The following is a 69,881-nucleotide window of genomic DNA, read 5'->3' as shown; positions in this document are numbered from 1 at the left end:
CTTTACTGTATATACAATAGCATAGTCACTTATTACTGTATATACACTAGCATAGTCACCTATATTACTGTATATACAATAGCATAGTCACCTATATTACTGTATATACACTAGCATAGTCACTTATTACTGTATATACAATAGCATAGTCACCTATATTACTGTATATACACTAGCATAGTCACCTATATTACTGTACATACACTAGCATAGTCACCTATATTACTGTATATACAATAGCAGTCACCTATATTACTGTATATACACTAGCATAGTCACCTATATTACTGTATATACACTAGCATAGTCACCTACGCTTTTCTATTCAAACTGTGAAACATGAACACAAAAAGCAGTGTGAACCTGAGCTTATACATACCTTCCAGTAATATACATAGACAAAAAACTACATACTGTATACAGACATGTTTATGTATATACACACAGACACACATTTATGTATACACACTTATGTATGCGCATACATTTATGCATATACATACACTTACACATGCACACATTTATGTATATACACACACACACACACACACACAGAGATACACACATTTATGTACTAATTATATATATTAGGGCTGGGCGATATGGCCTAAAATTTATATCACGATATAATTTGATGCATGCACGATATAACGATATATCACGATATATAATTATAAATATATAGGGGAGGGCTGATGACTGGCAAGGGGGGGTGATAACTGGCACAAGGGGGGGGAGGGCTGATGACTGGCAAGGGGGGCTGATAACTGGCACAAAGGCTTCAGCCCCCTTTGTGCCAGTTATCAGCCCCCCTTGCCAGTCATCAGCCCTCCCCTATGCTGGCCCCTTTGTTCCAGTTATCACCCCCCTTGCCAGTCATCAGCCTTCCCCTGTGCCATCAGCCCATCCTGTGCCAGTCATCAGCCCTCCCCTGTGCCAGTCATCAGCCCCCCCTCCCTTGTGCCAGTTATCACCCCCCCTTGCCAGTCATCAGCCCTCCCCTATGCCTTCAGCCCCCTTTGTGCCAGTTATCACCCCCCCCCCCTTGCCAGTCATCAGCCCTCCCCTGTGCCAGTCATCAGCCCCCCCTCCCTTGTGCCAGTTATCACCCCCCCTTGCCAGTCATCAGCCCTCCCCTATGCCTTCAGCCCCCTTTGTGCCAGTTATCAACCCCCCTTGCCAGTCATCAGCCCACCCTGTGCCATCAGCCCCCCCTTGTGCCAGTCATCAGCCCCCCTTGTGCCAGTCATCAGCCCCCCTTGTGCCAGTCATCAGCCCCCCTTGTGCCAGTCATCAGCCCCCCTTGTGCCAGTCATCAGCCCCCCTTGTGCCAGTCATCAGCCCCCCTTGTGCCAGTCATCAGCCCCCTGTCGCCAGTCATCAGCCCCCCGTTGCCAGTCATCAGCACCCCCAACCCCCGCCCCCCCGGTGCAAGCCATCTCACCCCTCACTGTTTTCCAGGCATTTCATGTGCCAGCCATCATGTCCCCCCAGCCAGGGCCATCATCAGCCCCATGCCAAGCCATCTGCCGCCCGCCCCCGACCCCTCTGCTACTTACCTTTCCTGCAGGGCTGGCTGATGGAGTCCGTGAGGCGAGACGGGCCGCGTCTTCTTCCCAGCATGCACTGGGAGACCTGACGTCACACGCATCAGCGCGCTAGCGCGCTGACAATGCGTGGACGGAAGGCCCTGCAGCGCGGTACCACGGAGCGGTAAGTGAGAAGCTTATTCACTACCGCTCCGTGGTATATCGCGATATGACGATATGCCAAAAATCCATATCGTCAACCGAATTGATGACGATATTTTGGCATATCGTTTATATCGCCCAGCCCTAATATATATATATATATATATATATATATATATACACACGCACACACACACACAACACAGCTACCTCTCATCTAGGTGTGTGGCGCTTGCACCTTCTTTGCATTCTGGGACTGTCATGGAGGGGTCTGCTGGTGATGAAGACAACAATGCAGATGAGAGGCCCAGGACAGACAGAGCTGCAGACACTTCCTGGTCCCCATGTGCTGTGTGGTGTCTGCAGGCTGCCATTCTTCACCTCCTCCTCTCTGGCCCGACAGCTTAGCAGCTCCCACAGGCAGGCGGATGTGCAGCAGGGGATGAGTAATGCTGCACATTCCCCCATGCTGCCGTCCTGCACCAGGTCAGACGCCTCCTGGGAGTGGGAGCTCAGCCACAGCAGTGTCCTCGGCAGGAGGCCGCCCCTTCCCCTTCCTATGTACAGCAGCAGCAGCTGAAGACTCACAGACTGTGAATCTCCCGACATGGGGCTGATGTAATCAACTCCCGTATGCGGCTTTCGGGTTCGGCCTGGTGGCGCCCCCTGCTGTTTGGCGCCCTAGGCCATCGCCTACCCCTGCCTACTCTTTGTCCCGGCCCTGAGAAGGGAATTTTAGCCTGTTTGCCTCAGAAATAGGGGCAGGCAACCTGTGCTGTCCTTGCATCTAAATCTAGGTAAAACATGGAGACTTCACAGTAGCAATCAGGTTTATTTAACAAATACAGTGGTGCCTTGGATTATGAGCATAATTTGTTCCGGGACCGTACTTGTAATCCAAATCCACTCTTAATCCAAAGCAAATTTTCCAATAAGAAATCATACAAATGCAAACAATTGGTTCCACACCCAAAAAAATATTGATTTATTATTCTGAATAACATGTAAAACAAATGAAACAAACATTCAGAAACAGCAGAATATGTGATATTATAAGTTACTGTACAGTAATGGAGAGGATGGGAAATACAAGGGCGGACAGAGACTGCAGGAAGGAATGAGCAGGGTATATGTGAGCACAGTATAACAGCACTCTGTCTGGGGAGAGAGGGGTTACAGCTATGGAGAGATTACCTCCACAGTCCTGTCCCCTGATGTAAGCCCCAGCCTGAAGTGGATCTGCTATGATTTGGAAGGTGAGGGAGACTTCCTGGGTCAGAGTTCAGTGCTGTAGGTCCCACTATGCAGACCATGCCCCTCCTCCACTCGTGCTCCTACTCAGTACAGGCAGCTCTTAAACCAAAGCAGTTGAAAAACTGTGAGCTCTTAAACCAAAACGCTCTTAAACCAAGTTACTCTTAAACCAAGGTAGCACTGTATTGTTCTTTAAACATTTGGATCGCTAGTGATTTTACACCCACACAACAGAGTACTCAGAGTTGATAAATGTACCATAAAGTATACCTAATAGCCAGTTCATCTTCCAGAACACAAAAGTTCAGTTAAAAATAACACAAATGCTTCTACTTATATACTTAATGCAGTCCGAAATTGATTTAGGCAATAGTAAGAATCATCCCTGCTTTAACCATCAATTCTTGTAGATATTAAAGTTATTAGCTGCGATAATTGTGTATTGAACATAGTGGTTCTTCACCCTGATGTAAAGATGAGTAGCAGCAATACCCGTGTATTAAATCCATTGGCTGTATCATTAATCATACATACTATTGGCATGGATGAACATCCAGGAGCTAAAGCTATTCATCATGTAATTCTTCCTTAATCTTAATGGATTATTAACTTGTCTATAACTGTAAAAATTACTTAAATTTACATACGAAAAACCTGCTTCAAAAAATACATAAATAAACAAGCAATAGTAATGCATTAACTACATGAATCAGCAGATAAAAATGCTGCATAAATTATATATTTTTTTGTTTTTCTCCAAAAAAGAATTGCTGAAGCACCGTGCCCAGTATCCATAAAGATACAGAAAAGACAGTGCCTTGCGGCCTGTTCAAGGGTGCTGTGGATTCAGGATAGAGATGTGTATAGGCAGTCAACTACCAATCAGCAGCTGGAGGGCAGGGGGAGGGGTGTGGCAAGAATCCCATTCTCCTGCATATTAGGAGAACAGCTGAACAAAAAGTAATAAACTGATCTGTTAAGAATTTATGTCACTAGTTTATGCTGCCCTCATTTAAGGCAGCATAAACCTAGTGATAGATTCCCTTTAAGGGGGAAATTCATCAAATGGTGTTAAATATACAATGCTGTAAACTGTCCATAGCAACCAATTACAGCTCAGCTTTCAGATCTGGTAAAATCAAAGCTGAGCTGTGATTGGTTGCTGTGGGCAGTTTACACCAGTGTATATTTAAAACCCTTTGATGAGCCTAAGTGTTTCATGTTCCCATGTCTTGCAGCTGGTAGGTAAGTTTTAAAGGCAGAAAGAAGTCATTCCAATTTAAATAACTATAAAGATGAATCTGCAGCACTCACTAAATCTTGTGAAATATATTTATTGCTGTTAACAGATGCACAGGTCTTTCATAATCCACAGCATTGTCAAGGCCATGGCTGTGAATTGTGAAATGGACATTGGCCTATGCATCTGTTAACCTACAATAAATATAGTAACATAGTAACATAGTAAATAAGGTTGAAAGAAGACAAGAGTCCATCAGGTTCAACCTAGGGAAATCCTACTGTGTTGATCCAGGAAGGCAAAAACCCCCATGAGGCAGACGACAATTGCCCCATCACAGGGAGAAAACTCCCTCCCGACTCCAATGGCAACCAGAACAATCCCTGGATCAACGTATCACCGGAAATCTAATGCCCATAACTTGTAATATTATATTGTTCAAGAAAAGCATCCAGGCCTCCCTTGAACTTATTTAATGAATCGGCCATGACAACATTATGTGGCAGAGAGTTCCACAGTCTTACCGCTCGTACAGTAAAGAACCTGCGTCGATGCTGATGATAAAATCTTCTTTCCTCTAGACGTAGAGGATGCCTCCTTGTCATGGTTACAGACGTAGGAGTAAAAAGACCACTACAAAGATCTCTGTACTGTCCATTCATATATTTGTACTTTGTGATCAGATCGCCCCTAAGACGTCTTTTTTCTAGCGTAAATAACCCCAAGCTTGATAACCTGTCCTGGTACTGTAACCCACCCATTCCCTTAATGACCTTTGTTGACCTCCTCTGCACCCGCTCTAGTTCAGCTGTGTCCTTCTTATATACCGGTGCCAAAAACTGTACACAGTATTCCATGTGTGGTCTGACCAGTGATTTATAAAGAGGCAAAACTATGTTCTCATCTTTAGCATCTATACCTCTTTTGATGCATCCCATTATTTTATTAGCCTTGGCAGCTGCTGCCTGGCACTGATCACTAAAGTTGAGTTTACTGTCCACCAATACCCCCAGGTCCTTTTCGGAAGTAGTTTTACCCAGTGTTTTATTATTTAGCACATAACTGTACTTATTATTTCTACGGCCCAAAAGCATAACCATACATTTATCCACATTAAACTTCATTTGCCATTTCACCGCCCAAGCCTCTAGCTTCTCCAAATCCCTCTGTAATATGATATTATCCTCCTCTGTACTGATTACTTTACCCAGTTTAGTATCATCTTTCATACAGTATATATCATATCATATCATATCATATATCTCACAAGATTTGGTGAGTGCTGCAAAACCTTCCTTATGGTAATTTGTAGTAGATACCCATGCGTCTCGGGTGAGTTGAATCCAATCCAGATGGACTATGTATGTATTTGAGTCTAGTAGTACTGGCTCTCTTTCAACTTTGCTTTACGTCAATGCAAATCAGCCTACTACCCAGAGGATGGTAAAAAATCTCATGGGGTACAGGCCTGTTTTTCTCATTTTAGGGAGGGGATTTTCTTCCTGACTCCAAATCTGGTAATCCGAATCTGAATAAAAAAGTCTTTCTCCAGAATCTAGTGACTATAAGTGCTAATGATCAATTTACCATTTTGACCTTGCTGTACTCCATCCCTGCCCAATATATTGTACATAAAACATAAGGAAATAAAAAAAAACTGGTATAGAAGAGAAGTGGTCTTCTTTTTGGTCTTCTTTTGTACTCTTATGAGGCATTACAGAAGTCAGCTAAATGGAGTTTGAGATGCATGAACTGTTACCAGTTAACAAATCGCTCTCAAATGGATGAGCAAATTTCAAAAATATTTTTTGATCTTCCAATGTAATACGGGTTTGGAAATGCCCTAATGTAACGCCTGGAGTCGTGGATCCACTGAACCGTCACTAGCGATGGCACTAACCTCACCAGGATGCGGAGTCTAAGGGGCCGCTGGTTTTCACCAGAGCCCGCAGCAAGGCGGGATGGACTTGCTGCGGCAGGCGACCCCCAGGTCGCTACTCCTGGCTCGGTTGCTAGTGACAGCAGGCGTAGCGTGGCAGGAGCAGTAGGCAGAAGATAGTGCAGGCAGAGGGCTGTAGGCGTAACCGCAGGTGGCAGACAGCACTCAGGAAACAACGGGTTAAGCAGCGGGCAGGAGCTAGGGACCGGGACAGTGGACAGGAACTGGGAACAAGGACTGAGGTCAGGAACAACAGGGAGCTGGGCCAAACAATATGGGAAGCATGTAGAGGCTCCAACACCTGAGGTGGGGCAGGGCTGGAATTTATAGGAGAGTGTGTGGGCTGTGTCTAATTAGGGGCGGTCTGCCCCTTTAACTCCGAGACAGCCGGCGCGCGCACGCCCTAGGAGGCGGGGACGCGCGCGCCGGCCGACACAGCAACGGACAGGAGTGGGGCGAGGTGAGGCGCCCCCAGGGGCCAAAATGGCAGCAGCGCCGGATCCCTGCACGTGGACACCGGCGGCTGCAGGACAGGGTGAGGGGGTACGGCGGCGGTCCGGAGTGCGGGACGCCGCCGCAGCCCTGACACCTAAAGAGTTGTTTGCTACACTGTGAGGTATACTAGGATTGTGTAAAATCCCTTTAAAGCTCATCAATGCCAAGATAGCATTAAAGAGACAAAACAATATGTCACATCATGTCACATATGAGAATGTCAAGTCCTCCATATGCAAAAGATCATTCACCTTGGCTATCCAGAGTTTAAGGGGTGGTGCAGTGTCTTTTTTCCAAAAAAGAGGAATCCAGGCCCTGGCTGCCATGACCAGGAACCTCAGCAGAGAAGTCTTAAATTGTCGCAATGGGATCGAGCAATGATGCAGGAGGAATAGGGCCGGAGTTAGTTCTGTAGAAACGTTTGTTACCTTTTTAATAAACCTACGGACTTCCTCCCAAAAGGAAGATAAGACCAGGCACGACCAGAAAATGTGTAGATGATTATTCCCACACCTCCAACACAGAGGATCCACGTTTGGCCAAATCACATGCAATTTCGTGGGTACCCTGTACCATCTGGTGAGGATTTTATACCCTGATTCCTGGAAGCCGGAACACATGGAGGACTTATGGACTTATGGAGACTTCTGTCACGCTGAGAACCAGATAGTGAGAGATTTAAATCTTCTTCTCACTTGAGGAGGAAGTAAGGTGGGGCCGGGTCAGGAGGTGTAAGCAATAAGGACTACGTTAAGGACAGGGGGTGTCGTAATACTCACGTTTCCAGGCACAGCGTCTCAAAGGCCATCTGTGAGGTGGCATACGCAGAGGCAAAAGGTAAAGTGTGCAAGAAATGGCGTAGTTGGGCAATTCTCTATGCCCCCAGGGAGGCAGGTTCAGAGATCTCGCCCAATGCTGATGCGGAAAGCTATTCAGAGCCAGATTGAAAGGAACTGACTCTGAATTTGTCCGCCTTGACTCAAGACAGGAAAATCCTATCTTCCAGGCCTGAGGGGAAAGCAGGATTACCCAACACTGGGAAGCAGGCAGACCTATGAGGAAGCATATATGAACGACTAGCGGAGGTAGCGCATGCCATGATAGTGGGACCAATCGTTGGATGGGAGCGCAGCCCAGAGGTTGCAGTCAGGTGCAACCAAGGAAGACAGCAAAGCGGGATGCGGGTAAAGGATTGTTCCACAGCAACCCATGGTTTCCTATCCCCGTGTCTGCACCAGTCCACCACCCTAGTGAGGTGCGCGGCCTGATGGTATAATCACAGATCTGGGAGGCCCATCCCCCCCCTCTTAGCTTTAGGTTGGCACAGTAACGTTCTCTTAAGGCGTGCTGGTTTGCCATTCCAGATAAAACGAATTGGCAAAAAGTCCACTGCCCTGAAGAAGGAGACAGGTATGGCCGTGGGGATACATTGGAAAGAGTAGAGAAGTTTGGGGAGTATCGTCATCTTAAATATTGTGCATCTCCCGAACCACAAGAAGTAGCCCCTGGACCACGCCTCACACTGTACTTGTATTTTGGCCAACAAAGGAAGTTAGTTCAAGGAGTAGAGTTTGCGTAGTTCAGCCGGAAGTTGGATCCCTAAGTATGTCAATGCATCGCGGGCCCAGCGAAAGGAGGACCGGAGCGCACTCACCGCCCTCTGGGGAAGGACAACATTCAATGCCTCCGACTTAGAAAAATTTTAAAATTTGAGACCTGTGAGAAGGCCTCCAATTCCCTCATCAAGTTCAGGAGTGAGATGGTGGGGTTGGTAATAAAAAAAGATAAGTTGTCCACATACGCAGCTATTTTGTGTGTGGTGTTGCGCACCGGTATCCCCCCACATCCAGGGCCACACGAATTTTGCAGAGGAGGGGTCCTAGAGTCAAAATAAAGATAAGGGGCGACAAGGGACCCCCAAAAAATAAAGCCCTTGCTGGGTGCGTAGCCGTGTGTGTATGCCACTCTAGGCATTCTTAGCCGCTCCCTGGGGGCGTGCACAAGATGGCGGCATTTCTAATGCACTGTCCTGTCTTGGTTGCCATGGCAACATAGGTCAAAGTTCGTATCCTGCCAGCTCATAGGGCAAAGGTCGTATCCAGCTAGCTGGCGTGATGTAATCAAGGCAGCGATGACATATATAGGTGCAAGCAGGTTATTTGCAGCCAGACTGGCAACCAGGTAGGTAGCATAGGTAGGTAGCTGGCAAGGTAGGTGCAGGCAGGTGCAGATCAAACCATTTCATTTTTATATTTTGGGGGCCAATATAGACCTCTGCATACTGCTAACATTCTGAGAAGTTACCTAATTTTTTTAAGAGTAGTTATTTAATCATTTTAAGCTATCTATCTAAATGGATAGATGGATGGATGGATGCCCAAACGTGTTACCCCAAAAAAATAATGCCCTTTCTGGGTGCGTAGCCGTGTGTGTATGCCTCCCTGGGGTCGTGCACAAGATGGCGGCATTTCTAATGCACTGTCCTGTCTTGGTTGCCATGGCAACATAGGTCAAAGTTCATATCCAACCAGCTCATAGGGAAAAGGTCGTATCCAGCTAGCTGGCGTGATGTCATCAAGGCAGAGATGACATATATAGGTGCATATATAGGTGCAGGCGGCTTAGTTGCAGCCAGGCTTGCAACCAGGTAGGTAGCATAGGTAGGTAGCTGGCAAGGTAGGTGCAGGCAGGTGCAGATCAAACCATTTCATTTTTATATTTTTGGGGCCAATATAGACCTCTGCATACTGCTAACATTCTGAGAAGTTACCAGATTTTTTTAGAGTAGTTATCTACTCATTTCAAGCTATCTATCTATATGGATGGATGGATGCCCAAACGTGTTACCCCCAAAAAATAAAGCCCTTGCTGCGTGCGTAGCCGTGTGTGTATGCCACTCTGGGCATTCTTAGCCGCTCCCTGGGGGCGTGCACAAGATGGCGGCATTTCTAATGCACTATCCTGTCTTGGTTGCCATTGCAACATAGGTCAAAGTTCGTATTCAGCCAGCTCATAGGGTAAAGGTCGTATCCAGCTAGCTGGCGTAATGTCATCAAGGCAGCGATGACATATATAGGTGCAGGCAGCTTAGTTGCAGCAAGGCTGGCAACCAGGTAGGTAGCATAGGTAGGTAGCTGGCAAGGTAGGTGCAGGCAGGTGCAGATCAAACCATTTAATTTTTATATTTTGAGGGCCAATATAGACCTCTCTGCATACTGCTAACATTCTGAGAAGTTACCTAATTTTTTTTAGAGTAGTTATTTACTCATTTTAAGTTATCTATCTAAATGGATAGATGGATGGATGGATGCCCAAACGTGTTACCCCCAAAAAATAAAGCCCTTGCTGAGTGCATAGCCGTGTGTGTATGCCACTCTAGGCATTCTTAGCCGCTCCCTGGGGGCGTGCACAAGATGGTGGCATTTCTAATGCACTGTCCTGTCTTGGTTGCCATGGCAACATAGGTCAAAGTTCGTATCCTGCCAGCTCATAGGGCAAAGGTCGTATCCAGCTAGCTGGCGTGATGTCATCAAGGCAGCGATGACATATATAGGTGCAAGCAGGTTATTTGCAGCCAGGCTGGCAACCAGGTAGGTAGCATAGGTAGGTAGCTGGCAAGGTAGGTGCAGGCAGGTGCAGATCAAACTATTTAATTTTTATATTTTGGGGGCCAATATAGACCTCTGCATACTGCTAACATTCTGAGAAGTTACCTAATTTTTTTAAGAGTAGTTATTTACTCATTTTAAGCTATGTATCTAAATGGATAGATGGATGGATGGATGCCCAAACGTGTTACCCCCCAAAAATAATGCCCTTGCTGGGTGCGTAGCCGTGTGTGTATGTCTCCCTGGGGGCGTGCACAAGATGGCGGCATTTCTAATGCACTGTCCTGTCTTGGTTGCCATGGCAACATAGGTCAAAGTTCGTATCCAGCCAGCTCATAGGGCAAAGGTCGTATCCAGCTAGCTGGCGTGTTGTCATTTAGGCAGCGATGACATATATAGGTGCATATATAGGTGCAGGCAGCTTAATTGCAGCCAGGCTTGCAACCAGGTAGGTAGCATAGGTAGGTAGCTGGCAAGGTAAGTGCAGGCAGGTGCAGATCAAACCATTTAATTTTTATATTTTTGGGGCCAATATAGACCTCTGCATACTACTAACATTCTGAGAAGTTACCTAATTTTTTTAGAGTAGTTATTTACTCATTTTAAGCTATCTATCTAAATGGATAGATGGATGGATGGACAGATGCCCAAACATGTTACTCCCAAAAAATAAGGCCCTTGCTGGGTGTGTAGCCGTGTGTGTATGCCACTTTAGGCATTCTTAGCCGCTCCCTGGGGGCGTACAAAAGATGGCGGCATTTCTAATGCACTGTCCTGTCTTGGTTGCCATGGCAACATAGGTCAAAGTTCGTATCCTGCCAGCTCATAGGGCAAAGGTCGTATCCAGCTAGCTGGCATGATGTCATCAAGGCAGCGATGACATATAAAGGTGCAGGCAGCTTAGTTGCAGCCAGGCTGGCAACCAGGTAGGTAGCATAGGTAGGTAGCTGGCAAGGTAGGTGCAGGCAGGTGCAGATCAAACTATTTAATTTTTATATTTTGGGGGCCAATATAGACCTCTGCATACTGCTAACATTCTGAGAAGTTACCTAATTTTTTTAAGAGTAGTTATTTACTCATTTTAAGCTATCTATCTAAATGGATAGATGGATGGATGGATGCCCAAACGTGTTACCCCCAAAAAATAATGCCCTTGCTGGGTGCGTAGCCGTGTGTGTATGCCTCCCTGGGGGCGTGCACAAGATGGCGGCATTTCTAATGCACTGTCCTGTCTTGGTTGCCATGGCAACATAGGTCAAAGTTCGTATCCAGCCAGCTCATAGGGCAAAGGTCGTATCCAGCTAGCTGGCGTGTTGTCATCTAGGCAGCGATGACATATATAGGTGCAGGCAGCTTAATTGCAGCCAGGCTTGCAACCAGGTAGGTAGCATAGGTAGGTAGCTGGCAAGGTAAGTGCAGGCAGGTGCAGATCAAACCATTTAATTTTTATATTTTTGGGGCCAATATAGACCTCTGCATACTACTAACATTCTGAGAAGTTACCTAATTTTTTTAGAGTAGTTATTTACTCATTTTAAGCTATCTATCTAAATGGATAGATGGATGGATGGACAGATGCCCAAACGTGTTACTCCCAAAAAATAAGGCCCTTGCTGGGTGTGTAGCCGTGTGTGTATGCCACTTTAGGCATTCTTAGCCGCTCCCTGGGGGCGTACAAAAGATGGCGGCATTTCTAATGCACTGTCCTGTCTTGGTTGCCATGGCAACATAGGTCAAAGTTCGTATCCTGCCAGCTCATAGGGCAAAGGTCGTATCCAGCTAGCTGGCATGATGTCATCAAGGCAGCGATGACATATAAAGGTGCAGGCAGCTTAGTTGCAGCCAGGCTGGCAACCAGGTAGGTAGCATAGGTAGGTAGCTGGCAAGGTATGTGCAGGCAGGTGCAGATCAAACTATTTAATTTTTATATTTTGGGGGCCAATATAGACCTCTGCATACTGCTAACATTCTGAGAAGTTACCTAATTTTTTTAAGAGTAGTTATTTACTCATTTTAAGCTATCTATCTAAATGGATAGATGGATGGATGGATGCCCAAACGTGTTACCCCCAAAAAATAATGCCCTTTCTGGGTGCGTAGCCGTGTGTGTATGCCTCCCTGGGGGCGTGCACAAGATGGCGGCATTTCTAATGCACTGTCCTGTCTTGGTTGCCATGGCAACATAGGTCAAAGTTCGTATCCAGCCAGCTCATAGGGCAAAGGTCGTATCCAGCTAGCTGGCGTGTTGTCATCTAGGCAGCGATGACATATATAGGTGCATATATAGGTGCAGGCAGCTTAATTGCAGCCAGGCTTGCAACCAGGTAGGTAGCATAGGTAGGTAGCTGGCAAGGTGTGTGCAGGCAGGTGCAGATCAAACCATTTAATTTTTATATTTTGGGGGCCAATATAGACCTCTGCATACTACTAACATTCTGAGAAGTTACCTAATTTTTTTAGAGTAGTTATTTACTCATTTTAAGCTATCTATCTAAATGGATAGATGGATGGATGGACAGATGCCCAAACGTGTTACCCCCAAAAAATAAGGCCCTTGCTGGGTGTTTAGCCGTGTGTGTATGCCACTTTAGGCATTCTTAGCCGCTCCCTGGGGGCGTGCACAAGATGGCGGCATTTCTAATGCACTGTCCTGTCTTGGTTGCCATGGCAACATAGGTCAAAGTTCGTATCCTGCCAGCTCATAGGGCAAAGGTCGTATCCAGCTAGCTGGCATGATGTCATCAAGGCAGCGATGACATATAAAGGTGCAGGCAGCTTAGTTGCAGCCAGGCTGGCAACCAGGTAGGTAGCATAGGTAGGTAGCTGGCAAGGTAGGTGCAGGCAGGTGCAGATCAAACCATTTCATTTTTATATATTTAGGGGCCAATATAGACCTCTGCATACTGCTAACATTCTGAGAAGTTACCTAATTTTTTTTAGAGTAGTTATTTACTCGTTTCAAGCTATCTATCAAACGGATAAATGGATGGATGCCCAAACGTGTTACCCCCAAAAAATAAAGCCCTTTCTGGGTGCGTAGCCATGTGTGTATGCCACTCTGGGCATTCTTAGCCGCTCCCTGGGGGGGTGCACAAGATGGCGGCATTTCTAATGCACTGTCCTGTCTTGGTTGCCATGGCAACATAGGTCAAAGTTCGTATCCAGCCAGCTCATAGGGCAAAGGTCGTATCCAGCTAGCTGGCATGATGTCATCAAGGCAGCGATGACATATATAGGTGCATATATAGGTGCAGGGAGATTAGTTGCAGCCAGGCTTGCAACCAGGTAGGTAGCATAGGTAGGTAGCTGGCAAGGTAGGTGCAGGCAGGTGCAGATCAAACCATTTCATTTTTATATTTTTGGGGCCAATATAGACCTCTGCATACTGCTAACATTCTGAGAAGTTACCTGATTTTTTTTAGAGTAGTTATTTACTCGTTTCAAGCTATCTATCTATATGGATGGATGGATGCCCAAACGTGTTACCCCCAAAAAATAAAGCCCTTGCTGGGTGCATAGTCGTGTGTGTATGCCACTCTGGGCATTCTTAGCCGCTCCCTGGGGGCGTGCACAAGATGGCGGCATTTCTAATGCACTGTCCTGTCTTGGTTGCCATGGCAACATAGGTCAAAGTTCGTATCCAGCCAGCTCATAGGGCAAAGGTCGTATCCAGCTAGCTGGCATGATGTCATCAAGGTAGTCATGACATATATAGGTGCATATATAGGTGCAGGCAGCTTAGTTGCAGCCAGGCTGGCAACCAAGTAGGTAGCATAGGTAGGTAGCTGGCAAGGTAGATGCAGGCAGGTGCAGATCAAACAATTTCATTTTTATATTTTGGGGGCCAATATAGACCTCTGCATACTGCTAACATTCTGAGAAGTTACCTAATTTTTTTTAGAGTAGTTATTTACTCATCTCAAGCAATTTCTCTATATGGATGGATGCTCAAACATGTTACGCCCCCAAAAATAAAGCCCTTGCTGGGTGCATAGTCGTGTGTGTATGCCACTCTGGGCATTCTTAGCCGCTCCCTGGGGGCGTGCACAAGATGGCGGCATTTCTAATGCACTGTCCTGTCTTGGTTGCCATGGCAACATAGGTCAAAGTTCGTATCCAGCCAGCTCATAGGGCAAAGGTCGTATCCAGCTAGCTGGCGTGATGTCATCAAGGCAGCGATGACATATATAGGTGCATATAAAGGTGCAGGTAGCTTAGTTGCAGCCAGGCTGGCAACCAGTTAGGTAGCATAGGTAGGTAGCTGGCAAGGTAGGTGCTGGCAGGTGCAGATCAAACCATTTCATTTTTATATTTTGGGGGCCAATATAGACCTCTGCATACTGCTAACATTCTGAGAAGTTACCTAATTTTTTTAGAGTAGTTATTTACTCATTTCAAGCTATTTATCTATATGGATGGATGGATGCCCAAACGTGTTACTCCCCCAAAAATAAAGCCCTTGCTGGGTGCGTAGCCGTGTGTGTATGCCACTCTGGGCATTCTTAGCCGCTCCCTAGGGGCGTGCACAAGATGGCGGTATTTCTAATGAACTGTCCTGTCTTGGTTGCCATGGCAACATAGGTCAAAGTTTGTATCCTGCCAGCTCATAGGGCAAAGGTCGTATCCAGCTAGCAGGCGTGATGTCATCAAGGCAGCGATGACATATATAGGTGCAGGCAGCTTAGTTGCAGCCAGGCTGGCAACCAAGTAGGTAGCATAGGTAGGTAGCTGGCAAGGTAGGTGCAGGCAGGTGCAGATCAAATTATTTAATTTTTATATTTTGGGGGCCAATATAGACCTCTGCATACTGCTAAAATTCTGAGAAGTTACCTAATTTTTTTAGAGTAGTTATTTACTCATTTCAAGCTATCTATCTATACGGATGGATGGATGCCCAAACGTGTTACCACCAAAAAATAAAGCCCTTGCTGGGTGCGTAGCCGTGTGTGTATGCCTCTTTGGGCATTCGTAGCCGCTTCCTGGGGGCGTGCACAAGATGGCGGCATTTCTAATGCACTATCCTATCTTGGTTGCCATGGCAACATAGGTCAAAGTTTGTATCCTGCCAGCTCATAGGGCAAAGCTTGTATCCAGCAAGGCTGGCGTGATGTCATCAAGGCAGCGATGACATATAATAAAATAATAAATAAATAAAATAAATAAAATAAAATAAATAAAATAATAAATAAATAATGACATATAATAAAAAAAAAAAAGATAAGATTGACAAGCTTGCTGATTTGGTTAATGGTTTTTGTGCTGCCAAGCGCGTCTCACTTAGGCAACTTCAGTCACTCCTGGGCCTGCTTGTATTTGCGTGCAGAGTCATGCCTATGGGCCGTGTTTTTTGTAGAAGGCTTTCCCTAGCTACAAAAGGAGTTCAGTCACCTCATCATCACATTCGGATCACCAGTTCCTTGCGTTCTGACTTGCGTGTTTGGAAAACTTTCCTTGCCTCGTACAATGGTTTGACTTATTGGCCTTCGTGTAAGGTCACTAATTCGGACATTTCCCTGTTCACTGATGCCTCTGGTTCAGTCGGTTTTGGGGCCATCTTTGGCACTGAATGGTGTGCCCATTCTTGGCCCCCTGATTGGCACGAACTAGGATTGTGCAGGAACCTAACTCTCCTTGAACTGTTTCCCATTATTGTGTCTATTGAATTGTAGTGTGGGGTTCTGGCTAACAAACGAGTTTGTTTTTGGTGTGATAATCTTAGCGTTGTCTATTGTATCAATAAACTTACGTCTTCTTCTCTTCCAGTGTTATCTTTGCTAAGACATCTGGTGCTTCGCTGTTTGGAGCACAACATTGTGTTTAGAGCGCAACACATTCCTGGGGTGAGTAATAATGTCGCTGATGCCTTCTCGCGTTTTTGTTTTCAGGACTTCAGGAGACTATGTCCAGAGGCTTCGGAGCAAGGCCTGGAGTGTCCTCCCCCACTATGGCAGTTGGTGACCCTCGGCTGATGGGTTTGGTACAAGCATCTGTGGCCCCTGGCACTTGGCAAAACCATGGTTAGGCGTGGGCTGAATGGAGTGAGTTGGTTGGCTGTCAGCAGGTTGCGCTCAGCGATCAGGCCAGATTGGAAGTTACAATTTCTTACCTTTTAGTTTTGCGGCAGAAGGGTTGTTCATGCGTAGTTGCGCAGCGTCGGTTGTCTGGCTTGGGTTTTCATTTTAAGTTAAGGGGTTGGGCCGATGTCACATCTCATTTCATGATTAGACAGGCCCTGAAGGGTTGGAGAAAGGAGCACGTAGGTCGCGATTGCAGGCGCCTCATATCATACGTGCTATTAAAAAAGATGATAACTGGTTTATCCGTTGTCTGTTCCTCAGTTTTTGAGGTATCCCTTCTTTCGGCTGCATTTTGTTTAGCCTTTTTTGGCGCTTTGCGCGTCGGTGAGCTTGTTGCTGCGTCGGCTTCCCAGCCTGGCTCGTTGCTTGAGGATGATGTAGTGTTTACTAACCTTTTCAGTCAAGATTAGAATTCGGAAATCTAAAACTGATATTTATGGCAGGGGTAAATGGGTTTCAGTCTTACCTGTTGCTGGGGCTGTTTGCCCTGTTGCTCTTATTTCTTGGTAGCGTGTTTTGCGCCCGGTTGGCCCTCAGTTCTTGTTACATGAAAATGCATTGTGCCTCACCCGTTATCAGTTTCAATCAGTCCTTAAAAAGGTACTTGCGATCTCAGGGGTTTCTCCGGCTGATTATGGAACCCACTCATTTCGCATTGGTGCCGCAACAGAGGCGGCCAGAGCAGGGCATGTCTGAGGCTGATGTTCAGAGGATTGGTAGATGGAAGTCCGCTTGTTATGCCACGTACATCAGACCTGAGCTGCTTGACTAACATGTTTTCTTCCTTAGGTCCGCGGCGTCCCACTGTGTGGCTGGTCGGTCATTCATATATCTTCTGGGCGGCCCAGAGGGCTGAATATAGACCTGGCGGAAGGAGTCTTGGTTTTAACAATGCCGATGTACACTGGAGGGGGGTTAAAGACCTGAGATGGACTGAGGTATTGACCGAAGTGATTGACATTAGTCGTACTGCATCTTCTCCGGTTATTCTAGTCTTACATGCCGGGGGGAACGACCTCTGCTTCCTTAGGCTGGCTGAGCTCCTGACCATGATCAAGACTGATATGGACCGCTTTTCACGTTTCTTTGAGGAACTGGTACTTGTATGGTCAGAGATTGTACCCAGGGTCACCTGGCAAGGTGCACGTGACGCTGGTGCGGTGGAGAAGGCCAGGCGCACTGTTAATGCGCGTACATCTCGCTTTGTGCGCTCCAGGGGTGGTGTGGTAGTTCGTCACCGCCAGTTAGAGGGTGACAATCGTCGTCTCATGGGTCATGACGGAGTTCATCTTAAGGAAATTGGGTTGGACATTTTTCTTTCCGGTTTACAGGATGGTGTGGAGCAAGGTCTTTTCTTGTTGGGTGAAGGTAGGAGCACCGTGTAGGGGTACACAGGCTCCTTGTGGCAATGAAATGATGTCTAAAGAAAATGGAGGAGTAAAAGTTGGCAGTGCCCGTTCAAGTTGACGGCTGGCACACCCCTTTTTGTTGGTACACCTCTGGTAGTTATGTGATTTTCCTTTAATGTTTCAGTAATATTTATTAAGTTTTCATACCTTTACAATGCAAATAAGTAGCATAGCAAACGTAGCGATAACAAATTACACTTCAAATAAGCTTGGATGCAAAACAATAAGCAGGTAAAAGAACATAGAAAACTCTGTTGCAGAATAGGGTCAAAACAAGTAAGCAATTACAAAATTTCAACCTAACATAAGCGGATGTGACGCTAGAGAGTAAATGGCCAAAAGCCCTAACAATGCCATACGCTATCAGTGACGCTGGAGCCTACTGTGTTACTTGTCGCTACAATGAAAGTTAAAGTGTGTGTGATCAAGCTATGAATAAAAACTGAGTTAGCTAAGAAGGCAAAAGATGCGTTAGTGTTATGGTCATATACATGCTAGTTAAAAGTCGCTAATGAAATATATAATATAAATCTGCTATTCTGACTATGCGTGGCTTAGTTTGCAATAAAACAGATCAAAACAAACACACAGTTGTAACTGTAGGCAATTGACAAATATAACGAGCTCAGAGCTGCGGAGAGATCGGTGCAATGTTCATCGCAGCCATACTTGAGAGAGGGGAAATTAGTCCAGTTCAAGTCGGAGAGAGAAGCAAAAAGTTGGTAAAGCTGAAAGTCAAGCTGAAAGTCACCAAGGAAGGGCCTGCACAGGAAGGCGTTGAGAACTTAAGGCAGCGCATCCTCCCTCCGGGGTACAAGTGTAGAGTCATCATTGTGTTGAGCAATATTGCAGTCCTTCAGGAATTGAAGACCTGCAGGAACATCTAAAAGCAAGACAGAGCCTAAATCCTGATTGATTATGAGTCCGTCTGAGTTCCCCCATTTATATGGGATCGCAGAACAGTGGTAATCGGTAAACATTGCCTCCGCGCTGCCAGCATGTAGGCGGAGAGGTCAGGGTAGACCGATATGTGCGCGTATTTGGACGGTACCGTATTTTGCCTTCTGGTAGCTGCAAGGAACATCCACTTTGTGCAAATCTGGTGGACCCTTATAATGACATCCGTCGGAGCCTCTGGGGAGACATGGTTAGGCTTAGGTACACGATACGCCCAATCAATGGACAGCTCATTCTGTTGGAGGTCCGGCACAGTTTTTGCAATAAATCCACGCACAAAATTCGGCAGTTCAGGTATCTGAATCTTTTCGGGTACTCCCCTTAGTTTAATGTTATGATCTCGTGAGCGGTTATCCACCACAGCCATGTTTCTTTTGACAGTCGACAACTCTGATTCCAGGTGGCGATGTGAAGCGAGCAGCACATTATGTTTGTTTATGAGAGTTGACAAAGTGTCTTCCAAACATTTTATTCTACCCATTGCCAAACGCATAGAGTCTGTGATGGATGATATAGCACGATCCAAGTCCACTCTTATAGAATTCCTGAATGCTAGCAAAAGCTTCTTCAATGGGAACATAATAGGATAGTCATCATCAGAAGGAATATCATCCAATGGGTCATGAGTGACAGGCAGGGGAGGATGCAGGGTCTGAGAATCAACAGTCTCTGAAGCAGAATAAGTTGCTTTTAGAGGGCAAGCAGCGGGAGGAGAATGCATCTTAGGACCAGGAAATGGGCCCGGCTCCTCTGAAAACAGGGCCGGTAAGCAGAGGTCTGAGAGTGACCGCTGTATATCAGAATCGGCAACTGGGGAGAAGGGAGGCATCGGAAAGGAAGCAGCAGCAGGAGACAGAGAGTGTTGATGCTGCGGCTGCTGCTGGTCCTTGTTACCTGAACATGGCTGGCCCGCTGTTGTACCGGCACCTCTCCTCTTCCTTTTCTTTCTCTTTGGTTTAGGAGGGGGTATTTGCTTACCCTGTGTGCTCTGTTGCTGCCCGCTTTGTGACTCCGCTGGCAGGGAAGCTCGCCATGACGCTCCGTAGTCCGGGGACAGCCAGTCCCAGTGAGAGCTTGAGGAGGAGCCGGCGCCATCTTGCTTCACTTTAGCTTTAGGAAGGGAAAACTGAATCTTCCTTGCCACCGTTGCTGAAGCCTTCCTCGATATCATTTTCGAGCTGGGGTGAGACATCGGTGATTAAGGAACCCCGGAGGAACAATAAAATGCGATCCGTTGCTGTAGAAACTGCTAAGTACAGGTCAGCTGTGCAGGAGCTCGGTAACGTGCGTCCTTCCTCTCTGACGGCGAACCACGCCCCCGTATTTTTCCTTTAAGAAGTAAGTGGTTTATACGAGTAATAAAAAAAATAATAAAGCTGTGGCCTACCTCCGCCCAACAACAGTGTGTGGTGTTACCTTATTAAGGTTATGGCCATGTTGGCCTATAAAGGGTTAAGTTTTGTGTTGCTCCCTGCAGTCTTGAATATGCCAGAATTATAAGTAAGGCATACGGGACTGCAGGGGCAGGTATCCAGCAAACATGTAGTTCATTGCCAACATGGCTTTTGTACCTCCCCCTGGGTGGTCAGTCAGGTAGACCATGTGGGGCAGCATGTGACCTGTAGCAGCCTATCTGCTGCTGATTGGCATGGGGTATATATTGCAGGGACGGCCCCCTATGCTTCCTCTTCCCTGCTGGATTAGATCCGGATTCCCACCCTCCCTCCCTGATGTTACGTTTGGTTGTTATATATTCTGTGTTTCTGATATATATCTCATTGTAGATACTACTTATCAAGCCACAGCGGGCGGTGAAATGATAGCTAAAGAAAATGGAGGAGTAAAAGTTGGCAGTGCCCGTTCAAGTTGATGGCTGGCACACCCCTTTTTGTTGGTACACCTCCGGTAGTTATGTGATTTTCCTTTAAGAAGGAAGTGGTTTATACGAGTAATAAAAAAATAATAAAGCTGTGGCCTACCTCCGCCCAAAAACAGTGTGTGGTGTTACATTATTAAGGGAATGGCCATGTTGGCCTATAAAGGGTTAAAAGAGAAGTCCGGCGAAAATTATTTTTTTATATGTTATTACTGATGGAAAGTTATACAATTTTCTAATGTACATTAATTATGGGAAATGCTCCTATACTGCTATTTCCCTTAATTTAGTGTACCAGGAAGTGTTAGAATTCTCTCAGAAGCAGTGACGTCACGACGAAAGGTGTAATTCCTATGGAGTGTCCAGCAGGGGGCGCACTATATATAGAAGTCAATGAGTACCATTGACTTCTATATATAGTGCGCCCCTGCTGGACACTCCATTGGAATTACAATGGATGTGTATGTAATGTAATATACAGTGTTTTTGATTGAATACATTTATGAAATACTTTGGGGAGCAAGTGTCCTTGCTCCCCAAAGTATTCCATAAATGTAAGCAATCAGTACATCACAGTAAGCCCGCCGCCCGCCGCTACCGAACGCCCGCCACTGCCGCCGCTGTGGACTACTCTCAACTACTACTCTCCCCACCTGCTCATAGCATGTGCAGGTGATGGGAGAGAAGAAGCCGGGTTATATGGCTGAGATCGCCGCCGCGATGCCGCGCAGGGGGAGCCGCTAATCACTGCAGCTATCATCCCCCTCCGCTCCCCCCTTCTGCTGCTTCCTTACTCTATGTGATAGCTGACTTCCTGCCCGGCCGCCGACACGTGTGAACGGAGAGCGGCGGCCCGGCAGGAAGTCAGCTATCACATAGAGTAAGGAAGCAGCAGGAGGGGGTAGCGGAGGGGGATGATAGCTGCAGTGATTAGCGGCTCCCCCTGCGCGGCATCGCGGCGGCGATCTCAGCCATATAACCCGGCTACTACTCTCCCATCACCTGCACATGCTATGAGCAGGTGGGGAGAGTAGTAGTTGAGAGTAGTCCACAGTGGCGGTAGCGGCGGGCGGCGGGCTTACTGTGATGTACTGATTGCTTAGGACACTTGCTCCCCAAAGTATTTCATAAATGTATTCAATCAAAAACACTATATATTACATTACATACACATCCATTGTAATTCCAATGGAGTGTCCAGCAGGGGCGCACTATATATAGAAGTCAATAGTACTCATTGACTTCTATATATAGTGCGCCCCCTGCTGGACACTCCATAGGAATTACACCTTTCGTCGTGACGTCACTGCTTCTGAGAGAATTCTAACACTTCCTGGTACACTAAATTAAGGGAAATAGCAGTATAGGAGCATTTCCCATAATTAACCCCTTAAGGTCAAAGCCAATTTTCGTTTTTGCGCTTTTGCTTTTTCCATTTTATGTTTAAAAGTCCATAGCGCTTGCATTTTTTCACCGAGAGACTTATATGAGCGCTTATTTTTTGCGAAACCAATTGTACTTTGCAATGACCGGCATTATTTTTCCATAAAATATGCTGCGAAACCGGAAAAAAATCATTTGCGCTGTCAAATTGAAAACAAAAACTAATTTGTTTTGATTTCGGGGAGTTTTGCATTAACGCCGTTCGCCCTATGGTAAAACTGACTTGTTATGCATGTTCCTCAAGTCGTTACGATTACAACGATATATAACATGTATAACTTTTATTGTATCTGATGGCTTTTAAAAAAATCAAAACATTGTTAACAAATACACGTTCCTTAAAACCGCTGCATTCCCAGGCTTATAGCGCTTTTATCCTTTGGTCTATGGGGCTGTGTCAGGTGTCATTTTTTACGCCATGATGTGTTCTTTCTATCGGTACCTTGATTGCGCATATACGACTTTTTGATCACTTTTCATTACATCTTTTCTGGATTTGATGCGACCAAAAATTCGCAATTTTGCACTTTGGATTTTTTTTGCGCTGACGCCGTTTACCGTGCGAGATCAGGAATGTGATTAATTAATAGTTCGGGCGATTATGTGTGCGGCGATACTAAATATGTTTATTTATTTGTTTATTTATTAATTTATATTTATAAAATGGGAAAAGGGGGGTGATTTGGACTTTTATTAGGGGAGGGGATTTTTTATTAATAAAAACACTTTTTTACTTTTTTTTTTACATGGACTAGAAGCCCCCCTGGGGGGCTTGTATATACATAGCACTGATCTCTCATAGGCCATAGCAATCTATTGCCGAGCCGGGATCAGCGTCATACCGACGCTGAGGCCCGGCACGGGCAGAAAAACGGATCTCCCCCCCGCGATCGCATCGCGGGGGGGAGATCCGACCCACTAGACACCAGGGATAGTGTGCATAAAGCACTTCAATGCAGCTGTCAGGTTTGACAGCTGCATTGAAGTGCTTAATTAGCCGGCGCGGCAACGGGACCCGCGCCGGCTAACAGAGGCACTGCCCGGCTGCACGTGTCAGCCGGGATCAGCGCCGTTCATAGCGGGGCCCCGGCGGCACCCCGCTCTGAACACCCCCCGCGGCACCATGACGTATCAGATACGTCATGGGTCGCTAAGAGATTAATGTACATTAGAAAATTGTATAACTTTCCATCAGTAATAACATATAAAAAAATAATTTTCGCCGGACTTCTCCTTTAAGTTTTGTATTGCTCCCTGCAGTCTTGGTTGCCATGGCAACATAGGTCAAAGTTCGTATCCAGCCAGCTCATAGGGCAAAGGTCATATCCAGCTAGCTGGCGTGATGTCATCAAGGCAGCGATGACATATATAGGTGCATATATAGGTGCAGGCAGCTTAGTTGCAGCCAGGCTTGCAACCAGGTAGGTAGCATAGTTAGGTAGCTAACAAGGTAGGTGCAGGCAGGAGCAGATAAAACCATTTTATTTTTATATTTTGGGGGCCAATATAGACCTCTGCATACTGCTAACATTCTGAGAAGTTACCTAATATTTTTAGAGTAGTTATTTACTCATTTCAAGCTATCTATCTATATGGATGGATGGATGCCCAAACGTGTTACCCCCCAAAAATAAAGCCCTTGCTGGGTGCGTAGCCGTGTGTGTATGCCACTTTGGGCATTCTTAGCCGCTCCCTGGGGGCGTGCACAAGATGGCGGCATTTCTAATGCACAGTCCTGTCTTGGTTGCCATGGCAAGATAGGTTAAAGTTCGTATCCAGCCAGCTCATAGGGCAAAGGTCGTATCCAGCTAGCAGGCGTGATGTCATCAAGGCAGCGATGACATATATAGGTGCATATATAGGTGCAGGCAGCTTAGTTGCAGCCAGGCTGGCAACCAGGTAGGTAGCATAGGTAGGTAGCTGGCAAGGTAGGTGCAGGCAGGTGCAAATCAAACCATTTCATTTTTATATTTTGGGGGCCAATATAGACCTCTGCATACTGCTAACATTGTGAGAAGTTACCTAATTTTTTTAGAGTAGTTATTTACTCATTTCAAGCTATCTATATGGATGGATGGATGCACAAACGTGTTACCCCCAAAAAATAAAGCCCTTGCTGGGTGCGTAGCCATGTGTGTATGCCACTTTGGGCATTCTTAGCCGCTCCCTGGGGGCGTGCAAAAGATAGCGGCATTTCTAATGCACTGTCCTGTCTTGGTTGCCATGGCAACATAGGTCAAAGTTCGTATCCAGCAAGCTCATAGGGCAAAGGTCAAATCCAGCTAGCTGGCGTGATGTCATCAAGGCAGCGATGACATATATAGGTGCATATATAGGTGCAGGCAGCTTAGTTGCAGCCAGGCTTGCAACCAGGTAGGTAGCATAGGTAGGTAGCTGGCAAGGTAGGTGCACGCAGGTGCAGATCAAACCATTTAATTTTTATATTTTGGGGGCCAATATAGACCTCTACATACTGCTAACATTCTGAGAAGTTACCTAATTTTTTTAGAGTAGTTATTTACTCATTTCAAGCTATCTATCTATACGGATGGATGGATGCCCAAACGTGTTACCACCAAAAAATAAAGCCCTTTCTGGGTGCGTAGCCGTGTGTGTATGCCTCTTTGGGCAATCGTAGCCGCTCCCTGGGGGCGTGCACAAGATGGCGGCATTTCTAATGCACTGTCCTGTCTTGGTTGCCATGGCAACATAGGTCAAAGTTCGTGTCCAGCCAGCTCATAGGGCAAAGGTCGTATCCAGCTAGCTGGCATGATGTCATCAAGGCAGCGATGACATATATAGGTGCATATAAAGGTGCAGGCAGCTTAGTTGCAGCCAGGCTTGCAACCAGGTAGGTAGCATAGGTAGGTAGCTAACAAGGTAGGTGCAGGCAGGAGCAGATAAAACCATTTTATTTTTATATTTTGGGGGCCAATATAGACCTCTGCATACTGCTAACATTCTGAGAAGTTACCTAATATTTTTAGAGTAGTTATTTACTCATTTCAAGCTATCTATCTATATGGATGGATGGATGCCCAAACGTGTTACCCCCCAAAAATAAAGCCCTTGCTGGGTGCGTAGCCGTGTGTGTATGCCACTTTGGGCATTCTTAGCCGCTCCCTGGGGGCGTGCACAAGATGGCGGCATTTCTAATGCACAGTCCTGTCTTGGTTGCCATGGCAACATAGGTCAAAGTTCGTATCCAGCCAGCTCATAGGGCAAAGGTCGTATCCAGCTAGCAGGCGTGATGTCATCAAGGCAGCGATGACATATATAGGTGCATATATAGGTGCAGGCAGCTTAGTTGCAGCCAGGCTGGCAACCAGGTAGGTAGTAGCATAGGTAGGTAGCTGGCAAGGTAGGTGCAGGCAGGTGCAAATCAAACCATTTCATTTTTATATTTTGGGGGCCAATATAGACCTCTGCATACTGCTAACATTGTGAGAAGTTACCAAATTTTTTTAGAGTAGTTATTTACTCATTTCAAGCTATCTATCTATATGGATGGATGGATGCACAAACGTGTTACCCCCCAAAAAATAAAGCCCTTGCTGGGTGCGTAGCCATGTGTGTATGCCACTTTGGGCATTCTTAGCCGCTCCCTGGGGGCGTGCAAAAGATAGCGGCATTTCTAATGCACTGTCCTGTCTTGGTTGCCATGGCAACATAGGTCAAAGTTCGTATCCAGCAAGCTCATAGGGCAAAGGTCAAATCCAGCTAGCTGGCGTGATGTCATCAAGGCAGCGATGACATATATAGGTGCATATATAGGTGCAGGCAGCTTAGTTGCAGCCAGGCTTGCAACCAGGTAGGTAGCATAGGTAGGTAGCTGGCAAGGTAGGTGCACGCAGGTGCAGATCAAACCATTTAATTTTTATATTTTGGGGGCCAATATAGACCTCTGCATACTGCTAACATTGTGAGAAGTTACCTAATTTTTTTAGAGTAGTTATTTACTCATTTCAAGCTATCTATATGGATGGATGGATGCACAAACGTGTTACCCCCAAAAAATAAAGCCCTTGCTGGGTGCGTAGCCATGTGTGTATGCCACTTTGGGCATTCTTAGCCGCTCCCTGGGGGCGTGCAAAAGATAGCGGCATTTCTAATGCACTGTCCTGTCTTGGTTGCCATGGCAACATAGGTCAAAGTTCGTATCCAGCAAGCTCATAGGGCAAAGGTCAAATCCAGCTAGCTGGCGTGATGTCATCAAGGCAGCGATGACATATATAGGTGCATATATAGGTGCAGGCAGCTTAGTTGCAGCCAGGCTTGCAACCAGGTAGGTAGCATAGGTAGGTAGCTGGCAAGGTAGGTGCACGCAGGTGCAGATCAAACCATTTAATTTTTATATTTTGGGGGCCAATATAGACCTCTACATACTGCTAACATTCTGAGAAGTTACCTAATTTTTTTAGAGTAGTTATTTACTCATTTCAAGCTATCTATCTATACGGATGGATGGATGCCCAAACGTGTTACCACCAAAAAATAAAGCCCTTTCTGGGTGCGTAGCCGTGTGTGTATGCCTCTTTGGGCAATCGTAGCCGCTCCCTGGGGGCGTGCACAAGATGGCGGCATTTCTAATGCACTGTCCTGTCTTGGTTGCCATGGCAACATAGGTCAAAGTTCGTGTCCAGCCAGCTCATAGGGCAAAGGTCGTATCCAGCTAGCTGGCATGATGTCATCAAGGCAGCGATGACATATATAGGTGCATATATAGGTGCAGGCAGCTTAGTTGCAGCCAGGCTTGCAACCAGGTAGGTAGCATAGGTAGGTAGCTAACAAGGTAGGTGCAGGCAGGAGCAGATAAAACCATTTTATTTTTATATTTTGGGGGCCAATATAGACCTCTGCATACTGCTAACATTCTGAGAAGTTACCTAATATTTTTAGAGTAGTTATTTACTCATTTCAAGCTATCTATCTATATGGATGGATGGATGCCCAAACGTGTTACCCCCCAAAAATAAAGCCCTTGCTGGGTGCGTAGCCGTGTGTGTATGCCACTTTGGGCATTCTTAGCCGCTCCCTGGGGGCGTGCACAAGATGGCGGCATTTCTAATGCACAGTCCTGTCTTGGTTGCCATGGCAACATAGGTCAAAGTTCGTGTCCAGCCAGCTCATAGGGCAAAGGTCGTATCCAGCTAGCTGGCATGATGTCATCAAGGCAGCGATGACATATATAGGTGCATATATAGGTGCAGGCAGCTTAGTTGCAGCCAGGCTTGCAACCAGGTAGGTAGCATAGGTAGGTAGCTAACAAGGTAGGTGCAGGCAGGAGCAGATAAAACCATTTTATTTTTATATTTTGGGGGCCAATATAGACCTCTGCATACTGCTAACATTCTGAGAAGTTACCTAATATTTTTAGAGTAGTTATTTACTCATTTCAAGCTATCTATCTATATGGATGGATGGATGCCCAAACGTGTTACCCCCCAAAAATAAAGCCCTTGCTGGGTGCGTAGCCGTGTGTGTATGCCACTTTGGGCATTCTTAGCCGCTCCCTGGGGGCGTGCACAAGATGGCGGCATTTCTAATGCACAGTCCTGTCTTGGTTGCCATGGCAACATAGGTCAAAGTTCGTATCCAGCCAGCTCATAGGGCAAAGGTCGTATCCAGCTAGCAGGCGTGATGTCATCAAGGCAGCGATGACATATATAGGTGCATATATAGGTGCAGGCAGCTTAGTTGCAGCCAGGCTGGCAACCAGGTAGGTAGTAGCATAGGTAGGTAGCTGGCAAGGTAGGTGCAGGCAGGTGCAAATCAAACCATTTCATTTTTATATTTTGGGGGCCAATATAGACCTCTGCATACTGCTAACATTGTGAGAAGTTACCTAATTTTTTTAGAGTAGTTATTTACTCATTTCAAGCTATCTATCTATATGGATGGATGGATGCACAAACGTGTTACCCCCAAAAAATAAAGCCCTTGCTGGGTGCGTAGCCATGTGTGTATGCCACTTTGGGCATTCTTAGCCGCTCCCTGGGGGCGTGCAAAAGATAGCGGCATTTCTAATGCACTGTCCTGTCTTGGTTGCCATGGCAACATAGGTCAAAGTTCGTATCCAGCAAGCTCATAGGGCAAAGGTCAAATCCAGCTAGCTGGCGTGATGTCATCAAGGCAGCGATGACATATATAGGTGCATATATAGGTGCAGGCAGCTTAGTTGCAGCCAGGCTTGCAACCAGGTAGGTAGCATAGGTAGGTAGCTGGCAAGGTAGGTGCACGCAGGTGCAGATCAAACCATTTAATTTTTATATTTTGGGGGCCAATATAGACCTCTACATACTGCTAACATTCTGAGAAGTTACCTAATTTTTTTAGAGTAGTTATTTACTCATTTCAAGCTATCTATCTATACGGATGGATGGATGCCCAAACGTGTTACCACCAAAAAATAAAGCCCTTTCTGGGTGCGTAGCCGTGTGTGTATGCCTCTTTGGGCAATCGTAGCCGCTCCCTGGGGGCGTGCACAAGATGGCGGCATTTCTAATGCACTATCCTATCTTGGTTGCCATGGCAACATAAGTCAAAGTTCGTATCCTGCCAGCTCATAGGGCAAAGCTTGTATCCAGCTAGGCTGGCGTGATGTCATCAAGGCAGCGATGACATATATAGGTGCATATATAGGTGCAGGCAGCTTAGTTGCAGCCAGGCTGGCAACCAGGTAGGTAGCATAGGTAGGTAGCTGGCAAGGTAGGTGCAGGCAGGTGCAGATCAAACCATTTCATTTTTATATTTTGGGGGCCAATATAGAACTCTGCATACTGCTAACATTCAGAGTTACCTAATTTTTTTTTACAGTAGTTATTTACTCATCTCAAGCTATCTATTTATATGGATGGATGCTGAAACGTGTTACCCCCCCCCCCCCCCAAAAAAAAATAAAAAATAAAGCCCTTGCTGCGTGCGTAGCCGTGTGTGTATGCCACTCTGGGCATTCTTAGCCGCTCCCTGGGGGCGTACACAAGATGGCGGCATTTCTAATGCACTGTCCTGTCTTGGTTGCCATGGCAACATAGGTCAAAGTTCGTATCCAGCCAGCTCATAGGGTAAAGGTCGTATCCAGCTAGCTGGCATGATGTCATCAAGGCAGCGATGACATATATAGGTGCATATATAGGCAGGGGTGATTCTAGCCTCTCTGCTGCCCGAGGCGAACTATAGGATGACCTGATCTTTTAGGAGATGGTCCCCCTCTTCCCCCCTTATAGATGGACCCCCTCTTCCCCCCTTATAGATGGTCCCCTCTCCCTTATAGATGGTCCCCCTCTCCCCCTCCCTTATAGATGGCCCCCCTCTCCCCCTCCCTTATAAATGGTCCCCCTCTTTCCCCTCCCTTATAGATGGTCCCCCTCTTTCCCCTCCCTTATAGATGGTCCCCCTCTTCCCCCCCTCCCTTATAGATGGTCCCCCTCTCCCCCCCCCCTTATAGATGGTCCCCCTCTTCCCTCTCCCTTATATATGGTTCCCCCCCTGCACAGCAGATAAAACAAAAACAAAAACAAAAAACAGCACACAACTCACCTGCCATCCGTTCCCCCGTCGAGCCTCTCTGGTCTGGTCCCGGCTGATGTGCGGCTGCCCGGGGTGTCCCGTCCTGTCCCCGGCAGCGTGCGCATCAGAGAGCTCCCCGTGCGCCTGTGGCTGTGACTTCCAGTGCACAGGGAGCTCTCCGATGCGCGCGCTGCTGGAGACAGGATGGGACACCTCCGGCAGCCACACATCAGCCGGGGGACTAAAGGCTGCATTCCCACGTTCCGTGGAATGCCGGTACCGGAGACCCCCGAGCCCGGACAGCATCTGTAATTAGATGCTGGGAGCGGGGGAGACTGTATTCATAAGCGCCGCGCTGTAGTAACAGCACCGCGTGGCTGATTCATTACACCGCGGCGCTTATGAATACAGTCTCCTCCGCTCCCAGCATCTAATTACAGATGCTGTCCGGGCACGGGGGTCTCTGGTACATGGTACAATCAGTGGCGGATTATAATGTGGGCGGCCGCCCGAACCGCCCATATTATAATCTGCCACTGAATGCCGCCCCTAGGGGCGTAGCTAATGTCTCTTGGGCCCTGGTGCAAGAGGTCAACTTGGCCCCCCCCTTTCTCGATGCTATTGGTATATATATATATCTCAAGACTGATATTACCAATAATACCAGTAAACAGGAAATATTATCACCGCCATACTGTTACTAAACAAATCCTGTTTACTGAGACCAATATTGCCAATATTACCAGTACACAAGGGGAAATATTACCGCCACACCACAACCATCACCACCATATTGTTACTGACCAAATCCAGTATACTAAATCCAATAAAACACAGTACCAGATAACATGTAACAAATAATACCACCTCATAGTGACTAACACCACCGCTGCTACTGAATATAATCCTCTGTACATAGACCAATATCACTTCATACAGTCATTTAGAGGTGGACGCACTGTACACAGGATCTATACACCATATACATTACAGTGCAGTTATATCAAGTGACTCACAGGGGACGTCTTCTCTGATCGGAGTTCTTCCCTTTTCATCTTCTCCATCTGTTGTGGGCGATTTTGAGAACTTCTCTGGGCCACGAATCCACAGAATCTGCCAGACAGACATATTAGGCTCCTCACACTGACACCATCATCTCTCTAAAAACTGCACATCTGTACTGTCCCCTTTACACCCTCATTTAGTAGGTAGCCCTGACACTATGTGACCCCCCTTAAAGTACATGCCCCCCTCTGTGCATGCCCTATTGTATACACCCCCCATGTAGTCCACCTTATAGATGGCCCCCAATGTTTCCCCCTTATAGATGGCCCCCTGTGTTGTCCCTCTTATAGATGCCCCCCATGTTATCCCCCATATAGATGGCCCCCCATTTTATCCCCCTTACAGATACCCCCCATGTTGTCCCCTCCTCCTGCCCCTTTATCATCATACTACTACCCGTTTCATCCTCCTGCCCTTTCATAATCATACTACAAACACCTCCATCATAATACTACCACCCCCTTCATCCTCCTGCCCTTTCATCATTATACCACTACACCCTTCATCATCCTCTTGTTCCTTAATCATCATACCACTACACCCTTCATCATCCTCTTGTTCCTTAATCATCATACCACTACACCCTCATCATCATACCACTACACCCCCCATCATCCTCTTGTTCCATCATACCACTACACCCCCCATCATCCTCTTGTTCCATCATCATCATACCACTACACCCCCCATCATCCTCTTGTTCCATCATCATCATCATACCACTACACCCCCCATCATCCTCTTGTTCCACCATCATACCACTACACCCCCATCATCCTCTTGTTCCACCACCATACCACTATACCCCCCATCATCCTCTTGTTCCTTCATCATCATACCACTACACCCCATCATCCTCTTGTTCCATCATCATCATACCACTACACCCCCCATCATCCTCTTGTTCCACCACCATACCACTACACCCCCATCATCCTCTTGTTCCACCACCATACCACTACACCCCCATCATCCTCTTGTTCCACCACCATACCATTACACCCCCCATCATCCTCTTGTTCCATCATCATACCACTATACCCCCCATCATCCTCTTGTTCCACCACCATACCACTACACCCCCATCATGCCCTTTAAAACAAAAAAATCTTTACTCACCTGAATGGTTCCTCTAGTCTTCTTGTCACGCGCGCTGGCGGGCTTACCGCGGCTGGGGGCGGGGCTTCTAGCGGAGGGGGCGGAGCTTCGCGGGACCTGTTTTTTTGCCCTCAAGATGCTCCCAGCCCCGCAAGTCAGCCGGGGGCCGTCCCAGCCTCCTCTTGTGATCGCAGGCAAAACATTGCTTGCGGTCACAAGAAGGAGTGGGATGGGAGCAGTACAGTGGCAGTACAGTAGCGGCCCGGTCGCGGCGACCGCTGCGACCGTGGTAGCTACGCCACTGAATGCCGCCCCCATGATAACAGCTGGTGGCGCCGCCTGAGGCAGACGACTCAGGTCGCCTCATCATTGCGGCGCCACTGTATATAGGTGCAGGCAGCTTAGTTGCAGCCAGGCTGGCAACCAGGTAGGTAGCATAGGTAGGTAGCTGGCAAGGTAGGTGCAGGCAGGTGCAAATCAAACCATTTCATTTTTATATTTTGGGGGCCAATATAGACCTCTGCATACTGCTAACATTCTGAGAAGTTACCTTATTTTTTTAGAGTAGTTATTTACTTATTTTAAGCTATCTATCTAAATGCATAGATGGATGAATGACCAAACGTGTTACCCCCAAAAAATAAAGCCCTTGCTGGGCGCGTAGCCGTGTGTGTATGCCACTTTGGGCATTCTTAGTAACTCCCTGGGGGCGTGCACAAGATAGTGGCATTTCTAATGCACTGTCCTGTCTTGGTTGCCATGCCAACACAGGTCAAAGTTCGTATCCTGCCAGCTCATAGGGCAAAGGTTGTATCCAGCTAGCTGGCGTGATGTCATCAAGGCAGCGATGACATATATAGGTGCAGGCAGCTTAGTTGCAGCCAGGCTGGCAACCAGGTAGGTAGCATAGGTAGGTAGCTGGCAAGGTAGGTGCAGGCAGGTGCAGATCAAACCATTTCATTTTTATATTATGGGGGCCAATATAGACCTCTGCATACTGCTAACATTCTAAGAAGTTACCTATTTTTTTAGAGTAGTTATTTACTCATTTCAAGCTATCTATCTCTATGGATGGATGGATGCACAAACGTGTTACCCCAAAAAAATAAAGCCCTTGCTGGGTGCGTAGCCGTGTGTGTATGCCACTTTGGGCATTCTTAGCCGCTCCCTGGGGGCGTGCAAAAGATAGCGGCATTTCTAATGCACTGTCCTGTCTTGGTTGCCATGGCAACATAGGTCAAAGTTCGTATCCAGCCAGCTCATAGGGCAAAGGTCAAATCCAGCTAGCTGGCGTGATGTCATCAAGGCAGCGATGAGATATATAGGTGCATATATAGGTGCAGGCAGCTTAGTTGCAGCCAGGCTTGCAACCAGGTAGGTAGCATAGGTAGGTAGCTGGCAAGGTAGGTGCAGGCAGGTGCAGATCAAACCATTTCATTTTAATATTTTTGGGGCCAATATAGACCTCTGCATACTGCTAACATTCTGAGAAGTTACCTAATTTTTTTAGAGTAGTTATTTACTTATTTCAAGCTATTTATCTATATGGATGGATGCCCAAACGTGTTACCCCCAAAAAATAAAGCCCTTGCTGGGTGCGTAGCCGTGTGTGTATGCCACTCTAGGCATTCATAGCCGCTCCCTGGGGGCGTACAAAAGATGGCGGCATTTCTAATGCACTGTCCTGTCTTGGTTGCCATGGCAACATAGGTCAAAGTTCGTATCCAGCCAGCTTATAGAGCAAAGGTCGTATCCAGCTAGCTGGCGTGATGTCATCAAGGCAGTGATGACATATATAGGTGCATATATAGGTGCAGGCAGCTTAGTTGCAGCCAGGCTTGCAACCAGGTAGGTAGCTGGCAAGGTAGGTGCAGGCAGGTGCAGATCAAACCATTTAATTTTTATATTTTGGGGGCCAATATAGACCTCTGCATACTGCTAACATTCTGAGAAGTTACCTAATTTTTTTTTAGAGGAGGTATTTACTCATTTCAAGCTATATATATGAATGGATGGATGGATGCCCAAACGTGTTACCCCCAAAAAATAAAGCCCTTGCTGAGTGCGTAGCCGTGTGTGTATGCCATTCTGGGCATTCTTAGCCGCTCCCTGGGGGCGTGCACAAGATGGCAGCATTTCTAATGCACTGTCCTGTCTTGGTTGCCATGGCAACACAGGTCAAAGTTCGTATCCAGCCAGCTCATAGGGCAAAGGTCGTATCCAGCTAGCTGGCGTGAAGGTGCATATATAGGTGCAGGCAGCTTAGTTGCAGCCAGGCTGGCAACCAGGTAGGTAGCATAGGTAGGTAGCTGGTAAGGTAGGTGCAGGCAGGTGCAGATCAAACCATTTAATTTTTATATTTTGGGGGCCAATATAGACCTCTGCATACTGCTAACATTGTGAGAAGTTACCTAATTTTTTTAGAGTAGTTATTTACTCATTTCAAGCTATCTAACTATATGGATGGATGGATGGATGCCCAAACGTGTTACCCCCAAAAAATAAAGCCCTTGCTGGGTGCGTAGCCGTGTGTATGCCACTCTGGGCATTCTTAGCCGCTCCCTGGGGGCGTGCACAAGATGGTGGCATTTCTAATGCACTGTCCTGTCTTGGTTGCCATGACAACATAGGTCAAAGTTCGTATCCAGCCAGCTCATAGGGCAAAGGTCGTATCCAGCTAGCTGGCGTGATGTCATCAAGGCAGCGATGACATATATAGGTGCATATATAGGTGCAGGCAGCTTAGTTGCAGCCAGGCTTGCAACCAGGTAGGTAGCATAGGTAGGTAGCTGGCAAGGTAGGTGCAGGCAGGTGCAGATCAAACCATTTCATTTTTATATTTTGGGGGCCAATATAGACCTCTGCATACTGCTAACATTCTGCGAAGTTACCTAATTTTTTTAGAGTAGTTATTTACTTATTTCAAGCTATCTATCTATATGGATGGATGGATGCCCAAACGTGTTACCCCCCCAAAAAATAAAGCCCTTGCTGCGTGCGTAGCCGTGTGTGTATGCCACTCTGGGCATTCTTAGCCGCTCCCTGGGGGCGTGCACAAGATGGCGGCATTTCTAACGCACTGTCCTATCTGAGTTGCCATGGCAACATAGCTCAAAGTTCGTATCCAGCCAGCTCATAGGGCAAAGGTCGTATCCAGCTAGCAGGAGTGATGTCATCAAGGCAGCGATGACATATATAGGTGCATATATAGGTGCAGGCAGCTTAGTTGCAGCTAGGCTAGCAACCAGGTAGGTAGCATAGGTAGGTAGCTGGCAAGGTAGGTGCAGGCAGGTGCAAATCAAACCATTTCATTTTTACATTTTCGGGGCCAATATAGACCTTTGCATACTGCTAACATTCTGAGAAGTTACCTAATTTTTTTAGAGTAGTTATTTACTAATTTCAAGCTATCTATCTATATGGATGGATGCCCAAACGTGTTACCCCCAAAAAATAAAGACCTTGCTGGGTGCCTAGCCGTGTGTGTATGCCAGTTTGGGCATTCGTAGCTACTCCCTGGGGGCGTGCACAAGAGGGCGGCATTTCTAATGCACTGTCCTGTCTTGGTTGCCATAGCAACATAGGTCAAAGTTCGTATCCTGCCAGCTCATAAGGCAAAGGTCGTATCCAGCTAGCTGGCCTGATGTCATCAAGGCAGCGATGACATATATAGGTGCAGGCAGCTTAGTTGCAGCCAGGCTGGCAACCAGGTAGGTAGCATAGGTAGGTAGCTGGCAAGGTAGGTGCAGGCAGGTGCAGATCAAACCATTTCATTTTTATATTATGGGGGCCAATATAGACCTCTGCATACTGCTAACATTCTGAGAAGTTACCTAATTTTTTTAGAGTAGTTATTTACTCATTTTAAGCTATCTATCTATATGCATGGATGGATGGATGCCTAAACGTGTTACCCCCCCCCCCAAAAAAAGCCCTTGCTGGGTGCGTAGCCGTGTGTGTATGCCACTTTGGGCATTCTTAACCGCTCCTTGGGGGCGTGCACAAGATGGCGGCATTTCGAATGCACTGTCCTGTCTTGGTTGACATGGCAACATAGGTCAAAGTTCGTATCCAGCCAGCTCATAGGGCAAAGGTTGTATCCAGCTAGCTGGCGTGATGTCATCAAGGCAGCGATGACATATATAGGTGCATATATAGGTGCAGGCAGCTTAGTTGCAGCCAGGCTGGCAACCAGGTTAGTAGCATAGGTAGGTAGCCAATTGATCAGCCAATAGCGGCGAAATCACCCCCCGTGCCGACAAGCAGGGATGGCCTGCTATACATTATAGCAGGCCATCTTCCCCGATCGCTGTGTGTGTACACATAGCGATCGGGGAAACCGCGGGGGTTAATGTACGCCCGTTTGCGTTAAGGCACAGGCTTTGGGGCGAACATTTACGCCCGCGGTCGTTAAGGGGTTAAAGGGGAACTCCACATAAGAAAAATTTGTTTTCTATTAAAAGTACATTAAAATTTATATAGATGTGTCTACAATGTATTACCATATCTTTGCGGTTCTGCCACACTGGTAGCTGATAGAAATCCAGGAAGTGTAGAAAAATGGCCCCTGTGCCAATCCACATTGACTCCTGCTCCCACTGCTCTCCAACCTTAGGAGACAAATATTCCATGCCTCTGTCTCACATTGTGTGTGTTTGTTAGGCAGAGGCTGATGATGCAGACAGGGAGAAGGGCGTGATGTCACAGGAGGCTTGGCTGTAACCCCCATCTGATCCAGCATCTCTGAATCGCCAGAAGCAGCTGGTGCAAGGACTGTGGATTGTAATGAACAGCTGAGGGAAAGCATTGCATTCTGGAACCAGTACTGCATTCTGGGAACTGCTCAGCCAGGAAGTACAGAAACACAATACAGAACAAAACCCCCCAAAACAAATGGATTTTTGGTAGTTTCAAAACTGGGATAGACAGGTAAGTAATGTGTTATGCTTCTGCAGTAGTTTCATTTTTTTAACCTCTACCTGGAGTTCCCCTTTAACTGTAAAGCACATTTTAAAGTATATTTAAAATGGCTCTATTGTAACTCCTGTAGCACATTTATTTTTTCACCTACGTGGCTGTATGTGGTGTCATTTTTTGCTCCATGATCTCTAGTCTTTATTAGTACCATATTTGTTTAGATCGGATGTATTGATCCCTTTTTATTAATTTTTTTATAAATAAAATTTAATAAAAAATCTGCGATCCTGGCGTTTTGTTACTGCTTTTTGTTCACGCCGTTCTCTGTGCGGTAATTATATTGTTTTAATTAATAGAGCAGACAATTATGAACTTTATGACATATAATATTTATTTATTTTATTACTTTTATGTGTTTGATCTATAAAATGGAAGGGGGGGGTGATTTAGAGTTTTATTGGGGAGGGGCTATGGGGCATTTTGTAAATCACTTATTTATTTATTTATTTATTTACACTTTTATAGTCCCCTTAGGGAACTATAACATACATACATTGGATTGTATACACTGATCCGATCAGAAGATTGAAGATCTGACTGCATGGAGAAAGGTAAAAGACCTCCGGCAGTCAGGCCATGCGATTGGCTGCAAAGGGTCCCGATCGGTAAGTGACGGGAGATGCTGCCATCACTTATACTTAAACTCTGCGGTCGCGGCACGATCACAGCGTTTAAGGTGTAAATGGCAAGCGTCAACGCCCTTGCAGCGGTCCGCCATTGAGGATGGGGGACCGGCTGCTGATAGCAGCTGGTCCTCACCCGCTATGAAGCAAGCTCAGCTCCTGAGCTTGCTTTATAGCGCGGCTCCCCAACAGGGCGTACATTTACGCCCTCCCGTATTAACCCCTTAAGGACAGAGCTTGAAATGGCCTTAATGACAGAGACAAATTTTATGAATATGACCAGTGTCACTTTATTCATTAATAACTTCGGGATGCTTTTACCTATCCGGCTGATTCTGAGATTGTTTTCTCGTGACATATTGTACTTTACATTTCTGGTAAATTGGAGTCGATACTCATAACGAATCTTTATGAAAAAAAAACCAAATAATGTGAAAAAATGTGAAAAACTGCATTTTTCCAACTTTGAAACTTTTTTGCGTATACAGAAATTGGCTATACCACATAAATTATATATTAAATAGCATTAGCAACATGTCTACTTTATGTTGGCGGCATTTATTAAACGATCTTTCATTTTTTTTAGACGATAGGAAGCTTAAAACATTAGCAGCAAATTTCCAAATTTTCAGTAAAATTTCAAAATCAGATATTTTTAGGGACCTGTTCAGGTTTAAAGTGTATTTGAGGGGCCTGTATGTTAGAAAGCCCCACAAAGCACCCCATTTCAGAAACTGCACCCCCCACACTCTGCAAAAGCATATCCAGAAAGTGTTTTAACCCTTTAGGGGAGTCACAGAAATAAAAGCTAAGTGTGTAAGAAATTTGAAAATTTTAATTTTCTGTGCAGAGATTTTATTGTAATCCAATATTTTTCATAATTATAAACCTATTACCAGAGAAATGCACCCCAATAATAATTGCCCCGTTTCTGCAGTTTATAGAAATACCCCATATGTGGCCCTATTGCGCTATTTGACGCAACCACAAGCCTCAGATACAAAGGAGCGCCTAGTGAATTTCAATGCCTCCGTTATATTTGGTCATTTCTGACTGTACCACTTCAGGTTGGCAGAGGCTCTGGGGTGCCAAAACCTAAAAAACACCCCTAAAGGGACACCATTTAGAAAACTACACCCCTCAAGGAATGTAACAAGGGGTGCAGTGAGCATTTGGACCCCACAGGTGCTTCACAGATTTTCCGAACAATATGGCGTGAAAAAAGAAAAATTTATTTTTTACACTAAAATGTTGTTCTAGCCTTCAATTTTTCATTTTCTTAAAGGGATAAGAGGAAAAAAAAGACACAAAATGTGTAGCGCAGTTTCTCCCGAGTACGGAAATACCCCACATGTGGCGATAAAGTGCCAAGGGGGCGCAGGACGAGCCTCCAAAGGGAAGGAGCGCCAATTGGCTTTTGGAAGCTGAAGTTCACTGGAAAGGATTTCAAGGGCCACGTCGCATTTACAGTGCCCTTGTGCTGCCAAGACACTGGAAACCCCCCACAAGTGACCCCATTCTGGAAACTACACCCCTCAAGGAATCTAACAAGGGGCACAGTGAGCATATGGACCCCACTGGTGACGGGCACAAATGTGGAAAAATGTAACGTAAAAGTAAAAAATTTAATTTTTTCACTTTCATGGCACAAATGTGCCCGTCATCAAGGGGTCCATATCCTCACTGCACCCCTTGTTAGATTCCCTGAGGGCTGCAGTTTCCAGAATGGGGTCACTTGTGGGGGGTTTCCAGTGTTTTGGCAGCACAAGGGCTCTGTAAATGCGACATGGCGTTCATCATCCATTCTAGCCAAATCCAACCTCCAAAATCCAAATGGCGCTCCTTCCCTTCGGAGGCTTGCCCTGCGCCCACATGGCGCTTTATGTCCACATGTGGGGTATTTACGGACTCGGGGGAAATTGCTCTACACATATTGTGTGTTTTTTTCTCTTTTAACCCCTTGTGAAAATGATAAATTCAAGGCTAAACCAACATTATAGTGTAAAAAATGTAATATTTCATTTTCACGCCACATTGTTCCACATTTGTGCCAGTCACCAGTGGGGTCCATATGCTCACTACACCCCTTGTTACATTCCTTGAGGGGTGTAGTTTCCATAATGGGGTCACTTGTGGGGGGTTTCAACTGTCTTGGCAACACAGAGGCCTTTTAAATGCAACATGGCCCCTCGAAATCCATTCCATTCAAATCCAGCCTTCAAAAACGAAATGGCGCTCCTTCCCTTCGGAGGCTTACCCTGCACCCGCATGGCGCTTTATGTCCACATGTGGGGTATTTCCTTACTCAGGGGAAATTGCTCTACACATTTATTGTTTTTTTTATCTTTTAGCCCCTTGTGAAAATGAAAAAATCATGACAAGATTAATGATTTAGAGTAAAAACTTTACAAAAATTACACTAAATGTTGGTCTAGCCTTGATTTTTTCCATTTCCACAAGGGGTTAAAAAAGAAAATGAACACAAAACGTGTAGGGTAGTTTCCCCTGAGTACGAAAATACCCCATATGTGGGCATAATGTGCCATATGGGCACAGGGCAAGCCACCAAAGGGACAGAGCGCCATTTAGAGGCTGGAATGGAGGATGGAGGCCATGTCGCAATTACAAAGCTCCTGTGCTGCCAGGTCAGTAGAAACCCCGACAAGTGACCCCATTCTGGAAACTACACCCCATAAGGAATCTAACAAGGGGTGCAGTGAGGATATGGACCCCACTGGTGACAGTCACTTACGTAGAACATATGCCGAGAAAATAAAAAATACCATTTTTTTTCATTTTCACGTCCCAAATGTGGCCGTCACCAGGGGGCCATATCCCCGCTGCCCCCCTTGTTAGATTCCTTATGGGGTGTAGTTTCCAGAATGGGGTCACTTGTGGGGGGTTTCTACTGTCCTGGCCGCACAGAGGCTTTGTAATTGCATCATGGCATCCTCTAATGGGAATGACGGCCATACCTACTTAGCTGGGGAAAAGGGACAATTCTAATTTATTTGGGGGTATTAGGCCAATTATTAGTTTATAAGGTTGAAAATGACAGGTGTCCATCAAATTCAACCTGTGTTGATCCAGAGGAAGGCAAAAAACCCTCGTGAGGCAGACGACAGTAGCCTCATCACAGGGGAAAAATTCCTTCCCGACTCCATAATGGCGATCAGAATAATCCCTGGATCAACGTGACCCCTGAAATAGGAATAAGGGACAGAATTTAGATAATGTAGAACCCCGATGACGTATAGTACACCTTGGAGCGATCCAGTATGCAGAGGCCGGGGGGATCAGGACAGGTGTCACACTGGTAAATGGTGTCCTTCCTGATCCCCCTGTTACCACACACTCTGCACTTCTTCTGGGGTCTCCCTTTCTCCAGTGAGGGGGACGTCACCTGGAAAATGTTGTCCTGGTGCGATAAGGGGTCCTTCATATCCAGAAGCGCTGGGTCCGCTCCATGGCTGCTAAATATTAGGGCGCTATTACTACTTCTGATATGTTCGGATCGTGCCGCAAGCTACAGTAGCTCGGGCAGCGAGGGACCGGAAGAGGGGGTGCTGGTATAAAAGTTATCCCCGTACAGGTGGTAACCTTTATCCAGCAGTGGGAAGATCAGCTCCCGGACGATCTTCCCACTTGTTCCGAGGATGGGGGGGAGGGGGCATCTGGGGGCTGGATTTGGGTGTCCCTTCCTTCATACACTCTAAGGGTACATGCACACTGCGGAATGGTGAAGGATAACCCTTTGTGCATTCCGCAGCTGGCACCCACCGGCGGACTGATGCGGGCGCGCGTCTCCGTCCGTGTCATAGACTCCATTCTATGCACGGGCGGATTCCGCTCTCTGTCCAACGTATTCATTCTTTGGATGGACGACGAAATCCTCCTGTGCATAACATGGAGTCTATGACACGGGTAGAGACATGCGCCCGCATCAGTCCGCCGTCGGGTGCCAGCTGCGGAATGCACGAAGGGTTATCCTTCGCCATTCCGCAGTGTGCACGTACCCTGGATCTGTAAGTGTACCCTGAGGTACGCTCACACAGTTTGGAGAATTTCACACCATACCGTGATCTCTTATTGGGACGGTACTGGCGGAAAAGACTTGTCTGGGGGGCAGCGTACGCTACGCTACCCCCAGACACGTCACAGGATGATGAGGATGATGAGGATGAATGGAGGAAAGAAGGACCCCCCCATTCATCCTCACTGGCTGTTTCGGTGTCGGAGGCAATAATAACGTATCCCTCTGACGCCGAAAACACCCTAGGGGCCATCTTTATACGGGGACTAGTATATGGGGTATGTAGTGGTGTAGTCTCAAACTTTATTCAATGTAGTGTGGTGTAATGTAGTGTTTTTTACGTGTTTTTTTACAGTAAGTATAAAAAAAAAACCTACGCTAACAAAGGAGTTGCTGATAAATGCAGCACTTATGTGCGGCACTTATCAGCAGACCGTGGCAGTAGAATATAGAAAAAAAACACCCTACGCCAAAAAGGAGGAGTTGCTGATTAGCAGCGCACTTTCGTGCGATGCTGATCAACACTCAGCGGCGATAGGGTGCGGAAAATAGAAAAAAAAAAATTTGGAAAAAAAAAAAAAAACTTTTTCTACATTCTGAACATCCCTATAGTGGCTGATACGTGTATTACACATATCAGCCGCTAGAGGGCAGCAGAGCGCAAAATCCGGAAAATGACGAGGCTGGAGCCGAAAATAGCCGAGAGAAGACGACGGGGACCGCCGGAAAGATCCGAAGACCGAACGGAAAGATGGAGGACGCCGCGAACTCGGAAGACGCCGATCAGAAGCCCGGGACAGGTGAGTAATGTACAAATACCTGCTCTGGACCCCTCCGCTACCTAGCTGAGGGGTCCAGGGCAGGTATTTATTATTTTGTGGGACTCTGATCGCCGCGCCACCGGCCCGATCGCCGTGAACGGCCGGCCGTTCACGGCGATCGGGCCGGTGGCGCGGTGACCACCATTACTTTTTACAGTAATGGCGGTCGGTGCCGTCCTCGGACAGCACCGACCGCCATTTTTTTCCGGGTCACCGATGACCCGGAAAGGTTCCGATCGCCGCTATTGGCTGATCTGAATTGATCAGCCTATAGCGGCGATCGTAAGCACGGGGGGTGTTAACCACCCCCCGTGCCGAGAAGCTAAGATGGCCTGCTAAGATTTATAGCAGGCCATCTTCCCCGATCGCTGTGTGTGAACACGCAGCGATCGGGGAAACATCGGGCGTAAATTTACGCCCTGATGCGCCAAGTACCAGGGCGCGAGGGCGTAAGTTTACGCCCGATGTCGTTAAGGGGTTAAGGCACAGCCTGCGGGGGCGTAACTGTACGCCCACGGTAGTTAATGGGTTAAACATGTTTAAAAATCATTGGCCGCTGGCCTCGCATCGCCCTGTGTAGTAAAGGTCCATGGTCCAAAAAAAAATTACAATTGAGCTATAAAAACGTGCATATCCGTGTTCAGACTGATGTATAAAGACATGATGTCAGTTTTACTATAAGGGTACGTTCACACCTACCGGATCCACAGCGGAATTGACGCTGCGGGTTAGCAGCAAAATCCGCTGCGGGTTAGCAGCAAAATCCGCTGCGGATCCAGTACTGTGAATTTGAATGGGTCCCATACACGCAGCGGATCCGGATGGTACTAGGCCCCTTTAACACCTACGCCACCGGCCGAAAGCCTGCCCGCCCGCAGCCCCGGCCCCCCCGGGCATACATTACCAGCTCGGTGCCGCGGCTGTGTGAAGCTCCCGGCTCCCTTCACTCCTCCTCAGCCAATCAGTGCACGGCAGCCCTGATTGGCTGAAGAGAAGCGAGGGGAGCCGGGAGCCTTAATCAAGAGCTAGCTGGTAATGTATGCTTGGGGCGGCCGGCGGTGCGGACGGACAGAGGGCCGGGGCTGCGGGCGGGCAGGCTTTCAGCCAACGGCGCAGGGGTTAAAGGGGCCGGGTCCCATACACGCTGCGGATTCGGTAGGTGTGAACGCACCCTAAATGTGCATTACAGTGACATGGGGACCCCCCAAATGTTACACAATTGAAATTGTATTCCAATTTCACTCCATAAATAATTTTTTTGGGGTTCTGTCATTCATTTTATGGTAGATTTAAAGATGCCATTACAAAGTACACTCGTTCCTAAAAAAAAAAAAAATTATATGGCCCTGTAGATAGAAAAATGAAAGCTCTATAGCTCTTAGAAGGTGAGGAGGAAAAAAACGAAAATGAAAAAATGAAAGTTGGTGCCATTTTGGGCTGGGCTGTGAAAAGGGTTAATGGTGCCATTTTGAGTCTACAACTACAACCAAAACCACCTTTTTGTACATGGAAGTCAATTTGAAAACTTATCAAAATGGATGTACACAAATACATCAGTTTTTAGCAAAAATAAAAGGGGTGAAAAAACACACTAAAAAAAGCAGTGTGAACCCTGTCTTAGGATATGTGCACACTGCAGAATTCTCGCGGATAATTTGCTGCAGATTCCGCCTCTCGTTCCCGCCTGCGCCTGCTTCACTCTCCGCCAGTCCCATAGACTCCATTCGATGCTCAGGCAGATGTCCATTCTTTGGGCGGACGGCGGAATCCACCTGAGCATAGAATGGAGTCTATGGGACTGGCGGAGAGTGAAGCAGGCGCAGGCGGGAACGAGAGGCGGAATCCACAAGAATTCACTGTTTGCACATACCCTTACTGTTTTCGTTTATTTATAATGTAAATTTTTTCATAGCATTCGCCATGTGGGCTAATAAGATAATTTTATAGTTCAGGCAGTAAAGGATGTGATGTTACTAATATGTGTATGTTTTTAATTTTTCAGTAAAAATTAACATTGTGTAAGGGTTTTGTGTAGTTTTAGGGAGGTTTTTATCACTGGACCACACAGAGCTCCTCAGCACAGCGCCCCCTCTGGTCACAGTCATATCATTTAGGTATCTACTTCCCGCCACAAAGGGGTGCCGGCCGCCTGCGCACATACACCTCTTTGTATGGAGTCACTGGGAGCCAGTGGGATACGTCAGCGGCCGGCTGCCCTCGCGGGAGAATTGGCTCCCGTACAATCTCAGGAGGTTATTCGTGCGGTAAACTAAACGACTTCGGTTCCGACCGTTACCGCACAAAGGCCCGCGAGACACGGCGCAGAACCCTGGACAGCTCTCGCGTGAACGCGCTAAACTGCGCATGCGTGCTGGAGCTGTACACTCAGCAAAGCTGGCTGTAACGTGACTTCCATGAGTTAACGCTAGGTGGCGCTGCTTCCTGATAGTCACCGCCTAACAACATCGTGAGATAGAACAAAGGAATCTTTTTTTTATTATTTCGTTTAATAATACGGCGTCATTCATAAATATATCAGTACAGAGATAAGGTTCCTGTTGACAGAATTACCTTGGCTGTATACGCTACGTAGCACGGGAAGTAAAAGAGCCATCACGATGTATTCGCGTGAAAAAAAGCCTTTTATATCAAAGGAAAAGAACGCATGGAACTCTCGCGAGGTTTTCTGTTAACGGAAAATGTCGATCTTTTCCGAGCGCTTCGTTCTACTGTTCGGTCCATGAGGAGGGGAAGAAGATTTGCCTTTGGCGCCCTCTGCAGGTCAGAGCTTGGCATTACAGCGGTGTTCGGTGTCTGCGGGAGGAGCCTGTTCATTCGTTGTCTGCGGAAGCCGAGGCACCGGGTGGCCCGGGGACACCAGGTAAATACAGCACATGGGGCGGCCGTGGTCTGCGCTACAGTACACGGTGTCACCGGGGCTGTGCACACATGGCGGGCTGTGAAGCAGCGGCGATAACGTGCGGCAGAATGGACGCCGGGGCCTAGACGCATCAGCGCCTGAGCAGCCCCGGTCTATGTTCCTTTGTGAGCGCCGTTGCCGCCATGTTGTCGCGACTGTGTGAGGCCCGGGCTGTGCTCGGCCCCGGGAGGATGGGATGGTTCAGGGTGTTCGCGGGCAGTGAGGCCTCATAGGCCGGCGGCTTGGCTGGGCGTGTAGGCCGCTGGCGAGGGCAGCATGGAGGCCGCTGGGAGTCCCCGTGTGTGACGGTGTGTGCCGGGACATGGAGGGAGCTGTGAGGGGGCTGAGCATGGGAGTGCGGCCGGGCAGCACATGGTGGGAGGGGGCAGAGCCTGGTACAAAGAGCCGGGTACAGGCCGGGGGCTGCAGGCACCTCAGCCAACACCCCGCCACCTATCCCCCGCATTGTCCTACAGAGGAGCTGCTGGCACCCGGACATGGGAGGGCACCAGGGCTCTATGGCCTCCTCGTCTGTGCTGTGCCAGGGCTGTATGGCCTCCTCGTCTGTGCTGTGCCAGGGCTGTATGGCCTCCATGTCTGTGCTGTGCCAGGGCTGTATGGCCCCCATGTCTGTGCCAGGGCTGTATGGCCTCCATGTCTGTGCCAGGGCTCTATGGCCTCCTCGTCTGTGCTCTACCAGGGCTCTATGGCCTCCTCGTCTGTGCTCTACCAGGGCTCTATGGCCTCCATGCTGTGCTCTACCAGGGCTCCAGGGCTGTATGGCCTCCATGTCTGTGCTGTGCTGTACCAGGGCTCTATGGCCTCCATGTCTGTGCTGTGCTGTACCAGGGCTCTATGGCCTCCATGTCTGTGCCAGGGCTCCAGGGCTGTATGGCCTCCATGTCTTTGCCAGGGCTGGCACCATCCTGAGAGATTGTCAGGGACCCTCACAGCTTCTACATAGCCCCAGTGCTGGGGGTGAGGGTGGTAATAAGCCCTGCTCTATGCATTGTAGATGGAGAGGAGGAAAAATCTCTGCTATGTTGTCTCCCCGGGCAGGAGGAGGGGGAGGAAGAGCATGTGGCATGGAGGACTGTGCACAATGATAACATGCTCAGGGCTACATGGTAAGGAGGAGTGATGGCCGCCCAGCACACAGCCTGAATCCAGGGGAGGTGTGTCACTGCCGAGCACTACATGTGCTGCTACATCTTCCCCTAACCAATGAGAGACAGCCCGTCCTCGTGAGGGGATGGCATCCAGAGGGCGAAGCAGTCTCCTACCTGTGCCTGGCACACATACAGCACCAGGGGGGACACAGTGATGACGTCTCATACCTGTGCCTGGCATATGTACATAACAGGGGGGACACAGTGATGCCATCTCATACCTGTGCCTGGCACACATACATCACCAGGGGGGACACAGTGATACCACCTCATACCTGTGCCTCGCACACACATTACCAGGAGGGGAGGGCACAATGATTCCATCTCCTGCTTGTGCCTGGCATACACATTACCAGGGTGGGATACAGTGATGATTGATACCTGCTCCTGCCTAGTGTGAATGGTGTTCTAGGAGAGCTGACCAAATGTGTCTTTTTTTTTTTTTTTCTTCTGTGATACAGTGAATGATGCCATCTCACACCGGTTCCTGGCACACATACATTATCAGAGTGGGATACAGTGATTGATGCCATGTCATACCTGAGCCATGCTCATGCATTACCAGGGTGGGATACAGTGATGTCATCTTTTACCTGTGCCTGGCACACACAATCCAGGGTCGGATACAGCGATTGATGCCATCTCCTACCGGTGCCTGGCACACATACATTATCAGAGTGGGATACAGTGATTAATGCCATCTGATACCTGTGCCTGGCAGACATACATCACCAGGGGGGCACAGTGATTCCATCCCATACCTGTGCCTGGCACACGTACAATAAAGGAAATGTCCAAAGTCTTAGCTCATATGATGCTGGGTGCAGTATTTGGGACATAGCGCTCAGCTAAAGTTACAGAACAGTGTGAAAGCTTTTACTTTCTGGTTTTGTGTAAGAGAGGGGTGAGACAGCTGCACAGCCTGTTAAAGAGGTTTTTCAGGAAACCTTTATTTACCACCTATCAATAGGTTTTCCTGGAAAACCCCTTTAGGGTAGCTTCACACGTACCGTATCGCTGCGTATTTAACGCTGCGTGTTTGGTGCTTTTTTTTTTTTTTTTTTTACATGCGAGTTTTGATTTTCACATGAAAATCATGGGAAAATCAAAACTCACATGTAAAAATCGCACCAAACACGCAGCGATAAATACGCAGCGATACGGTACGTGTGAAGGCACCCTAAGGGTGCATTCACACACAAAAGAAGGTCGCAGCAAATTCGCTGCAATACTCGGTATCATTAAAGTCTAAGGCCCTGCATTCTCGCAGCAGATTTTTATTCCGCTGCAAGGCTATGTGCACACTGAGCAATTCTCGAGGAATTGTAGCTGAAAGTTTTGAGGCAGAATTTAAGCCCCCCATTGACTTCTATAGGATTCCTCTAGCAGATCTACAGCAGAAAATTCTGCTCGGAAATTCTGCAGTGTGAACAACAGAGCAGAAAACCCATTGAACACAATGGGACTTTGCTCTGTACATTTTTTACGGGAGGAATTTCAAGCTGAATTTCAAGCTGAATTCCTCGCCTTTTCCTCAGTGTGCACATACCCCAAGACTGTAGTGACAGCCATGTTTAACTAACAAGCTGCCGATCTGGTAAAAATATTAAACGGCTAATGCTTACCTGCCCACGCTCCCTTGTCGCTATCCTGCTCATTGACTGCCCACTCACTCAATAAGTGCGCTGTCCCAGAGACTTGACAGGGAGTGTGGACAGGAAAGCATTTACTGTTTATTTTTACCAGCCTGGCAGCTTATTAGTTAAACTTACCTGTCACTACCTTATTGCAGGATTTGCTGTAAAAATTGCAGCGTGAAATCTGCTGTGAAGTTGATACGTGTGACATGTGGTTTACCTTAGGGTAAATCCATATGCAGCAAATTTTTCTTTGTCACTATAATTTTTACTCCCAGACACTCAAGGGGTGAAATCCATATTTAGGCTATGTTCACATGGCGTAAGAGACCGTCTGCAGAAAACTGACAGTTCAGTATTTGCGGCGCCGCTTGAGATCCTGTCCGGGGCATATACTATGTGTATAGACTCCGGCCGGGATCCTATAGAAGAACATGCAGTGTAGCTATGCGTACAAAGTACGGCCGTTGTTGCCGATTGCAACAACGGCCGTACTTTTACGCTGTATGAACATAGCCTTAAACTGTGAAACAATAGTTGACGTGATGTCCGTTTTTTTATTTGTAAACCTTGAATTGAAGCATATTAGGGATCCACAATTCAGAAATCAAGGGCCATTCATACATCCACAATATACAGTCCATATATTAGAACTTAGACATTAGAACTTGTGCCATCATCGCTCATAATGACGCTGGGAGCTCTGAAACTCTTTTTGAATATTCGTGCTACTGTACTGGCACAGCAAAAAACGGTTTTAAACTCCTGGCAGTCGTCATGAATGATGCCGCCAGTAGTTTTAATGTCTAGTACACAGTATTCAGTACGTGCACGGACAGTATATTGAGTAAAAAGCGGGCGGAATCCGCGTGGAATCCCGCCCGTGTAAATGCAACATTGCTCCTTCCATAGAGAACAATGGGATTTCCGACTGCACACAGAGTAAATTTCCGTCCGGGATTCCGCGCAGAATCCGCATTCCGCCCAAAGAATGTACATGTCAATTCTTTGGGCGGATTCCGCTAGAGGAATCCTATAGAAGTCAATGGGGTTTGAATTCTGCTGGTAATTCCGCTTGCATTCCGCTTGATTTCCACAAATTTCCGCTCAAATTCTGCCAGAGCAGAATAGGCGAGGAATTTCAAGCAGAAATCTTTCAGCTACAATTCCTCGAATTGCTCAGTGTGCACATACCCCTAGAATGAATAGAGCAATGTCTCATTGTGTTCAATGGGATTTCCACTCTGTTGTTCAAACTGCAGAATTTTCTGCCGCAGATCTGCTTTCTGCCAAAGGGTATGTGCACACTGAGGAAAAGGCGAGGAATTCAGCTTGAAATTCCTCCCGTAAAATTTGTACAGAGCAAAGTCCCATAGTGTTCAATAGGTTTTCTGCTCTGTTGTTCACACTGCAGAATTTCCGAGCAGAATTTTCTGCTGTAGATCTGCTAGAGGAATCCTATAGAAGTCAATGAGGGGCTTAAATTCTGCTTAAATTCTGCCTGAAAACTTTCTGCTTCAATTCCTCGAGAATTCCTCAGTGTGCACATAACCCAAAGCAGTAACTTGTCACTTCTTTTGGCAGAATCTGCTAGAGGAATCCTATAGAAGTCAATGGGGCTTGAATTCTGCTTATAATTCTGCTTGAATTCCACTCGAATTCAGCTCCTATTCTGCTCAGAGCAGAATAGAAGAGGAATTTTAAGCAGAAATCTTCAAGCAGAAATTCCTTGTCTTTTGCTCAGTGTGCATGAGCCCTTTAAGGGAGTGCTCATGTGTTCTAATACCCCTTTTAGGCTATGTTCCCACTATGTGAAAAAGACGGCCATCATTCAGCAGTAAATAAGTTATTTGCATAATATTAGCCGTTGTTATAAAATAAGGGTTGTTACTTGTCACAAAATGACGGCTTTCCAATAGGGTTAGAGCCCGTGCAGGACCCCCATGTGCAAATTCTGTGCCAAATCCTGCCTGCTATCTGTTTGAATGGGAGGGCTCATGCACCTCCGCTGAAAGAGTTTGACATTCCGAAATTCCACTCGGAATCCCTTTCACACGTCCCATAAATTACGGGCTCTACAGACGGGGAAGCGGTGTCATGAAATGTTTCCCCGCCTGGCATGACATATCAATATCAAATTAGTTAAAGGGAATCCGTCAGCTCCCGGGCTTTACCTAAGGTGCTGACAGTGTGCTGTAGCTGGCAGCCCCCCCAGTGAGCATGGTGCCTTTTTGGTAATTTTTCGTGCAGTGGATTATGTACAATCTTATGTCTCCTACTGTCACAGAGCTGTTGTTCGTACCACACTTGTCATGCATCCTCCTCCCTCTCCATGAATAATCAATGCTGCCCAGCCTCCTGCTCGCTCAGCTGTCAGATTGCAGCTAAGTCCTCTATAGGCAGTTTGTCTCTTCACCCTAAGGTGTTGGAGCTGTGGTCTAGGGGTAACTCACCTGTCTAGAGACCTGCCAGCAGTTTATTCTCTGGTTCGAATCCCCTGATGGAAATTAAATAGATGGTTTTTTTTTTTAATTCTCATTATTGTATCATTTTAAGGTTATGTTCACACACACAGTATTTTTTCTCAGTATTTTGGTCAGTATTTTGCAATCAAAACCAGGAGTGGATTGAGAACACAGAAAGGCTATGTTCTCACACTGTTGAAATTGAGCAGATGGCCGTCATTTAATGGCAAATATTGGACATTGTTTAAAAAAAACAGTAATTATTTGCCATTAAATGACAGCCATCCACTCAATTTTAACAGTGTGTGAACATAGCCTTTCAGTGTTTTCAATCCTCTTCTGGTTTTGGTTGCAAAAATACTGTGTGTGAACATAGCCTTAAAAATGATACAATAATGAGGAAAAAGAAGACATCTATTTAATTTCCATCAAGGGATTTGAACCAGAGAATGAACTGCTGTCAGGTCTCTAGACAAGTGAGTTACCCCTAGACCACAGCTCCAACAAATTCAGAGCAAAGATTCTTTCAGAGATAACCTGCCTACAGAGCACTGATCTGCAATCTAACAGCTGAGCGAGCAGGAGGATGCATGACAAGTGTGGCACGAACAACAGATCTGTGACAGTAGGAGACATAGGATTGTACATTATCCGCTGCATGGAAAATTACCAAAAAGGCACCATGCTTACTGGGGGCTGCCAGCTACAGCACACTGTCAGCACCTTAGGTAGTGCCCGGGAGCTGACAGATTTCCTTTAAGGGTACAAACCCACTTGACGTATTTGCTGCGTGAATCAGTCTTAGGGTACAAACACACAGCAGATACGGAGCAGATACGCAGCAGATACAGAGCAGATACGCAGCAGATTTGATACTGTGTTCAGTTATTTAGATCTAATCTGCTGCGTATCGCAGCAGTAAATACGCAGCGTATAAGCCGTGTGTGTTTGTACCCTTAAAAATAAGCAGGCAAAACGCAGGTTGGCTTTATACAATTGTTCTGCGTTAAAATAAGCAATTGCGTATTTTTGAAGCGTGAAGCTACATGCGTTTTTCGCACAGGTTGTTAACAACTGATGCTTTGCTAACAACAAGCTTCACGCTTCAAAAATACGCAATTGCGTATTTTAACGCAGAACAATTGTATAAAGCCAACCTGCGTTTTGCCTGGTTATTTTTAAGACTGATTCACGCAGCAAATACGTCAAGTAGGTTTGTACCCTAAAGGTTAAATGGACAACAGAAACACATTGTGACTCTATGCTTAGAGAAGCTGGGCACTGACCCTTACGCAGTCTCATAATAGTAATACCTAGGCCAAATGGGTGGAAGTGCAGAAAGCAAAACAAATACAAGAAATGGGCAGAGTAATATCAATGTACCACAAATTAAGAAGAACAGACATGGTCACACTTCCTCATGTTATACATTGATCTACTGCTTCTCAGCCAGACATCAGGTAATTGGCATACATTATGATGAAACTGCTCAAGCCAGCTTGCCCGTTTAGAGCTTCATTTTAGGAGGGGAAAGTATATATATATTTTTTTTAATGTGCGAAAGTGGAAACATGAGCAGTTTATCTTATGAGCCAGTCTCCAGCAATCGTTCTGCATTTGGTTACTGGTGGCTGTAGAAGTTGGATGCAGCCCTTGGGCCACCGGTGATCAATTGCCACATGCTTGGGTTAGCTCATTTCTCATCAGCACATTATTCAGCCCCATGTTGTCTCATATTACAGTAAAATTAGGGGCCTCAAAATTGGATATGTACGTATGAACCTACGCTGACTGTTTATAGACCACTCTGGGCTGTCCTCATTGCTTTTATGTAACAGGTCATTAAATAGTGTAGAGAATAAAGCTGTAGTCCCTGTACAGTGTTTGCTGGTCTTCTCTAGCTGCCTCCCCAGGGTATGGGGGTTGTCATGCCACCCATATATTACAGTTGCTATGCAACATGACACAGACTGGATGTTTGGTTCTGGAAATTTTTTCCCTACATAATTTGTTTAGATTACTACCACCTGTTCAACGTGCAATGTGACCATCTTCCATTCAGCAAGAGAACATTTGTTGATCCAGCTAATCATACACCTGCAGAGAAACCGCAAGAGTCTAAGTTATCCAGCTGGAATAGCTGAGATAGGTATGTGTCAAAGCTATGGCTCTGAAAAAAGCTCTAAAACAGCAGACGCTAGGGGTGGTTTCTTACATTATCTGCTCCATCCTTGGGGCCACCGACATGTTGATATAGGGGGGGAGAAACTGAGCGTGCGTATAGACCATAAGGGGCTGTTCACACAAAGTAAAAAATGGAATTCCGCATCAGAGCTCTCCGCCGCGGAATCCCGCCTGCCTTTTGTTTCAATGCAACAGCTCGCGTGCTTCCCAGGCTCTCCACTGAGCTTCGTCAGACTTGGATTTATAAAGTGTTTTGTGTTGCAAAATCAAATATTTGCAAGGGGTATTCCCACATGCTATTACTTTATGATCAGTTAGAGCTCCACTGAACATAAACATTAAGAGGAAACAGTATAGGTGTAGCATTGCATCCTCTTCACAGTTTTCTTTGTCACCCACCTGGCTTTGCAGGGATCTGTATCATGCCCCTATTTGAGGAAATAAAGCCTGGTGCTTCCGGCCACCTAGCACATTTACTTTAATTAATAAAAAGGATGCAGTGCTACAACAGCACCATATACCCTAACTCAATATACTTGCATTCATATATTGCCTGTTTGAGGCTGGGTTCACACTACGTATATTTCAGTCAGTATTGTGATCCTCATATTGCAACCAAAACCCAGGAGTGGATTGAAAACACAGAAAGGCTCTGTCCACACAATGTTGAAATTGAGTGGATGGCCACCATATAACAGTAGATAACGGCCATTATTTCAATACAACAGCCGTTGTTTTAAAATACCAGCAAATATTTGCCATTAAATGACGGCCATCCACTCAATTTCAACATTGTGTGAACAGAGCCTTTCTGTGTATTCAATCCACTCCTGGTTTTGGTTGCAATATGAGGACCACAATACTGACTTAAATATACGTAGTGTGAACCCAGCCTTAAAGTAAAAGTAATTTTATAGGTGAATTTATGTATAAGTTAATAAGGAATATATAGTATGTGCTTTGTTCACACTATGACGTTATTTTTTATTCATTTTTTTTTACTTGCAGACATGGAGGGGAAAAAGTTGATTACGGCGACTGACACCCAGTATTCTGGCAACTTATTGCAAGCGTTAAATGACCAGCGGCTACAGGGCTTGTATTGTGACGTCACAGTTATTGTTGAAGACCGCAAATTTAGAGCTCACAAGAATATTCTCTCCGCCTGTAGCACTTATTTCCACCAGCTCTTCATCGTTGCTGGACCTGTAGTGGAATTAAATTTTGTTCGAGCCGAAATATTTGCAGAAATTCTCAACTATATTTACAGTGCTAAAATAGTTCGCTTGAAATGCGACATGCTGGAAGAACTGATAAAATCAGGAAAATTGCTAGGAGTTCCTTTTATAGCGGATCTTGGAATACCTTTATCGCAAGTCAAGAGCATGTCTGGTGAATCCAAGGATGGTTCTCCTGAAGCTCAGTCTAATTCTGATCCGAAATCACGAGAATCCAAAAACCTGGAGATGCCAGTCATTGGTGAATCATTTTCTTTATCATTCTCTAAATCCACGTCAGAAAATGATTTTCATGTGATTGAGTCTGATGATGATGACGACGATGATGATGTAATCTTTTGTTCAGAGACTGTACAAGCTAAACCAGTGACTCCAATAAAGAAAGAACCTGTGCAAACCCCAACTCCTGATTCTAATCAGCAAGACTCGGATACAAAGAAAGCTACACCATCTAGTCAACCTCAGCAGCCTAATCAAAACACTAAATCTCCAACCCAACCCCCTTTAAAAAACACGGGTCCTGCATCAGGAAGTACAGATGCAATCCCATCTTCTCAAAATCCTCCGAACGGTTCTGTTGTCCCTCCTGCTCCACAGCCTGCACCAGTTACAGCTGCTCCTTCAGTTCAGACTTCCCAGACTGCTACCACTTCTGTTACCACACCATCACCCCAGAAGCAAACACCCCCTGATGCTAATCAAAACTTGCCAAAACTACAACCAATTGGTATTATTCAGCCCAAAACAGAATTGATATTAGATGGAAACGGCATCTCTAATTCTCCTGTTTCCTCAGCTGTGTCTCTGGAACAGCCACCTACAATTACACACAAAAATGTGTCCTTCGATGGCGTTCAGAAAAAGCAAGTGGTTACCTTCAGCCCCGGATCATCATCAAAACCGGGAGAGTTCAAAATTAAGATAGCTGATGTTGTTTCAGGAAGCAGTAAAGAGTCGTCAGAGCCTCGACGCATAATGGATGGCAAGAAAATCATTACATTGGACACGGCATCAGAGATTGAGGGATTGTCAACAGGATGCAAAGTTTATGCTAACATTGGAGAGGACACATACGACATAGTAATCCCTATTAAGGACGATCCTGAAGAAGGTGTGCCCAAGCTGGAAGATGATGATGATGGGTTTCCAAATCGTAAGCGAATGAAACTGAAACACGATGACCACTATGAGCTCATTGTTGATGGAAGAGTCTATTATATCTGCATTGTATGCAAAAGGTCATACGTTTGTCTGACAAGTTTGCGAAGACATTTTAATGTTCACTCGTGGGAAAAGAAATATCCTTGTCGTTATTGTGAGAGAGTCTTTCCTCTTGCAGAATATCGTACAAAGCATGAAATTCACCATACAGGTGAAAGAAGATATCAGTGCTTGACTTGTGGCAGTTCCTTTATAAATTACCAAGTCATGGCTTCACACATTCGATCTGTTCACAGTATGGACCCTGCTGGCGATTCAAAGCTTTACCGTCTAAATCCATGCAAAACATTACAGATTAGACAGTATGCGTACATATCTGAAAATACCAACGCTGTCCCTGTTATAAACGATGGTGGAATCGTGTATGACATTGACCCAGACAAATCTGAACCGGCATCTGCCGAGAACCACTCTGGCGATGGGCCAAAACCTGTAAATTGGGACGATATCTTCATTCAGCAGAACAACCAGAACATGTTTAAACCAACTACTCCGGAGGGCAGTACAGAATTTGAGTTTGTTATACCAGAATCCTATTAATCATATGAACATTTAAGTTTAGTATATAAGGAACATGGAGTACATGATCTTCAGGTGAACTGCTGTAAGGATTTTTTTTTTAAATCTTAATTCCACCATTTTAATATAGCCTACAATTGGCATAGTTTTAGTCTTTCTTATAGGTTACAACCAGTATGTGAGGGCATCTTCACAGAGTTCTCTTAACCAGCCAGTGATGCTAAATTTACAGAGACTATTGCCATAATTTGGATTTTACAGTCATTTATAGGAAATAGGCGCATTACTTTTAATAATAAATAATAAAGATGTGTGTATTACATTTTCGCAAAAGTTGTTCCAGTGTGAGTTAGACAGACCTACTTCCCAATACTTTAGGCATGTTTGCACTTTAAAAAAGAAGAAATCTCAATGTTGACATTCATTGGCAATGTCTAGATAGGTAAGCTAATTTAGTGGTCTGATATGTGAATGTTCTCTCTGGATTGTGAAGGGGCCAGAATCTAAGTTCTTCCATTCTTTTCAGGTAGTAGAGAACAGCACTCTTGTGTACTTTGCATGCTACGTTCCCAATCCTGATCCAAATATGTGTAAGTTTTCACATTTTCTGGACCTCAATGCAGTTTTCATTGAAAGGGTTTGTCCGCGCTTATAAATAACATGGCTGCTTTCTTCTAAAAAGAACACCTCTGCTGTCCTTAATTTGAATGTGGGTTTGAAGCTCATTTGCATTGAAGTAAAAGGAGCTGAATTGTAATGCCATACACAACCTGGGGACAGGGATGGTGCTTTTTTTGTAAGAAAGTATAGCTGTGCTTTTTCAAAATTTGGATAACCCTTTAAAGCGGTAATCCAGGCTTGGAAAAATATGGGTGCTTTCTTCCAGGAACAGCTGCACTTGTTTTCTAAATGTGGGTTTGGTTTTTTGGCTCAGTTACAGTAAAATGAATTGCAATACCACACCCACCCCAAATACATGCTGTTTTTGCAAACCCAGCTATGCTTAACACTAGAAAACCCATTTTAAATACACATTTGTTTTGAGAAGCAGAAACATGGACTGTCCTAATGCGTCTTGGAAAAAAGCAAAAAGGAATTGCATTGCGCTTTGGAAGATGTAAAACTTTGTACAGGAGCACAGTACTGTGTACAGTGCAATCCGTTTTTTGCAAAAAAACAGATGCATTTGTGTGCATCTGTTTTGATACGTTTTTCCATTGACTTGCATTATTAAAATAAAGGATCAAAACAGATCAGTTTTTTTTTACGTACACAAAAACGTAGTCAACCTTATTTTTGTGCATCCGTCAATGAAAAAAGGGATTAAAATGGATGCACACAAATGAATCCGTTTTTGGTTGGGGTTTTTTTTTGCAAAAAATGGAATGCAAAAACGTAGTGTGTGAACCCAGCCTTAGGCCACATCCACATGTCTGTATAATCAGGCAGTCCAAATGTGCCCGTATTTGTAATTTTTGCAAAAAAATTATGTTTGTGGATGTTATGAACATTACCCCTGTAAAGTGGACAAATTTTGGACATTTACATTGACTTCTATGGGTAAATCTGTTCCCTAATTACCACCTGTACCAAGCACAGCTCAGCTCCGTAAAGGACGTGTGAATAGGCCATTTAGTGAACAATGACAGGCCCTATTCCACCAACAGATCTGACGACAGATTATCTGCCAAAGATTTAAAGCCAAACATAGGAGTGGATTTGAAAAGCGGAGAAATCCAGTCTTTCCTTTATGACCTGTTCTCTGTTTATAGTCTGTTCCTGGGTTTGGCTTCAAACCTTTGGCAGATAATCTGTTGTCAGATCTGTTGGTGGAATAGGGCTTTTAGTTTGTCCATAATTGCAGATCCACAATTACATAAACCATAAAAGAGAAACCTGATGAAAACAAAATAGTTCCTGAAAAGAGGACCTATTAACTTATAGACCTACTAATGTCACTGTAAGCTTCAGACATACTTGAGAGGTTTCATTCACAGATCTTGGAAACATCCCAACATGTAATTTATTGTCACATTTACTGTAAGGATGTATAATTGGTTTCCCTGTAGTATCAGAACATTTTTAAGGCACAATTTTTAAAAACGCCCAAAGGTTACTGTGCTTTTGAGTTTTATTGATAACTCACATAAAGGTTATAAAGCATATTTTCAGCCCAGTTGGCTTCTGTTCACTGTAATCATATATTTACAACCCAAACAAATACAATGAATTGCATTTCTGCTGAAAAGCAACTGATCTCGGTAACAAAATATTGCAGAAGGTAGCAGTACTAAAATTTTGTAGTCACTTTGATTCCATCCATGAAACTTTTTTCTTTTTTACTCCTTTGTCATCCTAAACATCCTTAACAGCTGTACTTAACTCTTGTGTATGTGAATGTCATATGGTTTAAAATGTTGTACTATTTTTTACATTGTCTATGCAAAAAAAAAAAAAAAAAAATGTAGGGGGTCACATTATCCTTCTGCACGTTTTTTTAATTCTCGGTTCCATTAAAAGCAGTTTCATTGTCTTCATTGGGTTGTGATGTAGGGCTGATTTTACACTGGCATTTTACGCCTGCAGGTCCCGCCCTGACAGCAAGTGTCATAAGAGGCTGCAGTCAGGCCAGAACTTGTGCTCGTAATACTGGTGCAAAAATGCCCTTGTTAAACCGGCCTTTTACTGTGATTTGTGCAATGTTTTCGAAAGGATTAGGTTTAGAAAAACATGTCGGCTTTCTTCAAAAATTGCACCAACCTTGTCTCCAGTTTGGGTGTGGGTTTTGTAGCTCAGTTCCACTGAAGTTACTGAAACTAAACTAATACCACACACAGATGGCGCTGTTTTTGCAAGAAAGTAGCTGTGCTTTTTCTAACTGTGGATAACCCCTTTAATCAACAATCTGTAGCCTTATTAAGTGCAATTTGGGATTATGGTCAACATGTGCCCTGACACCACAAAACAGTAGTAGAGTGTCCTGTTAATATTCTTATGCTACTTTGGATTTTGACATATATCCCTAAGCTTACAGGGCTTGGAAGTGCAAGACAGATTGAAGTAGATTTTCTGGGAACTTTAGCAGATATTTGCTACATTGTAACAAGATGCCTTCCCATATTGGCCTTGTTTCTAATTTAGATAAATGAGGATTTAACTTTTTCCCCATTTGGATTTGACAGAGAAATTATTTTTATACATATGACTTTCTTTTTACTGTAGACTTGGTTACTGCATATTAACAGAGTTTCCTTTAGGCTAGGTGTATGTATGTAATTTTCCTTGCTGTGCACTGTGGGCCACCTATTCTTGCAAAATATGTTTCATTAGCTAAGCATTTCTACTACATGCTTGATATGAATGATCTGAACTGGGCTTGATGTAGTTAGCATAGTACAAGTAGGCAAATCAATATGGGCTTTTTTAATGAAGACTTGGTAAAACTAGTGAGACTTGTTTTTTATGTGTGATTATATCTTTGTGGATACATTATATTGTACAAAGACTAGGTGCAGGTATCTGTATATATAATCGAAAAATGAGGGATAACTGCTATATTTTAATGCCTTTTAATAGGAAAGTGGAAAAAAGGTAGCCCAAGTAGTAGGACAGAGGAGCGGTTCAAAGCAAGGTAAAGCTCAATCTTAAAATCACACGGTTTGCGGTTTTAACAACTTTTTATATTAAAGCATATGTTTTTGTTTAATATGAGATACCTAGTTACTTAAAACTCTGGACCATGGATTTTTACACCCCTACTATAGTATGTTATACTAACACATTACACACTCAGTATTGCTTTGGTATATCATCTGCTTTGGAAGGAGTAAGTAAACATATTTCTAGCTGTGCATTGAAGACTGGACAGCTTGTGAGATGACAGGTTACAAGTGCTGGGGGTTCCACAATTGCAAAAGCTCCACAGTTCTGTACTAGTTTACAGTGGTGACTACTGCTCAAACTGCCAGCCAGAAAATTGCATACGTGGCATATACATTGGGTATGCCATAAATGTCTGTGGATCCCCAGGGTCTGGGTAATTCCCCTTGTGTAAAGTGTCTTGTTGCTTTTATTTCATTTTGAAATCATTGATAAAAAGAAAAAAAAAAAGTTTACAACTCTAAATTAAGTAATTTAAGATGGAGATTAATGGTCCAGAATAGCATTAGACAGGGAGAAAAGGCTGACATGTCTTATTTGGTGCTTGTGTAACAAAAGTATTGGTCTGGACAACATGGGAGGGTTACATAGACACAGATACTACTATGAGAAAAGTTTTCTGAAGAAACAGCATGCTATTGAATCATGTAACCCGTTCCTGCAGTATTTATTTAGACCGTTGCACTTATAAATATTTAAGACTTGAACTATTACTCTGTCTAAAGATGCTAAACTGCAAGCAAGAAAAGCCGCTACAAGTCCGTTAATATTGGCACAGCATTATTTCAAGCCTATAGTTGTTAGACGTCTCTTGTATGTTAAGGTTACAGTTCTAAATTTCAAGAAAGTTTTTTTTTTTCTTTCTAAACCCTTGCAATATTGCTTTTCAAATAGCATTCCACTAGTATGTACAGAAAGGAAACTGTGTCAACGGAGTATTCTGTTGTCACTACTCGTCATGGAATGCATATGTTTGTCTTTAAGAAGTTGGGTTGTATATCCTTATTCTTCGATGAACTTTTTCTGAAATGATTTTATTTGGTACCAGTCATGTTGTATATATTATACTTGTACAGCTTTTTCTTTCTTTTTTTTTTTTTTTTAGTTTTCTTTTTTTAAGTCGTGTGCTACTTTTCACTAACAGATACTTGAGCCTTTAGACTTTAGAGCTTTATATGGCAAACCAATAAACATTTTTCAGTCTTACTTGTGTAATCATTGGAAACAGTTTCTTTCAGTATATGTACTTAAGGTTAGAATGAATGGAAAGTGTTACTAATGTTCTAATGTAGTCAAAGCAAGCCACCAAATTCCAATATACAATAACCAGTTACTGCTATTTAGTAAGGAAATTAAATTTTATGTTGCACAAAACAATAATATACACACAACCTAAAAACCTGATGATATAGTGGTGGTAATGGCTAAACCATACATATATTTACTGTGTGTGTGTGTGTGTGTGTGTGTGTATGTATAATATATTACATAAATTGGGTGCTATTACAGGAAGGTGGAATGGACGTTGCCTAGGCTGTGTACCTGCAATCTGTGATCCTGAAGATGTTTCTCAAAGGTAAATCTAGGCTTTGCTCACCACCCCTCCCCTTTCTGTATTTCTCAGTAGCAGTGCAGTGCTTAGTGTAACTCTTTACTTACTGTAATGCGGGTGCTGTGTCTTTAATTTTTACTCGCATAGTACTTTGCATCAGTTACTTTTTCTCCCTCCACATGCCATTTATAATACTGTACTGTGTAAATCATCAGACCAGCACAATTCCAACTTATTTTAATCCAGTGCACTTTTTCCAGCAGTAAGTCATGCAATAAGAAGAAGTAGGTGCTGTGATTGGTTAGAGAAGGAAATGGAAGTTGTGGGTGGAAAAGAATTAGAATTAGCTGTGCACCATGAAGGGGACTTTCAGAGGCTCCACAACAGGAATTCCAATTTTCCACAGAAAAACGTGCTATGTCTACAGTATGAAAAAAAAATACCACTGCAGTGGTTGGTTGAAGAGCCAACTTAACTCTGTTGAGGGTAAAACCTGATTGATCTTGGAGGGATTTAATTATATCTCATTTAACCTCTTAAGGACATATGACGTACCGATACGTCATATGTCCTCATTAGCACTTCAAAGCGGGGCCGCCGCTTTGAAGCGCCGCAGTCCCGGGTGCCGCGTGTAGCCCGGGACCGCCGCTATTAGCGGGCACGGTCTGATCGCCGTGCCCGCTAATTAGCTAATCGGAGGCAGCCTTTCCCTGGTGTCTAGTGGGGGAGATCTCCGTTACTGATGCCGGCCGGGGACTCATCCAAGATGGCGCCGTCCCCGGCTCGGCACTCGTTTACTTCCGGCTGCAGCAGCCGAAAGTAAACAAGTGCCTATCTCATTGATCTCTGCAGCATATCTATGCTGCAGAGATCTCAATGAGAGATCAAAGTATATATACTAGAAGTCCCCCAGGGGGGCTTCTAGTATATGTGTAAAAAAAAAGTGTTGTTTATAGTAAAAAGCCCCCTCCCCCAATAAGTCTGAATCACCCCCCTTTTCCGAGGTTTTAAATAAAAGTAAACAAATAAACATGTTTGCTATCGCCGCGTGCGTAATCGCCCGAACTATTAATCACATTCCTGATCTTGCACGGTAAACGGCGTCAGCGCAAAAAAATCCCAAAGTGCAAAATTGCGCATTTTTGGTCGCATCAAATCCAGAAAAAATGTAATAAAAAGCGATCAAAAAGTCGTATATGCGCAATCAAGGTACCGATAGAACACATCATGGCGCAAAAAATGACACCTGAAACAGCTCCATAGAACAAAGGATAAAAGCGCTATAAGCCTGGGAATGGAGCGATTTTAAGGAACGTATATTTGTTAACAATGGTTTGAATTTTTTATAGGCCATCAGATACAATATAAGTTATACATGTTATATATATCGTTTTAATCGTAACGACTTGAGGAACATATATAACAAGTCAGTTTTACCCCAGGGCGAATGGCGTAAAAATACAGTTCCCCCAAATAAGAGAAATGCGTTTTTTTTTTTTCAATTTCACCACACTTTGAATTTTTTTCTGGTTTCGTAGTATACTTAATGCAAAAATTCAGTCTGCAGTTGCAAAGTACAATTAGTGACGCAAAAAATAAGGGCTCATATGGGTTTCTAGGTGGAAAAATGCAAGTGCTAAGGCCTTTTAAACACAAGGAAGAAAAAACGAAAACGCAAAAACGAAAATGGGCCCCGTCCTTAAGGGGTTAAAGGGCTACTTAGGAGATTAAAACTGTATGTTAAATACATAGCTTGAGGGTACAAACACTGGGCGAATCCGCTGCTGCAAATCCCTGCCCTGTACACTTAATGGCAGACAAACTCGCAGCGGGATTGACATCCCGCTGTGAGTTTGTCAGCCTGCTCTGTTAACCCCCCTGCCGCCGTAGCGTATACATTACCGGGTCCCTGCTCCAACTTGCTTTGGGGCTCCCGGCGTCTTCATGTCCCACACGCTGCTGACGAACTCGCACCAGGATGTGCATCCTGCTGCAAGTTTGTCTGCTATTGAGTGTACAGGGCAGGGATTTCCAAAAGAAATCCGCTGCAGATTCGCCCAGTGTGTTTGTACCCTTTAATAAAGTTAATACTTTATAATATATTTGTAATATAGCTTTATTAAAAAAATGTACACTGCTCAAAATAATAAAGGGAACACTAAAACCGCATAATATAACTCCAAGTAAATTGTGCTTCTGTGCAATCAAACTGTCCACTTAGAAAGAAACACTGACAATCAATTTCACATGCAATTCGCAAGACACACGTAATAAAGGAGTGGTTCTCCAGGTGGGGACCACAGACTACTCGGTACCTATGCTTTCTGGCTGATGTTTTATTCACTTTTGAATGTTGCTGGTACTTTCACACTCATGCTAGCATGACATGGACTCTACAACCCACACAAGTGGCTTAGGTAGTGCAACTCATCCAGGATGGTATATCAATGTGAGCTGTGGCAAGATGGTTTGCTGTGTCTGTCAGCGTAGTGTCCAGAGGCTGGAGGCGCTACCAGGTGACGTGGAGGCCATAGGGCAACAACCCAGCAGCAGGACCACTACCACTGCCTTTGTGCAAGGAGGAACAGGAGGAGCACTGCCAGTGTCCTGCAAAATGACTTCCAGAAGGCCACAAGTGTGCATGTGTGTGCAAAAACAGTTAGAAACCGACTCCATGAAGATAGTATTAGGGCTCGACAGCCACCGATGGGGGTTGTGCTCACAGGCCAACACCATGCAGGACGCTTGGCGTTTGCCAGATAACACCAGGATTGACAGATTTGACGTTGGAGCCCTGTGCTCTTTACAGATGAGAGCAGGTTCACACTGAGCACATGTGACAGAGTCTGGAGACGCAGCGGAGAGCGATCTGCTGCCTGCAACATCCTTCAGCATGACCATTTTGGCAGTGGAACAGTAATGGTGTGGAATGGCATTTCTTTGGAGGGCCGCACAGCCCTCCATGTGCTCGCCAGAGGTAGCCTGACTCTCATTAGGTACCCAGATCCTCAGACCCCTTGTGAGACCATATGCTGATGCGGTTGGCCCTGGGTTCCTCCTAAAGCAGGACAATGCTAGACCTCATGTGGCTGGAGTGTGTCAGCAGTTCCTGCAAGATAAAGGCATTGAAGCTATAGACTGGCCCGTCCATTCCCCAGACCTGAATCCGAGCACATCTGGGACATCATGTCTCGCTCCATTCACCGACGTCACATTGCACCACAGACTGTGCAGGAGTTGGTGGATGCTTAAGTCCAGGTCTGGGAAGAGATCCCTCAGGAGACCATCCGTAACCTCATCAGGAGCATGCCCAGGTGTTGCAGGGAGGTCATACAGGCACGTGGAGGCCCCACACAATACTCAGCCTCATTTTCACTTCTTTTAAGGACATTACATCAAATTGGATCAGCCTGGAGTGTGTTTTTCCACTTTAATTTTGTGTGTGACTAAATCCAGGCCTCCATCTAATATATGGCTGGGTAGATCATGGCAACCGCAGCCTCTCTAGAGGGAGCCGTGACTGCTTTTACCACTTTGTGCTAGGAACAAAGGGAGTCCAAACAACACACACACACACACAGTATGTGAGGCAGAGGGCCAAGATGCAAATAAATTATTTTCAAAACAGTCTCTCTGCCTCTGCAAAATAATTGTCCCACTTAGGGTTGAAGTAGGGCTCACATCAACCATTTACTACAATACATGCTTCCATAATTAAAGTCTTGCTGTGAGAATATACTATTGCTTTATTTTTCCAAGACACCCGCACTATATGGGAACATTGCATTAATGTACTCACAAACCCCTCATTCCATTGTAAACAAATGAAGTCTCTAAATGTCACCAGAAACCTCTCAGACATGGAGGTACTGTGTCATGTACATTACATTTGAAATTTTGAAGGATTTAACATTAAAATTATTTTTTATATTTATAGGCCATTGGAATGAACCAAGGCTGTCAATATTGGGTTCACCCAATTAATACACTCCAGCCACATTATGGACATATCAGACAACTGTACCAGGAATTGAGGGAGTAAGTATATATGTAAATGGTGTTTATACTTTGAGAATGTGTTATTGTTTTTTGTTTTTTTGTTTTTAAATAGGTATTCTGATAAATTCATCAAGTTCACACGGATGCCAATGGAGGCCTTTGATAAGCTGGTGGACATTTTGGGTCCTCATGTTCAATGTCAAGATGCCACAAGCCATCACTGCCAAAGACCGACTGCTGATCACGTTGCGGTGAGTATTCAGTTAATTTTTTAGGCAATGTATGTATGATATGTCAAATTCCACTTTTTACAATTTTTTCTCAGAAAGTTCATGTTTCATTAATCAACATTTATTTTTATAAATTAGTGGTTATTGAAACACGTTTTTGTGAAAGGTAAAATGTGGATTATAAAATGAGAACTGTAAACTAATATATTTTTTTTTTTTTTTTTATCTTTTTCAAATTTCTCACAACAGTGGAGAGTTTTGCACCGTTGCACCTCCAATTCCGAGTTGGGAAATCAACCATCTCTGGAATTGTGAGGTCAACATGCCACATGATTTGGGAGTACTTGCAGCCCATTTCAATGCCCAGTCCAACTGAGGAGACATGGCTGCAGGCAGCAGCAGGCTGTCAGTCTGTGGCCAATTTCCCGAACTGCAAAGGTGCCGTCGTAAGCATGTATGAGTGCAGCAGCCATCGGGATCAGGATCACCTGATGGCGGTGGCTGATGCCTCGTACAAATTTCTTGCTATCGAAGTCGGCGCCTATGGAGGTACCAGGGACTCCCAAGTGCTGATGACATCGTAATTGGGGAGACAAGTGCTCCAAAATCAGATGACTCTTCCTCCATCACGGCCCCTTCCGGGTACCATGCATCCAGTTCCCTTCGTCATGGCAGCGGATGAAGCTTTCCCGCAGATGACGAACCTGCTGCACCCATACCCACAGAGGGGACTGGATGCCCGGAACAGAGTCTTCAACATGAGGCTGAGCCGGGTACGACGCTTCATGGAGTGTACCTTCGGGTTCATGAGTAGTAAGTGGAGGGTCTTCACCAGTGCAATGCAGTTGACAGCCTCATCAAAGCTGCATGTGTGCTTCACAAGTTTGTCCGTGACTATGAAAGTAGTCCGGACGTAGAAGTGGACACACATGAAGCTTTGGATGACTCCACTGTCAACTAGGGCTCAGGACGGCAATCCAACTGTGCTGTATTGATGAGAGAAACCTTCGCGAACTACTTTATGTCCCCCGTAGGTGCTTTTCCCTGGCAGTTTACATAGCCTCAGTGGTCAGCACTCGCTCTTTGGGAGTTATGGCTTGTACCCCAGCTTATCAAAGGCCTCCATTGACACCATCCTCTTTGCCTGGCAACGGGATGCTGGATGGAAATCACACGTGAGTAGTGCTCTGTGCTTGCTAATATTCGTATGACAGATAATAAAACTGTATGTATGTGTGTGTATAATATATTATATACACACACATACAGTTCTATAATCAGTAGAGATGAGTGAACTGGATTCGGGTTCGAGTCGATCCGAACCCGAACGTTCGGTATTTGATTAGCTGGGGCTGCTGAACTTGGATAAAGCTCTGAGGTTGTCTGGAAAACATGGATACAGCCATTGACTATATTCACTATATAAAACTATTTAAACTATATTCATGTTTTCCACATAGCCTCAGGGCTTTATCCAACTTCAGCAGCCACCGCTAATCAAATGCCGAAAGTTCGGGTTCGGATCGACTCGAGGTTTGCTCATCTCTAATAATCAGTTTAGATGTAAATTTGTGTATGTGTCTATATAATATATGTCTATATAATATATATATATATATATATATATATATATATATATATATATATATATATATATATATATATACACATACATACATACATACATACATACATACATACATACACACACACACACACACACACACACACACACACACACACACACACACACACACACACACACACACACACACACACACACACACACACACACACACAAATATGGGTAAGTATGGGTAAGTTTTTGAGGCTTCCTTCTGTTATTTGGTGGTGTCCCTCCATTGTCCAACCCTTCAAGTGTTGTCCCAAAGTATGCCGACATGCTGGAGCGAAACCACTTTTAAGTACAGCTTTTTTGATTGCCTATGCCTTACTACACATTATACACCTAATATATATGTGTGTGTATATATATATATATATATATATATATTTATTGCAGTGCAATGATAGAATCCAGGGATTTCGTTAAAAATCCCTGAAAATGATGAAATGACCACGCTGTTACATTGTTTCCCTGAAGAAAGTCATGAATTTGATCAAATCCCCTACACCTTTCGAGGAAATTATGGAATGAACAAGTGAGTAGTTGCCCGCCACTATGTTTGGCGGCGGGGCCAAACGGAGCAGAACGGCACACAGGCAGGCATATGACGGCGGGGTGAACGGGGAGCAGAGAGGCTATACAGTAAGCAAATTCTGTCTTGCAGGGGGAAATGATAGAACTCATTCCATCATTTCCCTGAAAGGGGTCAGTGATTTGATTAATTCCCTTACTTTCTTCAGTGAAATGACGGAGCAGCATGGAGATTTCATGATTTCCTGGGATTTGATCAAATTCATGGATTCTATCATTTCACTGATAATTTAATTTATTGAAGAAAAAAAAAAAAAAAATTATATATATATATATATATATATATATATATATATATATATAATCTATCCCTGAAAAATGTCAGAAGTCGGTGGTCGTCTTATACACCAGGTATTGTCGCTCCATATGGTGGGGTGGCTCAAAAATGGCCGCATCACCACCGTATGGGGCGACCATTTAAGAAAAAAAACAAACAGTTAACTCACCTGGGCCTGTTCCCAGCCTCCACGCGTCTTCTCCGCTCCCGGCGCAGCCAGTGTGCCGTACACTGACTGCGCCGGGGATGCCCGAAACTCCTTAGAGCAGCTGAGTGTCTAATCGGAGACGCTCAGCTGCTCGGGAGAGCTTCGGGAGGCTCCGGAAGTAATCGAAGCCTCTGTCATTCTTCCAAAGCTCTCCCGAGGAGCCGCACGTTTTCGATTAGACACTGCTCGGAAGAGTTTTGGGCATCCCCGACACAGTCAGTGTATGTCACACTGCCTGTACCTGGAACACGGGAGCGGAGAAGACACGCAGAGGCTGGGAACGGGCCCAGGTGAGTTAACTGTTTGTTTTTTAATTTAGCTGCAGTTAACCCCTGCCTGACCGCGGGTTAACATTTTCTAGCGTATATTCGGCGAACCCCTGACAATCTTCTTGAAAGTCAGGGGTCATCTTATAAGCCTAGTCGCCTTATACGCCTGAAAATATGGTGTGTGTGTGTGTGTGTGTATGTATATGTAATTATATATAATTATATAAAAATTTCTTATAATTTCAATATACATAGGGTGAGATTTATGAAAGGGTGTAAATATACAACTTTTGGATACTGCCCACAGCAACCAGTCACAACTCAGCTTTCAGCTCTGGTAAAATGAAAGCTGAGCTGTGATTGTTTGCTCTGGGCAGTTTACACCAATCTATATTTACACCCTTTCATAAATCTCCATCATAATGTTTTAAGTATTAAGTGTTGTTAATTTTTGAAACTAAGGTATGTGCATACTTTTTATGTCTTTTTCAGACTCCAGTGTCGTGCATAAAACTGTGGCCAGCTATGTCAATTCCGACTCTTGTGCAGCAGCCTCTACAATGAGGATCTAGGCCAAAAATTCACAAATAATGTGAAATAAACACATTTTTTGAAGACTGTTTCCGTCTTTATTTTATCCAGATTTATGTGAAACTAAAGAGTAATGTTTTTGTAGATCAGTCATGTCAAACTCTGGTCTGCAGGGCCATTTTTTCAACCATGCAATTCACATTTAGAATTCCATCAGGCCCGCCAATATAGCATTAGATTATAATATGGCTGGTGTGGACAGCTGCATGGACTGCCTATATTATAATCTTGTAGGCCACAGGAAGTTTTTAGTCTGCAACCTAGCATTATGTTAGTGGTGTTCTGCTGCCGACAGCGCAGTGAGGTCATCACACTCGATATGCGCTGGGTGCTTCCCGTGGCTTCAGAGGCTCTTAAGACCCAGCTAATGGAACAACCTGTCACCCTGGACGGCCCACCAAACACACCCTACCCCTGGATACTACCACCCATACTTAGTGCATGAGAAGTTGAGTGTGAGGGCATATCTTCGCTGTGGAACCAGAAGGATGGTATAAGTATGGGGGCTGCAGACTGGGTTTTGGGGCCATCCACAGGAGACAGGTTCACTTTACCAACTTTCCTTGGGGCTTGCTACTATTTATAAGAGTTTATTGGGGAAGGCTGGTTACTAAATGAGAGTATGGGTGAGGACTGGCTATTATACCATTGTATACGATATACTATACTATTCAGTGGCTGTGGCTGGCCATCATGGAGTCAGGGGAGCAAGTAGGAGCGCAGGCAGGTAATGTATCGGCAGGAGGGTGGAACTCTATAAGCTTTTCATCCTCAAAGAAGAATGCAGAGCTCATCTAGTTCAACCCTCCTGCCAATGCATTACCTACCTGTCCTCCATCTTGCTTCTCTGACTCCATGATGGCCAGCCACAGTTCAGTGGCTGTGGCTGGCCATCATGGAGTCAGGGAAGCCAGTTTGAGTGCACGCAGCTAATGTATTTTTAGCCTTTAAACATTTTGCAATATTTACAAATAAGGTACACAAGACTTTTTTTTGTTATTTTTTTTTTTTTTCAAAAACAAAAAAAATTACAATAAAATAACCCGTCCACCCCCCTCCCCAAACGACCCCCCTCCAACTCGTCCCCCCCACTTCCAAACACATCCCCCCCAAAACAAGTGGCTTTTTAAAACTTAAAACTATTAACAGAAAAATATTTTGTACTTCTTTAACCAAGATCATGGTAAAATGGTGTTGAGCTGTACAGACAGCTGGGGTCCGTGGGGCCACTTGATGCAGGTGTGTACTGCTGCTGTGCATACACACCACCACACTGCAGGGAAGGAAGGGCAGCTTAAGATTTTCTTTCTAGGGCATCTGGCAGCCGTTGCCCCGTCGCCACTTTCATACCCTTAATGACATCCTCAAGGGGGGGGGGGGGGGAAGGGGGGGTTGGCGAACTCGTAGAC

At 45.3% G+C, this 69,881-nt stretch overlaps 1 protein-coding gene across 4 annotated transcripts; it reads left to right on the top strand.

Annotated features, from left to right (window-relative positions):
• The first annotated feature begins 44,497 nt into the window (after nt 1-44,497).
• Nucleotides 44,498-64,838, top strand: ZBTB33 (zinc finger and BTB domain containing 33). Of its 4 annotated transcripts, XR_011364831.1 has the most exons (5): nt 44,498-44,996; nt 53,499-59,099; nt 60,638-60,704; nt 64,618-64,718; nt 64,792-64,838. XR_011364831.1 is itself a non-coding variant. In XM_069986700.1 (2 exons), the coding sequence occupies exon 2, from the start codon at nt 53,501-53,503 to the stop codon at nt 55,487-55,489; it is 1,989 nt and encodes a 662-aa protein (XP_069842801.1). In that variant the 5' UTR covers nt 44,498-44,996; nt 53,499-53,500; the 3' UTR covers nt 55,490-60,310. The 4 variants fall into 4 exon arrangements, 2 of the variants coding, with proteins under 2 accessions (XP_069842801.1, XP_069842802.1); XR_011364830.1 differs by having other exon boundaries at nt 64,618-64,809; XM_069986700.1 differs by lacking the exons at nt 60,638-60,704; nt 64,618-64,718; nt 64,792-64,838 and having other exon boundaries at nt 53,499-60,310.
• The last annotated feature ends 5,043 nt before the right edge of the window (nt 64,839-69,881 follow it).

Source organism: Dendropsophus ebraccatus, chromosome 10 (assembly GCF_027789765.1).
Source record: "Dendropsophus ebraccatus isolate aDenEbr1 chromosome 10, aDenEbr1.pat, whole genome shotgun sequence".
NCBI classification, from domain to species: domain Eukaryota; kingdom Metazoa; phylum Chordata; class Amphibia; order Anura; family Hylidae; genus Dendropsophus; species Dendropsophus ebraccatus.
This window is presented reverse-complemented; position numbering and strand designations above follow the sequence as displayed.

What these genes read in the sequence shown, in the direction of transcription:
- ZBTB33 (XM_069986700.1), top strand. Translation starts at nt 53,501, where the DNA reads ATGGAGGGGAAAAAGTTGATTACGGCGACTGACACCCAGTATTCTGGC.